The sequence below is a fragment of the Microtus oregoni genome, unplaced genomic scaffold, assembly GCF_018167655.1.
Source record: "Microtus oregoni isolate MIOR12 unplaced genomic scaffold, Mior012 000002F_ref0000024, whole genome shotgun sequence".
Lineage (NCBI taxonomy): Eukaryota > Metazoa > Chordata > Mammalia > Rodentia > Cricetidae > Microtus > Microtus oregoni.
The window spans coordinates 19,908,711-19,980,799 of NW_024543061.1; the positions used below are offsets into that span (position 1 = coordinate 19,908,711).

The 72,089-nt window shown below is 38.1% G+C and overlaps 1 pseudogene; it reads right to left on the bottom strand.

Annotated features, from left to right (window-relative positions):
- Positions 1 to 22,515: 22,515 nt before the first annotated feature.
- On the bottom strand, positions 22,516 to 38,281 carry LOC121433735 (annotated as a pseudogene).
- Between the last annotated feature and the right edge of the window lie 33,808 nt (positions 38,282 to 72,089).

The window sequence follows — 72,089 nt, forward strand, 5'->3', positions numbered from 1 at the left end:
TATCTTTTCTCCCATTGAACATTTATTGTTTATTTTATATTATGTGAAATTACTCATAATTATGTATAATGTTTATCATTGGTAATAGAGAAAGAATCCATGGGGGCTGGAAGAGAAGAATAGAGGTAATAGGGAATGGATATGAACAAAATACAGTATTCACATGTATGAAAATGTTCAAAAATAGGTAGAAAAAAATCTAGACTCCATCAAAGAAAGAACAAAATGAAGGAAGAAAGAAACAGTCCTTTAAATCTGTGAAAGGAACAGGAGGAATATTGTACCAAGCTTTAAATATATGAGTAAAAAGAAGCAAGTACTATTTAACTAGAGAAACTGAACTCTTTCAATATTGCATGATTTTGAATTCTATTTGGAAGATTACACAAACTATATATAACAGGTAAGCCAAAGAGTATTAAATAGCAATAAATTGACTATGCTTTACAAGATATTAGAATCTTACAAATGAAACCTAATGACAAAATTTTATAATACAAAATTATAGTATTAAAATATGCTTCCCCTAGATTCATAATGGCTCCTATATCAAGATATCTCTTTCCTTGTTCTCTAACCACACCATCTTTCCTTCAACTGGAGAAATCTGATGCTGGGGTAATTCCAAGAAATCCACAAAGATGACCCTAGCTAAGGCCCCAAGCAATATTTGAAAGGATGCCTAAATGGCCTTGTCCTTATATCAGGTTGTTGATTACCCTGTTATTATAGAACCTTCATCCAGTAGCTTATGGAAGAAGGTACCGAGATGGTCATCCAAACACCAGGCCAAGCTATGGGAGCCCAGTCAAAGAGAGGGAGGGGGGAGTATATAAGCAAAGGTGTTCAAGATCATGATGGAAAAACACACAGAGACAGCTGATCCAAACTTTCAGAGCTCACAGACTCTAGACTGAAAACTAGGGATCCTGCATGGGATTGAATCAGGCCCTCTGTATGTGGGCATCAATTTTGTAGCCTTTTGTGTTTCTGGGACCTCTGACACTGGGACCAGGATCTAACGCTAGTGTATGAGCTGGCATTTTGAAGCCCATTCCATATGGTGGAATGCCTTTTTTAGCCTTGGTGTGTGTGTGTGTGTGTGTGTGTGTGTGTGTATGTGTTGGCGGGGGTTGGTCCTGAATGTGTCAGACCTTATTGACTCTCATGGAAGGCCTTATCCTTTCTGAGAAGCAGATGGAGGGGGAGTGAGGGATAGAAAAAGAAGGAGGGGAAACTGTGGTTGGTATGTAAAATAAATTTTAAAATGAAATTAAAAAATAAAAAGTAAATAAATAAAATAAGCTTTCAAACAAATCAACAATACTAAACAAACCATCCACCACCACAAGTTTTCCTCAGTCCGAAATATGGGGTTTAAAAAAATATCATTTCATAATGTTTCACAGAAGCAATTACTATACATATGAAAGAAAAGTTTTTACCACTGGCATACAGACACCCATGTTTAAAGACATCATTGAAAGCATAGACATGAACATGAATGTGTTTGTGAGAACTGTGAGAAGAAGGGAGATAAAACCCAGGCTACGGTATGGGGTAGGAGTGAGTAGGGACATAGAATAAACTGTGTGCAACTGTCTAAGAAAAAGTTTAACTTCAAAACAAAAAGAATAACAAGAAAATAGATGGCAGCAAGGAAACTTATGGCCATAAGCAGTTGATTGGGCGGTGATGGAGGCAGGTGAGTTTATAGCAGGACTGCTAAGCGAAATCATGACTGTACATAGATACAAAGCCCTGCAGGTCTATGGACCTTAAAGTGTCTGGGAACTCATATCAAACTCCACAGGCTGCAAACCAACAGCAAACCGTTTCTTTTCTGTGCCTTATATGTTGGGTTTATCAGAGATACTAGATGCTTCAAGTCCTCATTAAAACCAGGGCAGCTCACTGTGGTTTTGTGATGTGCTATTTTGTTCCAGCTTCCATTTTATCAGAGCTGAAGACATCTGAGGTGTTTTAAAGTTGCTTAGAATAATTGGCCAAATCCTTCTGTATTTCCATCAGTTTGTATAATTAGGTTGGCTCCTTTCCCCTCTAAGCCTAGCTGGAAAAATGACAAAGGATGAGCTGTTTGTATATCATTAATCTGCATCCTCGTTAACTAAAGTAAGATCTTCAGTCAACAGGAAGATGGGCTAATGATGGCTCCTGGCTGTTTGATTGTTTACTGCTCCTTTTGTCATTTTTCACCCTCTGCATCTCTTTGATTGAGCCAATTGTGAATATAGGCAATCAATAAAACTCCAGGTGCTATAATTTGGCACAAATCTTGCATATAATTATGTGAGACTGTAGCTTGGTCCATCAACAAAGGGTTTAGGAATATTTTTAAAAATTAAAATAAGAAAAAAAACAAAATGTTTGGAAAATTTTAAGACAATACAATGTAGTTATTCTGTGACTGTGTATATACTGAATTAAGAAGGGAAGAATATTTTGATAGAATAAATAAAATTTATGGATCCAGAGAGGCATATACCAGACATATACTAAGTATCAATAGCAGGATGCACTCTAGTGACATCTGTTTCATCTATAAGTCATATGAGAATAACTTTATTTATGCAGTGAGAAAGATATGAACAGTTTTTGTTCATTTCATAAAAAAGCAATTTATTTTAATAGTATGTTTGTGTGTGCGTGTGCGTGTGCGTGTGTGTGTGTGTGTGTGTGTGTGTGTATGCATGTGATGTATATGTACTCTTGCAGAGACCAGAAGAGGGCACTGGGTTTCCTGTAACTGGACTTACAGAGGGTTGTAAGTTGTCCTTGGTGAGTGCTAGGAACTGAACTCATTCCTCTGGAAGGGCAGCAAGCACCTTTACATCACTGAGCAATCTCTTTAGACTGGAGTTTTGGTAGGTATTCATTCTTTTTCACACATAGCAAGAAGGGACACACATCTCTGGAGACTTTTATTTTCAAATATATTACCTGGAGAGTAAGTACTTACTATGCATGTTTTCCTTAACATTTAATAGAGGAAAGTGGAATCGCCAGATCTTTGCCAACGTTTGGAACAAAATACACAGTGTTATTAGATATTTCTATTACAAATTAGATACTTTGATATTTTCAAACAGTTTTAACTTCAAATAAAGTTGGTAACCAAGGAATAATAAATAAAAAACTCAGCAAGTAGAAAGAAAAATCAGTTTAGGGTAAATATGAATAGCCTTAATGTAGCATGACTAAATTTTGAAGATCAATTACTAAAAAAAAATAATCAAGGGTATTTAGAGTGTGTTCTTTGTTTAATGACTTGTAATTTTAAACTTTTAAAGAATCATATTCTTCTCAATAAGAATACTGTCATTTATAAAGAAACCATTTAGATTTAAAAGAAGTCTAAAGATAAAAAGTTGTGATCTCAAGTCACTTAAAGCCTATGGCCATAACTGAGCTAAGCTAGTCTCTGGAGTGTAAAATCTCAAGTTCAGGATGTTGAGTATGAAGAATGTAGGGGCAGGTGGTAACACATTGCATCTCCAGGGAATGTCTGAGCCACTGGTCCTTCTATAATGCAGAGGATCTCGGTTTGAGAAATGATGTCTTTGGTGCAGATTATTCACACCTGGCCCTTTTAGCCAAAAGTCCACTGGAGCCTTGCTCCTGAGCGTTGATGCTGTCACTGTGGCAATGGAAGTGACAAAGATAATGAAGAGCCACTGAGTAAGCAGCTGTTGCTGTACTGTCCTTGCTGCGTGACTCGGAATCTGGAAAGAAAACAAGAGAGCAGAAGTGTGTCCTAATCAGCAGGTTTGATCTGGGAGAGTGACTGTCCTATGCCTCTGGAACTGTTACAGTACTGAGCTGCCTGCTTCACAGATAAGTCAACACAAAGTACTACAGTGGGCAAGGTAAAGACAAAGCTTCCCATTTTTGTGCAGCTTTCTATCAGCTTATATGTAAAGACTAAAGGACAGCTTTAACTTCTTACCTATTTATTCATTTTATTTAGCACCTACTTGTGTGTGCATGCAAATGTGTGTATGTGTGTGTATGTGTGCATGCGTGTGCAAATGAGTATGGAAGCCAGAAGCCAAATTCTGGTGTCAGTCATATCTGTCTTGTTTTTTTTTTACCAGGGTGTGTCACTGGCCTGAAACTCACAACATGGGTTAGTCTATCTTCAGGGATCCACCTGCCTCTGACTTGTGGGTGCTAGGATTATAAACACTCAAGTTTTATGTGAGTTCTAGAGATCAAACTAAGGTCTTCACACTAGGCTATCAAGCACTTTGTCAACTGAACTAGTTCTTCAGATTCTACTTAATTGCTTATTTGATTTTATTATCATAAGGCCATTTTGCATAATAATGAGTTTCACAACAACATTTTTATACATGCATGGCATGTATTTACATTATATCTTCCACCACTGATACTCTCTCATTTTCATTAATCCCTTTCATCTCTCAATAATCACTCCTGTTTATATGTGTTTATATGTGCATGTGTACATGGTGGCCTTTCAGGGGAGACGTGGTCTATCAAACCATATTTGTCTGGAAGTATTCCACAGGTTCTTATCTTCTGTAGAAACAAAAGAAAAACCTCTTTTCCAATGCAACTTATCCTTAGACTCAAAATTTTGAATCAAGATACCTCTAGAACACATATGCTGGTTTAGCTTAGCAGCCCATACAATAAAATGTCTCCTTGTACTTAGCTCCTTCACAGTCAAAAAATTCAAAGAAAAGAATATATATATATATATATATATATATATATATATAATTTTTTTTCCAGACCCTTTGAATTTGCCAGTTTTACATGGCTTAGTTTTCTTTACTCCATTTAATCTATGACTATCTGTACTCTGTTTCTTTTTTTTTAACTTTTTTTTTAATTGAGAAAAGAGAAAAAAGAAAATTTCCTCCTCCTCCCAGCCTCCCATTTCCCTCCCCCTCCTCCCACCGTTCTCCCCCTCCCCCCACTCCTCTCCCTCTCCCTCTCCAGCCCAAAGAGCAGTCAGATTTCCCTGCCCTGTGGTAAGTACTAGGTCCTCCCCCCTCCGTGCATTTCTAGGAAGGTGAACATCCAAACTGGCTAGGCTCCCACAAAGCCAGCACATTACGTAGGTTAAAAACCTCGTGCCATTGTCCTTGGGTTCTCATCAGCCCTCAGTGTTGGCCATGCTCAGAGAGTCCAGTTTTATCCCATGCTTTTTCAGTCACAGTCCAGCTGGCCTTGGTGAGCTCCCAATAGATCAGCTCCACTGTCTCAGTGGGTGGGTGCTCCCCTCGTGGTCCCGACTTCTTTGCTCATGTTCTCCCTCCTTCTGCTCCTCATCGGGACCTTGGGAGCTCAGTCCAGTGCTCCAGTGTGGGTCTCTGTCTCTGTCTCCATCCATCACCAGATGAAGGTTCTATGATGATATGCAAGATACTCGTCAGTATTGCTCTAGGATAGGGTCATTTCAGGTTCCCCATCCTCAGCTGCCCAAGGAACTAACTGGGGACCTCGGCTTGGGCATCTGGGAGCCACTCTAGGTACAAGTCTCTTGCCAACCCTAAGGTGGCTCCCTTAACTAAGAACCGTGCTTCCGTGCTCCCCCATCCAACCTTCCTTCATCCCAATCCTCCCCCTTTCCGTAGCTCCCCCCCATTCTCCCCCTCTCCCCCCTCTCTCCCCATCTCCCCTTACCCCCATCCCACCCCACCCCCAAGATCTCAATTTTCTCCCCGGCAATTTTTTCTACTTCCCATAGCCAAGAGGACAACTATGTGCTTTTCCTTTCGTTCACCTTCTTACTTAGCTTCTTTGGGATCACCACGTGTAGACTCCGTGACCCTTGTTTATGGCTAGAAACCAATTATGAGTGAGTACATCCCATGTTCATCTTTTTGGCTCTGGGATACCTCACTCAGGATAGTGTTTTCTATTTCCATCCATTTGCATGCAAAATTCGAGAAGTCATTGTTTTTTACCGCAGCATAGTACTCTAATTCTTTAAAAATTATTTTAAAATGATTTACTTCTTTTCCAACTCTCTGTACTCCTTTTCTTCTCTCTACCAAGCCTACATACATTTATCCAACACTGTGACCTATTTAGAGTTCTTTTATGTCTGAATCTGACCTATTGTGAATCTGTAATTGTTTACTGTCCAGGAGTGCTTTATAAAATGCTAAGCACCTCTTAAAAACTAAAGCTGCTTTATTGCTAAGTCAAATATGGTAGTGCTTGCCTGCCCTGTCCAGTCCAGCAATGGTGGAGTATCTTGTACTTCTGAGCTGCTTGTGACTTTGAGCCATGTGTACTGCCCCACTTCCAGGAACACAGCAAGTTCATGTGCCCATCAAGCAAGCCATAGCAAAATGATTACAAACCCAACTCAAATGCTCTGTAGCCAGACTTCCTGCCCAAGTCAGAGGTCGTGCTGGTAGCCTTGCCCAGAAAGCCTGCATTTTGAAATGGCACTGCTTTTTTCTACTGCTGTGCTGAGTCAGGAAAATCTCTCTTAAAGGAGTTGTGGAATGCTGCCAGAAAACAGGAAAAAGATGTGTTAAACCCTGTAATTTTTTTTTTTTAATCTAGAATTCCTTTCCAAACTTTCTCAGGTTTTACATGGATTTAGCTAGCACACATTGGAGCGTGCCATGTTGGGTTGTTGCAAGGAGAGGGCTGTTTGTTGGTCCTGGCTGCCCAGAAACAAAAGAATCACACAGATAATATATTAATTAAAACACTGCTAGGCCCATCAGCTCTAACGTCTTATTGGCTAACTCTTACATCTCAGTTTAACCCATTTCTATTAATCTGTGTATCGCCACATGACAGTGGCTGACTGGCTAAGTTTTAGTAGCATGTCTTACTCTGAAGGTGGATCCATGGTGTCTCTCTGACTCTTCTTTATTCCTCCCAGAATTGAATTCCATCTTTCCCACTTAATTTCTGCCCTATCAACAGGCCAGGGTAGTTTCTTTATTTCATTAACCAGTGAAAGCAGCATGTAGTTTGAAGGACCTCCCACACCAAGTAGCATTGGAATCATGAAGTCTAAAGATGCTACTGATGGTCACTCTTTCTCCTTGCAAAAAGAACACTCTGATGCATAAATGACAGAACCAAGTGTAAGGTAGAAGCAGGAAGGATTTGGGGGACCAGGAGACAGGAAGGAGACCACCTATCCTGACTGATTTGGAATGAACAAGAATGATTATTCTGTTTTTATATTCAGGACACATATACTAGAATAGATCAGAAAACGGGATGTGTCTATGCATGTGCATTTTGATTTTAGGAATGCTAGATTTGCCTTATTTTAATATAAAACTTTCTTTTGATTAATAGAGATATTTTATTAGAAATTATGTAATCATATGTTAAAATTAAATTATATATTTTAAATAATAGTTTCTATCAAAGAGATATATAAAGAATGTTAGCTAAACGCATATTAAAATGTCTAATTATTAGATACAAGAATAAAGAGAAAAAATCATCAGTATTCCTTCCCATTGAAAGAGAAAATAATTTTTACTATTAACTAAGTGAAGTTCTAGATATTTATTTGAAGATATAGGGAAAGTGTGCATGTAGAACTGCATGAGGTATAAAGAATTTGAACAATAGAGATATGTCTTTACCCAGGTCTAGTCCACCTGGCATTTATAAGTTTTCCCCAAATTTGACTTTTGATCTTCAGCCTTATCCAGCAATTGTTTCAGCCACTGAGCTGTAGCCCTAACCCAGGTTCTCTGTTTTATTGTGATGCTCTCTATGAATGTGATTGATGAAATTTGAATACATATTATGTGGTGAATTAGCATGTGGATATATTTTTTGTCAGTTAATATTCATTTTAGTTAGGTCACAAAATAATTGATTTAATTATGAAATTGCTTGTTTTTATTCATGGTCTCTGATCCTACTTAATCCTCTCCTTCCATCAATGGTATTGTGTCTGTCCTCAGTAACTCAGTAACCCTCCTTTTGCTTTTATGTTATCTCTGTGTGTGTGTGTGAATATATATATATATATATGTGTGTGTGTGTGTGTGTGTGTGTGTGTGTGTGTCTGTGTGTGTATGTGTGTGCATATTCTCATATGTATTATATTTTGAAGATGAGAAACTTACTAAAATTTTCCTATAATATTATACAACTATGCATGACTACTTAAATTGTGTAGTTTGCATTTTCTCATTTAGCTTCACCTTGTTTTCTTACAAAACTCCTCAAAACTGTATAATGACAGAAAGAATCTGCTTTTAGTCTGTTTGCTCTTCCCCGTTGGTACTCACTGTTGAATTATCAATCATGTTTATTGAAGTTTCCACCCTTTGTGTATTACTGTGTAAACCTAAACATGACTAATACTTAGTTTTTTTCTTTTTAAATTCATCCAGTCTTTTAACCTAGATTTGGCTCATTTTTCTCTTCTCAAGTTCATTAGCTCAAGTTGTGATTTATCAATTGACTGTTTCTCATTGTTACACTTTAAAAAGGAACGCAGTTCATAAATCTTTTAAATAATAAAACATTGCATATCTGTACTTGTTAACTGTCAACTTGACAGTTAAGAGTCACCTGAGAAAGGAGTCTCAATTAAGACAATGATGGATTTGATTGACCTCTGTGGGCACCTCTGTAAGAAATTATCTAGATTATAATTCATATAAGAGAGACCAGCCCAGGGTGAGTAGCACCACTCCCTGAGCAGATGGTCTTAAGATGTATAAGAAATTTAGCTAAGTTTGAGCCTGTGAGCCAACCAGCAGTGTTCTTCCATGGTTTCTGCCTCAAATGCCTGGAGCTCATGTTCTGGCCCTCCTCAATGAAGGACTCTGCCCTTTCCTCTCTTAAATTACTTTTAGTCACAAAGTTTTATCATAGCAACAGGAAGGAAACTAGAAGACTCCAAGTCTTGTTTCTAAATACAGGAAGTGCAACTATAGGAATTTCACAGACAGGCCATCTGTCACTCATCTTAGGTTACTGTTTTTTTCTACATCAGTTTCCCTTACTTGGTTTAATTAAGGAACATTTTATTGACATGGATGCTTTATTTTCTACTTGTAAATATATGTCTCTTTTAAAAGTTTAAGTAGAAAAAAAAAGAAATTGGCTAGTATAATATTCTTGCTCACATTTTCTTCCCATCAGTACTTTTGCACTTTCTGGTGCATTTTTCTCTGCCTCAGGAATTGCTCTGAAAATGTCAGTGACCCAATTATTTTTCCTGGGTAATGGCTTGCTTTTTGCCTAGCTGTCTCAAACATTTTTTTTTTTAAATTTCATGCATTAACCAGATTATTTACCTGTGAAATTAGATCTGTATCTGCCTCCTGATATTTGAAGGACCTTACTTAAGTTGAATCTAGGTGTTTTGTTGTTGTTAGTTTTTAAATATCATGAACTTTTATATTTGTATCTTTTTTAAACTTAGTATATGTTTTATGTGTTGATATGTGAGAGTGTGGACAAATGACACATTTCATTGTGCACATGTGGAGATCAGAACACAACTTCAGATGCCCATCCTTGTCTATGCCATTGTAAAAGACAAAGTACATTGTTTACCTCTGCCTATGCTAGGCATTTGCTCTTTTAAATTTCAGTGATTCTCTTGTCTCTGACCCCCATCTCTCTGTAGGAAAGCTGGGCTTACAGACAGGTGTTTTTGCATTTAACTTCTATGTGGGCTTTTGAAATAGAACCTTGATTCCTCTTGCTGTGTGTTAAGTACCTGTTCCACTGAGCCATTTCCTTAGTCTTTAACTTCGTGGATCTTTTTTAATTGTTTGTTCTTTTATTACTTGTGAATATTTTGAAATGTCATCTATTTGGCAATTAATCCAGATATACTTGCTTTCCAATGGCTGGATTATATATATTAATGCAATCTTTCATATTATGTATGGCAATGTAATGCTTATTAGTACAATTGATATGGGGCTATGTGATGGCTAATCTCCATTGTTGACTAGATTTACAATCACTGAGGAGAAACACTCCTGAGTATTTCCAGAAAGATTTAACTGAGATGGAAAGACACATCGTAAATATGGACAGCACCATCAGACTGAGTGGTAGGCCGAGTAACAAAGAAAAATGTAAAAAGTCATCTATTTCTGTATTTACCCCTCTCTATTTCCTAGATACCACAACATCCCAACACCATGCCTCCTCTACGTAATGAACTTTAAATCATAAGACAAAATAAAACTTCATTTCTTAAGAAATTGCAGTTATTTTTCACAGAAATGAGAAAATGTAAATAATTCATATGATTATGACAAAAATTTATCTCTATGTAAGAGATGCAAATTTCAACTTTAAGATATGTTAGATAAACTTTTCCTTCATCTTAATGTTTACTGTTTCTAGCATGGTGATAATGTATTCTCTTTAGTTCTGTATCTTTATGACTTCAATTTTCATATCCTTTTAAGCATTTAATTCAAATTTTTATTGAATTCTTTGAAAAAATACAGCATCAATCCCTGAGTCTTTGGAGAAGCAGGTGTGACACAGATGTCTTTTTTAGAGAGGCCAGAAAACCTGTAAGACGCATAGGCAGTGGGTGACTACAAGAAAATAGCATTTTCTTCACATAAAATGACATTTGCAAACGTGAACACACAACACCTGTGACAATGTGTTCAATATCAAGTCAGAGAGGGGAAACAGGCTGGTAGTTCTTCCAACTGAGAAGCAGAGAAAGAGACAGTCATTTTAAGGGTGTGACCCCTAGTAGGTCTACTATGCCCTAGTGGAAGGACATACACCCAATATATAGGTAGCATGCAATTGACCTAAATTTGGAACTAAAAGAGAGGACGTGAATTAGTTTGAGTTGAAGGCAGGAGTTGTATCTAAGAGGAGTAGTGGGAGGGGGCATGAGTATGATCAAAGTACATTGAATGGAATTCTCAAAAAACAATAAATAAAAGTGCTACAGAGAATATAGTATTTTCACAGATATGTCTTTCTCCCTGAATCTTTTTTTTTCCTATGCTGAGGTTTTATTTATTTTTTTTTATTGAGAAAAGAAAAAAAAAACAAATTTCCTCCTCCTCCCAGCCTCCCATTTCCCTCCCCCTCCTCCCACCCTTCTCCCCCTCCTCCCACCCTTCTCCCCCTCCCCCCACTCCTCTCCCCCTCCCTCTCCAGCCCAAAGAGCAGTCAGATTTCCCTGCCCTGTGGTAAGTCCTAGGTCCTCCCCCCTCCGTCCATTTCTAGGAAGGTGAACATCCAAACTGGCTAGGCTCCCACAAAGCCAGCACATTACGTAGGTTCAAAACCCCATGCCATTGTCCTTGGGTTCTCATCAGCCCTCATTGTTGGCCATGCTCAGAGAGTCCAGTTTTATCCCATGCTTTTTCAGTCACAGTTCAGATCAGAAATGAAAAGGGGGACATAACCACAGACACAGAGGAAATTCAGAGAATCATTAGATCTTACTACAAAAGCCTATATGCCACAAAACTGGAAAATGTAAAGGAAATGGACACTTTTTTAGATAAATACCATATACCAAAGTTAAACCAGGACCAGGTGAACAATCTAAATAGACCTGTTAGTCGCAAAGAATTAGAGGAGGTTATCAAAAACCTCCCTACCAAAAAAAGCCCAGGACCAGATGGTTTCAATGCGGAATTCTACCAGAACTTCCAAGAAGACCTAATACCTATACTCCTTAATGTATTTCACAATATAGAAACAGAAGAGTCATTGCCAAATTCCTTTTATGAAGCTACAGTTACTCTGATTCCAAAACCGCACAAAGACTCAACCAAGAAAGAAAATTATAGACCAATCTCACTCATGAACATCGATGCAAAAATCCTCAACAAAATACTGGCAAACCGAATCCAAGAACACATTAGGAAAATTTCTCCCTGAATCTTATAGTATATCCAGTACATTATTCATTATTTGTATTATTTATTATCTTTGTGTGTTGCTGTCATATTGAAGGAGGCATTCACTGTGTTCTTTGACTCCAGCTAATATACAAATGTTATGAGGGAAGGCTTTTTTTTCTTCCACTCAAAGGCAAAAACCACCTGCATTTCAATTATTTTGAAAGGCCTCCTCTGACTGTCCACACACACACACACACACACACGCACGCACGCACGCACACACACACGCACACACACATATAGCTGCTCTCTGCTCCAACTTGTCTTTCTCTCTGGGGTTACACTCAGCTCTGCTCACCTTGTCTTTATCCTAAGCTGTGTTCTTTCCTCAATCCTTTGCTTGGCTACTGAAGACACAGTGTTGTCTAAAGCCTCTAAAATGCAGTACACTACCTATTCTCTTTGTTGTTTCTTCTTCTCTGCTTATTTATAAGTTGAATTCCTTCAAAGAAATGTTTACTGTTGTAACCAGAGGAGACTCATTCATTTCCTGGGCTCCCAGACTGAAATAATAACCAGAAATTGTACTAATTAAAATACTGCTTGCCCAATCTCTTAGGCATCTTGCTAGTCAGTTGCTATATCTTAAATTAACCCATTTATATTAGTCTGTGTATCACCCCGTGTTTGTGGCCTATCAGTAAAGTTCTACTCAGCGTTCAGCTTCTGTCAATTGTGGCAGATACTTGGCTTCTCTTTGACTCCACCTACTCTCCCCTCCTCTATCTGCTTGGAACTCTCCTTATGCCCTCCTCTGCACTGCAATAGGCTCAATGCAGCTTCTTTATTAACCAATGGTATTCACTGCATACAGAGGGGAATCCCACAACATGCTTATATCACATGCATGTCCCAGTGTTGTTTAGTACATCATTATCAAATTAAGATAATCAGGTCTTTTTCTCCAACAATAAGCTTGCTTTGTTTTCTAAATGTTACCAGGAACTTCCATGTTATAAAATTCATGGATACAAAGAGACTTCCTTTGTATAAACCAAATTAAAATATAAAATTTAAAAATTTCAAAAGCAGCATGATAAACAGTTGCCCCCTTTTTAAAGTGTGATGTTATTAATTTTTATAGATTACTACTTTATTTTTCTTTAAATACTATATTTACTTTTAGGTTTTCATCTTTATGTTTATTTTTTATATTTATTTATCTTTTATGTGCATGTGTGTTTGGTCTGAATAGATCTTTGTACATTGTCTGAAGGCCTGCTGCCTGCAGATGAAAGAAGACCATGTTAAATCCTTTGGAGTTGGAGTTACATATGATTGTGAGCCACCATGTGTGTGCTAAGAATTGAACGCAAGTCCGCTGTAACAGCGGCCAGTGCTCGTAATTGCTGAGCCAACTCTCCAGCCCAAGTTTTCATTTCTTTACTTAAATATCTGTGTTCATCACTGCCTTGCATTATGTCTTCATGTTTTTTATATTTATTCATTTTTAATAGGATAATTTGTATTTCATAGTTTTGAATGCATTGTTTGTTTTATATAATCTTAATTAGCATTTTTACCTCTTACTAATTCTTGATCATCTGATGTTCCCAGTTTCACAGCATTATACATTTAAAGTGCTGTGCAACTACACTTAATATAATAATCTTCCTTTCAAATACTGCATAATCTTCCAGACATTATATTTACCAAATAGATATTTTCAGACTCTATTCAGTTTCCTTTTGCAATCAATAGCTCATCTTCCTTGCACATACTCCTCAATTAGTCCAAGTTTTTCTTCTGTATGCCTACATCTCCATAACCACAATACCAATCACCTTGTTACTGTATTGCTACAATATACTTCCAACTTCCTTTTGTTTCACACACTAGCCACCTGATTGCAGATAGGATGTGTTCTTAAAGTATACACTGCATTGTACCTTGTCCAAGTTTTTTCATCTCCTATATGCAAGGATAAAACATTTAGCACATTCACAAAGCTTGCACTCTCACTGGGTCCCACCAGCTTGCTTGTCAGTCACTCAGTTCCTTCTTCCTGTCTTCTCCCTTCCCCCGGGGTCTCCACATAGAGCTTCCTTCTTCTAGCAGCATTTCTGTCCCATCTACACTGACAACACCACGAATCAATCTCCTCTTTGTCACTACACTCAGCCAGCCTAGCTGCCAAATCTTCATTTAAATAAAAATACGCAGAGGACCATTAGTAAATGCTCACCCTGTCAAAATGTACATTTCTCATGCTTTCTGTATCATAATCCAGGAGGCTGGCAAGTTAATCTGGTTATTGTTAGATACTATTGTTTAGGTTCTGCTTTCAATTTTGGGCTTTGAGGTGTATGGGGACACAAAATGTCTTCTTTCTGAATATATGCCCTAAAACAAAGAATAACATCTGAGACTGGAAAGATGACTGAGTGGTCAAAATTACATGATATTCTTGAATAGGTTCAGGGCTTTGCTCCCAAAACACATATAGTGGCTCATAGTTACTGGTAACTCCAGTTCCAAAGATTTGATGCCCTCTTCTGTTGATTAGGCACACACATGGTACACAGACATGCATACAGACAACACCCACTGACATACATACACACACATAAAAAATAAATAAATTTTAAAATTATTATCTGGAAAACAAGTGGCGTAAAATATAGGTCTCTAAAAATAAAACACTACTATCTTGGGAAAGTATCATAATTTTCTTCCCTTTCTCACTGTTATGCTTTCTGAAAACTACTCTGCTCTTCCTATTGCTGAAGGTCTAGGTTGTCCATCACTATTCAGTTATTAAACTTGAAATTAAGATATTACTCTACTGTTGTTTGTTAGGGTCTTCTTGTTTACTTCAATAGATTCATACTGTTACTTTCATTAAATATGTTGTGGTGGTCTGAATTAAAATTACACTTCATATATTTCAATGCTTAATCCCCAGTTGATAGTATTTTGAAGGAAGGATTCGGAAGTATGGCCTTAATGGAGGAGGTGTTTCACTGGGGTGGACTTGGTGGTTTCAAAAAGCCCACACCATTACCAGTTAGTTTCCACTGTCTCCTGCTTGTGGACCAAGTCATAAGTTTGCACCTATGACTCCAGTGACATCCTTGCTGCTGCTGTTCTGCCATGGTTGTAGGCTCATCCTCTGTAGCTGCAATTCTCACTAACTTTTTTTTTCCTATAGTTTTGGTGTACTGTCACAGCAATACAAAAATAAATAAGATGTATAGTAAAAGCTCTAATATTAATTTGTTTTCTATATAGGTGTTAGTCAGTGGATTAGTCAATTTTCTCTGGATTCCATCACCAAAATAAGTAATAAATAAATAATAGTATTGACATGAACAAATATAAAAATGCATGCCATATCAATGCTTAATATTTATATTAGTTTTAATCAGATGAAAACACATTACTCAGTGGCTTAATTACTTAAAACACGTAAGCTAAGTCATTACTTCTCCCAATTTTTTTATAATTGAATTATTTGCAATCCACTTTTATTAAGAAAAAAACTTACATATCAAGAGTTTTTCCTCTTTCCAACACCAACTGTTCTAAGATTTCATCAAGAGAAGATTCAGTGTTAATGGATCATACTATTTGAATATTAAGCCAAAATGACTTCTTCTTCTTTCTAATTTTAAGTTTTAAAGAAACCACTTTTTCTTTTAATTTGTTCAAATTGCTAACATTGGTTTTACCTTCTCTAAGTAGATTAGCTTGGCATATGTAATATGTCTTCTAGGTTATTGTTGCTGCCATTAATGATAGAGACGATTAAAAGCTTCACTTTCAAGGACTGCTACCAGATAATAAATGGGCCCTTCTCTTGGCTCTAAAAATGGCCTAGGGAAGGCTTTGTCTCACAGTCAGTAATGTTCTATTAAGATGGGAACTGAAAAATGATGGCATGTTTTTGAGAATAAAGAACGAAAGTTCATTTAAGCATAGAAGTATTAGAATGATAAGACCCTTCCCCAACAAAATGAGAAAATTAAAAAGATTGTAAAGGATCACAGAAAGGGCTGGAAAGATTTCTTAGTGGTTAAGGACACTGGAAGGACTTGATTTCAGCTGCCAGCACCTACATCAGGTAGCTCGCTACCACGTATAACTTCAGCACTTGTGAATCCAATGTCATCTTCTGACATTCCATGGACATCTGCATGCATATGCGTATATCAACACTTAGACCAGCACACATACAGGCAAAAAGATTAAGTGAATCTTAAAAACACAAATCAATAAAAACCTGGATGTTGTAAACAGAGACTACAATACAAAAATTAGGAAAAAAGATCAATTGGCTTTCCAGAATTCTATTGTGTCTTAACTAGTGCACTGCTCTATTTGAAACCAAAATAAATGTGAACAACTTGCTTTATCATCTAACTTATATTTCACTAGGATTGGAAAAACTCTTTAAAATTTCACTTGGCTACTTGGCAAGTTGAGGCAGGGAGATCATGTTTGACACCAACATGAGCAGCTTGGTGAGATTCTGTCTCAAAGTAAAACTGAAAACAAAAGAAAAATAGGCCACAGAAATGATAAAGTATTAATTGATCTGCATTCAATGGGTATGTTTGTATATCTATGTTGTGTCAGGTGTGTGGTACCCAATTTCATATATTAGATCTTTATTTTCACAATTTTTCTGTTAAAGAAATAGTTTCAACCTGCCATTTCCAAAGAAAAAATAGAATTAAAGAAATACATAAGCAGTTAATTCAACTAAGACTCTGGGGAGTTTAAGCTAATGTCTGGGCTCCAAGCATGAAACTATCTCAAATGTCTCAACAGTTTTACCAAAGTGACATAGCACTAAGTTTTACACATCTTTTATCTTTAGATCATATTCAGTAGGACTTAGTGGCTTACACACTGTACCTCTGCAAATCATGTTAAAAATAGATGTTTCAATTTTCTTCACTTCAAAAGAGCATTTTGGTAAATCTAAACTTTCGAAAAAGCATACATATTAAGTATTATATATAATTAATTTTATGTGTGTATGTGACTGCCTAGTGATAATTGTTAAATATATGCACATAGTCCCTGCAGAGACCTGAAGAGGGCCCTTGATCTCCTAGGTCTGGACTCACACACCCCAGTCCTCTGCAAGAGCAGGCAATGGTCTTTACTATTAAGTTATTTCCTTTGCCTGGAAATATGATGCTAATTTGTGTTCCATGAATTTCAGTTTTCAATATAGCAAATGAAAGTTGTACTTCTCTTAGGAGGTCTTGGTGTTACAAAAACTGAAAATGCTGTCTTTTAGTGTTTTGTTTGCTCCTTAGCTTTTTGGACTCTTTTCAATGACAGTTGAAAAAAGTTACTGACCAACTTTCAAACTACAGTCTCGTGTTCTTCTTAATATATTGATGTTGAGCTTTGTAATTTAAGTGGTTTCTTACTAATAAATTTAGTATAACCCAAATTACTTAAGCTACATCCACACAACCGTATGCTTATGAACTCAATCAAAGAGACTGGGGCATCTGATTGTGGAACCTGATAATGCCAGGTGTTGAGTCATCTGTTGTTGTGATTGGTTCCCCTCTATCCAATCTTGCCTATGTGTTGGGAAATGGCTTCTGGCATAAAAAGGATACAGATAATTACACTTACCCAAGTGGCCACACCTTTATATTCACCTCTCATTCACTTTCTGAGTTTTAGTGAATTCTCTAAGAAGAAAGTCATGTTGTCTTCCTGATGAATCTGGATGGGTTTCAGTGACGATGCTGTATGCCACTGAATCATTGGTCCTAAAAGTAGATTCATCTATCCTGTGTCATATATTCCAGTGGAGCATGGGCCCTTGAAACAGTGAACCATTATCACACATGCCCAGATAGCTTGAATTTGCTACCCTGAGTCATTTGAATGGACAAGATAAAGGAAGGCCTCAGGTATTGTAAGTTTATCCAGCTTCTCCAATTTCTATCCCAGGTCCAAGACTTCTATCTGAGAGACTCTTCAAACAACCATAGTCCCCTTGCTGTCTTACTGAATATGTATAAAACTCAAATTGAAAATTCCCTAGTGGTGCTCAGCCCACTCCTTAAACAGTAGTGACACTAAAATGGACAATGCTGTATTTAACTATTAGATTTGAACTTGGATATTTATGAACCAACAGTTAAGTGAAGCAGATGGCAAGTTCCCTATGGCCATGCAAGACTGTAATTACTTTTTTTAAGGTTTATTTATTATGTATACAGTATCCTGCTTGCAGACCAGAAGAGGGCACCAGATCTCACTACAGGTGTTTGTGAGCCACCATGTGGTGGCTGGGAATTGAACTCAGGACCTCTGGAAGAACAGTCAGTGCTCTTAACTGCTGAGCCATCTCTCCCGCCCCTGTAATTGCCTTTTAAGAAAATTGAATTTTGGGTTGTCATTTCAATTGAAAGTGAGGAAGAATGTATTTATCTAATTTAAAATTCATACTTTATACTATAAATCTATTTGCTTTATTTTGTTAATTAGGCAAAATCAAGCCAAAAAAAGGAACGAAAGGAAAGAAAGAAAGAAAGAAAGAAAGAAAAAAGAAAGAAAGAAAGAAAAGAAGAGAAAGAAAGAAACCAATTATGTATTTTGCTTCTGGACATCTTTAAGTTGTACTTTATAGAATTTACACAATACTCACTAGGTTTCATAACTAAGTTTTTAAAAGAATTAGTCCAATAAAACATTTATGGGATAATTAATCCAAGTCCATTCCCAGATTAAATATAATTCACAGAGATTGAGATAAATACAATTGGAATGTGCTGAAGATGTACAAGGCTGGCACAGAGAGTGAAGATTCCAAAGCACACCAATTCAATATATAATATAAAATGCACCATAGTTTTGAGTACTCGGACTAAAGCATAATACTGTAATATATCAGTTGCTTTTCTTGTTGAATTGACCAAGTGCCTGACAAGGAGGAAGTTATGAAAGGAAAAACTGGTTTTAATTTACAATGTAAGGAGTCCAGTCCATAACAGGATGGAAAGCATGGGGGCAGGACGGAACTACATCTGTGGCTGTTGAGCACAAGGCAGCTTGTTCACATGTGGGTGGGACAGGAATCAGAGAGATAAACGACAGTTGGCCTGGGCTGTAAATCTTAAGCATCCCCAACACCCACTCCTACACACACACACACACACACACACACTCCAGTAGTTATACCTTCCTTCCAAAAGGCTCCATAAGGCCCCAAACAGTGCCGCCATCTTGCAGAAACAAGTGTACAAACCCAAGAGCCTTCTAGGAAACACTTCCATCCAGACGATAACAGGTAGTGATATAGAGATAAAAGCTGACATCTTTCAAGAACACATTTGTAATATTAACACCATTAAAATTTTATATGTAAAGCCAAGGAGCCCAAAGGATAAGTGATGGGGGAGAGTCTTCTGTTTTGTGTTAATTTCATTGGTTAAATAAAGAGACTGCCTTGGACCTTTAATAGGACATAAAATTAGGTAGGCGCAGTAAACAGAACAGAATGCTGGGAGAAAGAAGCCGAGTCAGGAGTCGCCATGATTCTCCCACCGGACACAGACGCAGGTTAAGATTTTCCCTGGTAAGAAACCTCGTGGTGTTACAGGGATATTAGAAATGGGTTAAATCAATATGTAAGAGCTAGCCAATAAGAGGCTGGAACTAATGTGCCAGGCAGTGTTTAAAAGAATACAGTTTCCATGTAATTATTTCAGGGCATAAGCTAGCCATGTGAGCGGTGGGGTATAAGAGGCTGGAACTAATGGGCCAGGCAGTGTTTAAAAGAATACAGTTTCCATGTAATTATTTTGGGGCATAAGCTAGCCATGTGGGTGTCCGGGTGCCGGGTACGCAGCCCCGCCGCTCATATTACAACAGATAAGACAAGTATAATATTTTCATTTTTCTTCTTAGGAAAGAAAAATGTTCTGATTCTGGTTAGTGAATGGGACTTCACAGCATCACAGGGCTCTTAGATTGTCCCTTGGTGCTCTGGTCCCCACTTCCTGTTCTCTATGCGTTCCATTGACACTGAAGAAGCCTTGGAATACATGTCTGCATTCTCTGTGCCCAGGTTGCATTTTCCATATAAATACCACATCATTGTTTTTAAAAAAAAAGTTCAATGAGTACGAAGAAGAAAATTATAATGCTGTGTATGATATAGTAAAGTAAGAATATGTTCTTAAGGCTTTCAGATTTAGGAGTATATATTTATTTGGTATTAAAACTTTTAAGTTGCAAACACCCAGAAGTTTTAGAGAATTCTCAGGTTGTCAGATCTTCTGGTATTCATAAAATAAATAAATGCTTATAATTAGTTCAGAGTTCCAATCATGTTGATTTGAGTATTGCTGTAAGATGTACTTCCTTATCTTTATGATCTTCAATATGCTGTATAGAAATATAAATGTAGAGATTAAATTGTAGTAAATTATGCAGTAAGTGACTTATTTCAGGTAATTTGGAACGTGGTACAATTTTCCCCACACTCACTCCATCTGCTAAGAACAATCGCTTTAACTAGCCTCAGATTTTAAAATTTCAGCTAAAAGAGCATATGCATTAAGCTGTCCGAGAACCATGCATTAATGGACTGAAACAGACCACAGTTCTCATGTCTTAGCACTTTCTAAAGTACACATAATGGATGCTAAGTCTACGAACCCAGCTTCTGACCCAAATAAACTCAAAGCATTCATTCCAGTGGAAATTTCCATTAAAAATAAACAGCAATGCAGACAAAAATGTGCCTTTTTAACTTCAAATGAATTATGGCATAGTATCACTTTCATAGCTGGATAATTACACAGATGAACAAAGTACTTTACCAAGACAAAATATGTGAAAAATGAGATAAAGTATAAATACCTCTACATTGTTGAGGTATTCATATAACTTCCTAAAGACTGAACACTGTATATATAATTTTCATAGGTTTCAGTACAAAAATTATAAGATCCACTACCAGAAATTTTCAACTTAACATCACCGTTTTAACACTTATTTTTTAAAAAAAAATAGCAGTAGTTTTCACCCCATTTAAGTGTCAAATGCAAAATATTTATTACATGGCTATGGATGATATGTATGAAAGCGGTATATGCACTACACATGTATGGGTATATGTTCTTGACGACCAGAGAAGGGCATCAGGTGCCGTACACACTTACTCTATATTATCTTCTTAGCAAGTCTGATCAATCTTCTTGTATGCCCTTTCCCTTCTTCTGTAGCACTGGGAATTAGCAACTGGTCACACATAGGTATTTATATGAGTTCTAGAATCTGAACTCAGGTTCTTTAGTGACAGATTTTTGTCCTGTCAGGTCCCACAGCTATTCAATCCCAACGAAACACATAGAGGCCTACATTAATTATAAACTGGTTAGCCTATTAGCTCAGTCTTTCTTATTAACTAATTCTTGCATCTTACATTAACCCATAATTCTTGTCTGTGTTAACCACATGGCTTGGAATCTATATCAGTAAGGCATTCTCATCTTGTATCTGGGAGACTGCTGCAGACTGAGCCTTCCCTCTTCCAAGAATTCTCCTTTTCTGGTCACTCTGCCTATGCTTCCTGCCTGATTGCCACACCTATACATCCTGCCTGGATACTGGCCAATAAACATTTTATTAAACCAATACAAGTGACAGATCTTTACAGGGTACAAACCATTGTCCCACAATAGTTCTTATGCTTATGACAGTGTACACTGTCTTTGGAATATATCTGACAAAGCAACTTAATGGAGTAGGGGTTTGTTTCAGCTTACAAGCCCAAATTTAAATCCATTATATCACGGAAATCACAGCAGCAGAATGTTGACAGAAATGATCGTATCACATCCATAGTCAAGAGAAAAGAACAGCAAAGTCAAACATTAGGTCAATGTTTAGGTTCCTCTCTCTAGGTCACTCAAACCAGGCACCAACTGATAAAATGATGATCCAGGGTGAATCTTCCCAAGTCAAACCAATTAAGAATATCTCACAAGCTTCTCAGTTTCAGAAGGTCCCGTTCATTCAATGTTGCCCTTAATGTCTGTGCTGCTGGGGTTATATATAGGAAGTGGTCTCCTGTGCCCATATGTTGTAGAACACTTCCCCTTTCTCTTCTATAAGGTTCAATGTGTTCAGATTGATACTGAGGTCATTAATCCATTTGGACTTGAGTTTTGTGCATGGTGATAGATGTGGATCTATTTTCATTCTTCTACTAGTTGACATCCAGCTATGCCAGCACCATTTGTTGAAGATGCTTTCTTTCTTCCATTGTATACTTTTAGCTCCTTTATAAAAAAATCAGGTGTTCATAGGTTTGTCGGTTAAAATATGAGTCTTCTATTCGATTCCATTGGTCGACTTCTCTGTTTTTATGCCAATACCAAGCTGTTTTCAATACTGTAGCTCTGTAATAGAGATTGAAGTCAGGGATGACAATGCCTCCAGAAGTTGCTTTATTATGTAAGATTGTTTTGGCTATCCTGTTTTTTTTTTTTTTTTTTTTTTTTTTTCCTTGTGACCAGCAAAGGCAGAGCCTGTTGTCTCCGCAGACTTGGGGTGATACCAGGTGGATGCCATCACCCGCTTTCCACACTGAGTGGTCAGACAGGGCAGTAGGCTCAAGGCCTCAATCTTCCCACAAGAAGGCCTGCTCTTCCTGGTCAGCTCTCTCATCACCGGCTTCCTGCCCCTCCTCCCACCCGTCTCTCCCTCCCCCACTCCTCTCCCCCTCCCTCTCCAGCCCAAAGAGCAGTCAGATTTCCCTGCCCTGTGGTAAGTCCTAGGTCCTCCCCCCTCCGTCCATTTCTAGGAAGGTGAACATCCAAACTGGCCAGGCTCCCACAAAGCTAGCACATTACGTAGGTTCAAAACCCTGTGCCATTGTCCTTGGGTTCTCATCAGCCCTCATTATACGCCATGCTCAGAGTCCAGTTTTATCCCATGCTTTTTCAGTCACAGTTCAGCTGGCCTTGGTGAGCTCCCAGTAGATCAGCTCCACTGTCTCAGTGGGTGGGTGATCCCCTCGTGGTCCCGACTTCTTTGCTCATGTTCTCCCTCCTTCTGCTCTTCATCGGGACCTTGGGAGCTCAGTCCAGTGTTCCAATGTGGGTCTCTGTCTCTGTCTCCTTCCATCACCAGATGAAGGTTCTATGATGATATGCAAGATATTTGTCAGTATTGCTCTAGGATAGGGTCATTTCAGGTTCCCCATCCTCAGCTGCCCAAGGAACTAACTGGGGACCTCAGCTTGGGCATCTGGGAGCCACTCTAGGTTCAAGTCTCTTGCCAACCCTAAGGTGGCTCCCTTAACTAAGAACCCTGCTTCCGTGCTCCCCCATCCAAACTTCCTTCATCCCAATCCTCCCCCTTCCCCAAGCTCCCAACATTCTCCCCCTCTCCCCCCTCTCTCCCCATCTCCCCTTACCCCCATCCCACCCCACCCCCAAGATCTCAATTTTCTCCCCGGCAATTTTGTCTACTTCCCATAGCCAAGAGGACAACTATATGCTTTTCCTTTGGTTCACCTTCTTACTTAGCTTCTTTGGGATAACCAATTGTAGACTCCGTGACCCTTGTTTATGGCTAGAAACCAATTATGAGTGAGTACATCCCATGTTCATCTTTTTAGGTCTGGGTTACCTCCCTCAGGATAGTGTTTTCTATTTCCATCCATTTGCATGCAAAATTTGAGAAGTCATTGTTTTTTACCGCAGCATAGTACGCTAATGTGTAGATATTCCACACTTTCTTCATCCATTCTTCCATTGAAGGGCATCTAGGTTGTTTCCAGGTTCTGGCTATTACAAATAATACTGCTATGAACATAGTTGAACAAATGCTTTTGTAATATGATAGGGCATCTCTTGGGTATGTTCCCAGGAGTGGTATTGCTGGGTCCAGGTGTAAGTTGATCCCGAATTTCCTGAGAAACTGAAACACCGATTTCCAAAGTGGTTGCACAAGATTGCATTTCCACCAGCAATGGATGAGGGTTCCCCTTCCTCCACAGCCTCTCCAGCAAAGGCTATCATTGGAGTTTTTTATTTTAGCCATTCTGACAGGTGTAAGATGATATCTCAAAGTTGTTTTGATTTGCATTTCCTTGATTGCTAAGGAGGTTGAGCATGACCTTAAGTGTCTTTTGGCCATTTGAACTTCCTCTGCTGAGAATTCTCTGTTCAGTTCAGTGCCCCATTTTTTAATTGGGTTAATTAGCATTTTAAAGTCTAGTTTCTTGAGTTCTCTATATATTTTGGAGATCAGACCTTTGTCTGTTGCGGGGTTGGTGAAGATCTTCTCCCAGTCAGTAGGTTGCCTTTTTGTCTTGGTGACAGTGTACTTTGCTTTACAGAAGCTTCTCAGTTTTAGTAGGTCCCATTTATTCAATGTTGCCCTTAAAGTCTGTGCTGTTGGGGTTACACATAGGAAGCGATCTCCTGTGCCCATCTCCTGTAGGGTACTTCCCACTTTCTCTTCTATCTGGTTCAATGTGTTCTGACTGATAGTGAGGTCTTTAATCCATTTGGACTTGAGTTTTGTGCATGGTGATAGATATGGGTCTATTTTCATTCTTCTACTGGTTGACATCCAGTTATGCCAGCACCATTTGTTAAAGATGCTTTCTTTCTTCCATTGTATACTTTTGGCTCCTTTATCAAAAATGAGGTGTTCATAGGTTTGTGGGTTAAAATTCGGGTCTTCTATCCGATTCCATTGGTTGACTTCTCTGTTTTTATGCCAGTACCACCCTGTTTTCATCACTGTAGATCTGTAATAGAGTTTGAATTGAGGGAAGGTAATGCCTCCTGACAATCCTTTATAGTATAGGATTGTTTTGGCTATCCTGTGTTTTTTGTTTTTCCATATAAAGTTGATTATTGTCCTCCCAAGATCTGTGAAGAATTTTGATGGGACCCTGATGGGGATTGCATTGAATCTATAAATTGCCTCTGGTAGAATTGCCATTTTTACTATGTTGATCCTCCCAATCCAAGAGCAAGGGAGGTCCTTCCATTTTCTGGTATACTCCTCAATTTCTTTCTTCAATGCCTTAAAGTTCTTGTCAAATAGATCTTTCACATCCTTAGTTAGAGTTACCCCAAGATATTTTATGCTGTTTGTGGCTATTGTGAAAGGTGAAGCTTCTCTGATTTCCCTCTCTGCTTCCATATCCTTTGTGTATAAGAGGGCGACTGATTTTTTGGAGTTGATCTTGTATCCTGCCACATTACTAAAGGTGTTTATCAGTTGTAAAATTTCTTTGGTGGAGTTTTGGGGTCGCTTATGTACACTATCATATCATCTGCAAATAACGAAAGTTTAACTTCTTCCTTTCCAATTCGAATCCTCTTGATCCCCTTATGTTGTCTTATTGCTATTGCTAGAACTTCAAGTACTATATTGAAGAGGTATGGCGAGAGTGGACAGCCTTGTCCTGTTCCTGAGTTTAGTGGGATGGCTTTAAGTTTCTCTCCATTTAATTTAATGCTAGATGTTGACTTGCTATATATAGCTTTTATTATATTTAGGTATGACCCTTGTATCCCTAATATCTCCAATACTTTTATCATAAAGGGTGTTGAATTTTGTCAAATGCTTTTTCAGCATCTATTGAAATGATCATATGGTTTTTTTCTTTCAGTTTATTTATATGCTGGATTACATTGATAGATTTTCGTATGTTGAACCAGCCCTGCATCCCTGGGATGAAGCCTACTTGATCATAATGGATAATTTTCCTAATGTGTTCTTGGATACGGTTTGCCAGTATTTTGTTGAGGATTTTTGCATCGATGTTCATGTGTGAGATTGTTCTATAATTTTCTTTCTTGGTTGAGTCTTTGTGCGGTTTTGGTATCAGAGTAACTGTAGCTTCATAAAAGGAATTTGGCAATGACTCTTCTGTTTCTATATTGTGAAATACATTAAGGAGTATAGGTATTAGGTCTTCTTGGAAGTTCTGGTAGAATTCCGCATTGAAACCATCTGGTCCTGGGGTTTTTTGGGAAGGGAGGTTTTTGATAACCTCTTCTAATTCTTCGTGACTAACAGGTATATTTAGATTGTTCACCTGGTCCTGGTTTTAATTTGGTATATGGTATTTATCTAAAAAAGTGTCCATTTCCTTTACATTTTCCAGTTTTGTGGCACATAGGCTTTTGTAGTAAGATCTAATGATTCTCTGAATTTCCTCGGTGTCTGTGGTTATGTCCCCCTTTTCATTTCTGATCTTATTAATTTGCAAATTCTTTCTCTGCCGTTTGATTAGCTTGGATAGGGGTTTGTCAATCTTGTTGATTTTCTCCAGGAACCAGCTTTTTGTTTCATTGACTCTTTGTATTATTTTCTGTGTTTCTATTTTGTTGATTTCAGCCCTCAGTTTGATTATTTCCAGTCTTCTACTCCTCCTAGGTGAGTCTGCTTCTTTTTTTTTCTAGAGCTTTCAGTTGGGCTGTTAAGTCTCCAATGTGAGCTTTCTCTGTTTTCTTTAAGTGGGCACTTAGTGCTATGAACTTTCCTCTTAGGATTGCTTTCATAGTGTCCCATAAGTTTAAGTATGTTGTTTCTTTATTTTCATTGAATTCCAGGAAGACTTTAATTTCTTTCTTAATTTTTCCTTAATCCAGGTATGGTTCAGTAGTTGACTGTTCAGTTTCCATGAATTAGTAGGCTTTCTGAGGGTAGCATTGTTGTTGAATTCTAACTTTAATGAATGGTGATCTGATAAGACACAGGTGGTTACTAATATTTTTTTGTAACTGTGGATGTTTGCTTTGTTACCGACTATGTGGTCGATTTTTGAGAAGGTTCCATGAGCTGCAGAGAAGAAGGTATATTCTTTCCTATTTGGGTGGAATGTTCTATAGATGTCTGTTAAGTCCATTTGATTCATCACCTCCATTAATTCTCTTATTTCTCTGTTAGGTTTCTGTCTGATTGACCTGTCCATTGGTGAGAGAGGAGTGTTGAAGTCTCCTACTATTAGTGTGTGTGGTTTGATGGCTGCCTTGAGTTTTAGCAATGTTTCTTTTATGTACGTGGGTGCTTTTATATTAGGGGCATAGATATTCAGAATTGAGACTTCATCCTGCTGAACTGTTCCTGTTATGAGTATAAAATGCCCCTCTCCATCTCTTCTGATTGATTTAAGTTTGAAGTCAACTTTGTTAGAAATTAGTATGGCCACACCTGCTTGTTTTTTAGGTCCATTTGCTTGATAAGCCTTTTCCCAGCCCTTTACTCTGAGTAGGTGCCTGTCTTTGTGGTTGAGGTGTGTTTCTTGTAAACAGCAGAATGCTGGATCCTGTTTTCTTATCCAATCTCTTAGCCTGTGCCTTTTTATAGGTGAGTTTAGTCCATTGACATTAAGTGATATTAATGAACAGGGGATGTTAACTCCGGTCATTTTTTTAGTCGTAGAGTTTGTGTGTTTCCCTTCTTTGAGTTGTGTTGCTGAAGGGTCTCTAGATGTCTGAGTTATTGTGGTCATTGTTGGACTCCTTGGTTAGTGATTTTCCTTCTATTACTTTCTGTAAAGCTGGATTTGTGGCTGCATATTGTTTAAATTTGTTTTTATCCTGGAAAATTTTATTTTCTCCATTTATAGTGAACGAAAGCTTGGCTGGGTATAGTAATCTGGGCTTGCATCCATGGTCTCTTAGTTTCTGAAATACATCTATCCAGGACCTTCTGGCTTTCATGGTTTCCATGGAGAAGTCAGGTGTAAGTCTGATAGGTTTAACTTTATAAGTAATTTGGCCTTTTTCCTTTGCAGCTCTTAATATTCTTTCCTTATTCTGTATGCTTTGTGTTTTGATAATTATATGGCGAGGGGATGTTCTTTTTTGATCCAGCCTATTCGGTGTTCTGTATGCTTCTTGAACCTTCATAGGTATATCTTTCTTTAGGTTGGGAAAGTTTTCTTCTATGATTTTATTAAATATATTTTCTGGACCATTGAGCTGCACTTCTTCTCCTTCTTCTACTCCTATTATTCTTAGGTTTGGTCTTTTTATTGTGTCCCATATTTCCTGAATATTTTGTGATGAGAGTTTGTTGGACTTGCTGTTTTCTTTGATCAGAGTGTTTATTTTCTCTATGGTATCTTCAGAATCTGAGATTCTTCTGTCTCTTGTATTCTGTTGGTTATGCTTGTTTCTGTAGACTCTGTTTGTTTACTTAAATTTTCCATGTCCAGCCGGCCCTCTGTTTGTGTTTTCTTCTTTGCCTCCATTTCAGTTTTGAAGTCTTGCACCATTTCCATTATCTGTTTGATTGTTTTTCCTTGGTTTTCTAGGGTATCATTCACTGATTTATTCAATTTTTCAAACTTTCTGTTATATTTCTCATCCATTTCTATAAGGGCGTTATTTACATGCTGTTTAAGGGCGTCAATCACTTTCATGAAGTCAATCTTTTCTCTTTTCTACTTCTTCTTGATTAAGGTGTTCATGTCCTCCCGTTGTGAGGTCGCTGGTTTCTGGTGGCTTCATGTTGCTTTTCAGCTTGTTGGGCGAATTCTTGCCTTGGCATCTCCCCATCTCTTCTTCCAAATGCTCCCTTATGGATCTTCTTTACCGGATCAGGTCTTCTTGCCTACCCAATGCTGGCTCTCCCCAATGTTGTCTCTCCCCAATGCTGGGTCTCCCCAAAGCTGGGTCTCCTGGCGCCTAGAGATCAGGCCTCCGTGCTGGTGGTCAGGTCGCAAACAAAGCGCCTACCCTGCTTGGTGCAGGCAGGCCATAGAAACAAAGAGACTCCCGGCAGCTTGGGTGCCCCGAGGATTCGGACCCAGTGCCCAGACAGGCTGGGCTTGGTGATGTTATGTGCAGAAGAGGGCGGTGGGGCACCTCTTTCTTCCTCTGGTGCAATTCTTGTGTCTGTGCTTCAGCCAGATTGGTTTCTGCTTTCTGGGAGAGCTGGCCCACCCGCACCTGCGACTTCACCAACTGGATGTGTTTCCTGGCAGTTATAGAGGCCTGATCGGCTCCAGTTTGATAGGCGGCCTCCGCAGCCATCTCTGACAGGCCAACTGTAGTCATCCATATGGTTTCCAACTTCAAGTATTCTTGCTGTTTTGAAGTCATCTCAACTCTGGCTCCTATAATCACCTGCCACACTTCATCTTCCTCCTGTGAATTCATTTTCCCAAGTAGATTTGTATATTGTTGATACAGAGACACTAAAGTATAAGCAGCCTTCGTATACTCGGTGATGGCTTTGATCAGAGCATACGTGGTTTGAGACAGAAAGGTGGAGGTGCTATCTGTCACCAAAGACACAGCCTCCTCATTAGTGCATCATTACAAAGAGAGTGAGGCTCCAATTTCTGAGCGATAGGGACTGCACACAGGGTCACACCACGGGATGGCTGCTATGAGGAGTTGGGTGTCCCAGAGCGTGGCCTCCCTGTTCAGGTATGGACAGCATGTCCCCGTCGTGGCTAACTCAAAGAAATGCTGTTTCTCAGAATTAATAAGACCATGGCACAAAACTATGTTGGCTGGATTCATAATTGGTTTCTAGCCATAAAAAAGCACATTGAACCTATCATTTGTGATCCTAGAGAAGCTAAATAAGAAGGTGAACCCAAAGAAAAACATATAGTTATCCTCCTGTATATTGGAAGTAGACAAGATTGCCAGGCAAAATTGGGAACTTGGGGGTGGGGTGGGATGGAGGTAAGGGGAAATGGGGAGAGAAAAGTGAGAAGGGGAGGATGGGGAGAGCTTGGGGGAATGGGAAGTTTGGGATAAAGGAAGGGTGGATATGGGAGCAGGGAAGTATATATCTTAATTAAGGGAGCCATCTTAGGGTTGGAAAGAGACTTGACTCTAGAGGGGTTCCCAGGTGTTCAGGGAGATATCTCCAGCTAGTTCTTTGGGCAGCTGAGGAGAGGGAGACTGAAATGGCCCTATCCTATAGCCATACTGATGAATATCTTACATATCACCATAGAACGTTCATCTGGTGATGGATGGTGGTAGAGACAGAGACCCACACTGGAGCAGCAGACTGAGCTCCTAAGGCCTCAATGAGGATCAGAAGGAGGGAGAACATGAGCAAAGAAGTCAGGGCCGTGAGGGGTGCACCCACCCACTGAGACAGTGGGGCTGATCTATTGGGAACTCACCAAGGCCAGCTGGACTGGGCCTGATGGAGCATGTGATCAAACTGGACTCTCTGAACATGGTGGACAATGAGGGCTAATGAGAAGCCAAGGACAATGGCACTGGGTTTTGATCCTACTGCATGTACTGGCTTTGTGGGGGCCTAGCCTGTTTGGATGCTCACCTTCCTAGACCTGAATGTAGGGGGGGGGCGACCTTGGACTTCCCACAGGGCAGGGAACCCTGACTGCTCTTTGTGTAGTGAGGAGCTGTGGGCTATGTCCCTGTCCAGCTCCTGCACAGCTAGCTTTACACCCGAAATAACAACACACAAATTGCATTCTTTTTTTTATTATTATTTATTTATTTTTATTGAGAAAAGGAGAAAAAAAAAACAAGTTTCCACCTCCTCCCAGCCTCCCATTTCACTCCCCCTCCTCCCACCCTTCTCTCCCTCCTCCCACCCTTCTCCCCCTCCCCCCACTCCTTTCCCCCTCCCTCTCCAGTCCAAAGAGCAGTCAGGGTTCCCTGCCCTGTGGTAAGTCCTAGGTCCTCCACCCTCCGTCCATATCTAGGAAGGTGAACATCCAAACTGGCAAGGCTCCCACAAAGCCAGCACATTAAGTAGGATCAAAACCCCGTGCCATTGTCCTTGGTGTCTCACCAGCCCTCATTGTTCGCCATGTTCAGAGAGTCCAGTTTTATTCCATGCTTTTTCAGTCACAGTCCAGATGGCCTTGGTGAGCTCCCAGTAGATCAGCTCCACTGTCTCAGTGGGTGGGTGCACCCCTCGTGGTCCCAACTTCTTTGCTCATGTTCTCCATCCTTCTGCTCCTCATTGGGACCTTGGGAGCTCAGTCCAGTGCTCCAGTGTGGGTCTCTGTCTCTATCTCCATCCATCACCAGATGAAGGTTCTATGATGATATGCAAGATATTCGTCAGTATTGCTCTAGGATAGGGTCATTTCAGGTTCCATATCCTCAGCTGCCCAAGGAACTAACTGGGGACCTCAGCTTGGGCACTTGGGAGCCCCTCTAGGGTCAAGTCTCTTGCCCACCCTAAAGTGGCTCCCTTAACTAAGAATTGTGGTCCGTGCTCCCCTATCCAACCTTCCTTTATCCCAATCCTCCTGTTTCCCCAAGTCCCCCCCTCCTTCCCTTCTACCTTTTCTCTCCCCATCTCCCCTTATTCCCATCCCACCCCACCTTTTAAACACTCTTTGGCTCATTAGCTCTAGCCTCTTACTGGCTAATTCCCACATGTTGATTAACTCATTTCTAATAATCTGCGTAGCACCATGAGGTCGTGGCTTACCAGGAAGGATCTTAACCTGTGTCCATCTTGGAGAGGAGAGCTATAGTGTCTGTTTCACTTCCCTTCTTCCAAGCATTCTGTTCTGTCTATTCTGCCTACCCAATTTTCTGTCCTATCAAAGGCCAAGCAGTTTCTTTATTAATTAACCAATGAAAGTAACACATAGACCCTCCTCCATCATCTTTGGACTGGAGAGGGAGGGGGAGAGGAGTAGGGGGAGGAGGAGGGAAATGGGAGGCGGTGAGGTGGAAATTTTTAATAAAAAAATGAAAAGAGAAAAAAGAATATCTCATAAACAAACATGTGACCGCAAGCCAACCTAATCCATAGATAGTTCCTTAGCTTCTAGACTGTGTTGTGTTTTCAACCACAGGTCCTTAAGCATTAAGCCATCTTTCTGGTTTTAATTATTGTGTTTTTGTTGTTGTTATTTATTTTGTTTTCTTTTGGAATAGCATAGAAATTTTTTGTTTGTGCAAATTGTTTATAGGAAAAGAGTAGCAAACACCAAAATATCAATGTTATCTTCCATAGTCACCATAGTCACCAATTTCTAGACATCTTTTCTTACAGACTCTGACTCTTCAATAATTGACAGCAATTACTGTACCATTGATTTTCATGGCTTCTCATGTTTTTGCATGCATATCTAATGAATCTTCCTACCATCATTTTGATTCCCATTTTGGTCAAAAGAAAAATACTGAAGAACTGGAGTTATTGATTCACCATTGTTTCCTAGGAGGTGAAAGCAGGCAGCACTCAGTTGAATACTGAAAGATCTACACTACATTTACCATCTAAAATAGAGTGCCTCTTCATAAATACTAATTAAACTAATAATTCTCTCAATCGTTTGTTGCTAAAAATTCCTTTGCTTCCATATACCTATGATACTTGTATCCTGAAAACCAAAAAGTCAGATACATATAAAAATTATTGCTAAAATTGGTTAATGCGATTATCTAAATTATTTGGCTTGCTTTGCATCAAATATTGTCACTTGCAATATATTTTATATATAAAAGTGTGATTGTTTTTTGCTTTCTTCTCACTTCCCTCAAATTTTCACTTGAAAATTCTTTTTAACATTGGTCATCATAATACATGACTATAATTCTCTCCCACAGAAAGAGAAACATGAGTTGTGAGACTCAGCCTCAAAAGATTTCAAAATGAAAATTAGTTTTCATGAATTCTTAAGTCAGATATATTGGCACGAACCACTGGGGTATGTTTTAGACATTATTTTAAATGAGTGACGTACGCTTATTAATTTAAAATATTTTCAATATTTCTCAGTTAATGCATATCATATTTAGAATATTCAAGCAATTCACTGCAAATGATTTATAATCTTTTCAAAAAGTAAAGAAATATTGAATTGTTGATGTTTTAATGGGTTTCCTGTCTATGAAAAAAATCAAAAGAAAAAGAAAACAATTAAGTCAAATCATTCTTTAAAGGAAACAAAAATCCATGTTGGAAAGTTTTAATCTCATTTATTATTGATTTTTCTAAGTGGCTTTCAGATGAGGGCAAATTTTAAATTGTTAAGGAATATCTTGCAATGTCCATACAAATTTTTGTTCTTATGAATGTGATTAATGACATTTACAAGACAGGTAAAGCTATTGGTAAATGCAAATATTACATAATGCATAGCACAGTTTCAAAACAAAAATTTATCTTGCTTTAAATTGCAATCGTGCAATCTATGAGTGGATATTAGTGAATAAAACAAGTATTGACACAACAAAAGAAACTATCTCAGACATAAGAAAATGTCACTTAGACTAGATTACAAAATGCCCTTGCTTTCGATTCTCTCATATCTGACCTCCAAAGAAGCTAGTTTCAGTGTGACTGAATGCATTATCTTCTAATTTCATCAACTATACTATTATACTATACTACTATAGGCAGCCTTTTCTTGGTCTCATTCATCAATTACATTCTTTTCCATTATTCAGTTTCTCTAGTACTTAGATTTTGAAAATGCTTATTTTGAGATCCTGTAGGTCTGGAATCTGCAGTTCTACTGGACTTCTTATCTCAAAGCAAGGGGAAAAGTACCCTTTAGGCAGAAATAAAGCAGAGATTAATTTTCCCACCACAGTTTTATACCAGCAAGTCCTCCTACAAACTGAAAAACATCTCCCATACTGAGGGCTGATCCCTGTCATGCAAAATGTCGACTCAGATGTGGTCTGCATTAGAAGCATCATCATAGGTGTACAAGAGGCAGCTCAGTTAATTTAACCAAATGCTAAAGCACCCCAGTTTCCCTTTCAGCAGAGAGTTGGGCTTAGTGCCTCCTGAGTTATTCAAAAGAGTTAATGCAATGATGGAGAGTAAAGAGCACTTTCCCAGCTATCTGTGTATGCCTTCATTCAGCTAAATTGACATCCCAAATCAATTACCATACAGAATGATAGACAAATAGATTAGGGAGACTGAATAATGGAATAAGAATAGGATGCAAACATGTACAGAAATGCTTTATGACAGGGATGGAACTACAAATCATCAGAGAAGGTGCTTGCAAATATCAAAATGTGCAGAAAGTGAGTGAAATACTCAGACACATTCTAAAACCAGAAGCGAGACAGAGATGCCTGCAAAAATTGATTCTTAGTTCACAAGGTTCAGCATGATTTAGAACCTTAAAATAAAAAAAATACAGAAGCACATAAGAGAAAATAAAATTCATGCAATAAATTTTGAATGGGATGTTGCAACCACAGAGAGTACGCAAATAAAATTCTGAATTAAAAGCATGATTTAGTGTATTTGCTACTATTGATCTATAATTAAGTATTCATAGATATAAAATTATAAGATACTTTGCAATACTTAAAATATCCATTACTTAACTGGAGATTTCATTAAGCTTTATTGAAAAGCATTTGAAAAGATAAAACTAATGGGAGATTCATTGTGTTAATATTTATGAAGACTCAAAATCATGAAGATATCCACTGTTTTCAATTTTTATAGAAGTCCAATGAAAATGCATCAGAAGTTTTAATGCATGTTGAAAAGCTAATTCTACACTGTGTGAAAGAAGCTAAACACTGGTTGCCATGACAATTCTGTGAAAAAAACTGAGACAGGACACTGGTCTTTTCTGATTTCATAATTTTTTAAAAGAATAGTTGCACAGTCAATGTTATAGATTTAATAATTTATTATTTAAGACAGGCAAATATTGACATATACAAACACAAGTATATTTTATTTTGATTTCACCTAATAAGGCATGAGGGTAGTGAGGTGATTCAGCATATAAAGACATCAATTGCTAAGCCTAAGATCTAAGTTGAATCCCCAGCACCAAATTGGGAAAGCAGAAAACAGACTCCTGAAACCTTTTACCCAGCCTCCAAACTTGTACTGTGACAGGTGTGTATAATTATCTACATATACACATGTAAGTCCAAAAAATAAAATTTAGAATGTACTAAAAATTTTCATATATAAAATAAGACAATATATAATAATGCATATATATATAACAGATATTTGATTAGATAAGTTAAATTCGTAAGCTATATTGAGATGTCAAATAGGACAATTTTACATAATGTTATATAGACCATTAGATATTTTATTAAAAAGTCATGTTGCCTAAATATAACAGCTTAATTTCATTATTGAAGTAAAAACTGTGTGTATCTGTAATCTTGTATTCAAGGTTTATATATTTATATAGAGAGCAAGTAAAATGACTGAAGATGAACAAATCAGACATGCACCTGTTTTCATGTATGTGTGGTGGGATTTTGGTGTCATGTAGGGTCCTTACTTTCCAAATGTTCTTTGATATTTATTAATTTTTAAAAAAAGTTCATGAAAATCCTATTAGTCTGTAAGAAATTTAGTACATGAGAAAATTACTCAGAAATTTAAAAATCTTGAAAAAAAGATTTTATAAGACAATGTAGTATATGTGCTTTAAATTTTTATAGGCAAAATCTCTCTCTACACATACAGGTGCATATATATGTGCTGCTATAGCATTTCCCCTGTGATAATTTCAATTTAGAGAATTTTTCTTATTTTCCTTATTTCTGTAAGTGATCAAAACAATCTTGATGTGGCATAATTTTGTTGATGCTAGGCATAATGGCACACACCTTTTATCATCTGACTAAGAAGGCAGAGGTAGGTGGATGTTTATGTATTCATTTTCAACCTGGACTATATAGCTAATTGCAGGCCAGCCTGAAATAATACAGTGAGACCTTGCAATGAGAAGGGGGTGGGGGAGAAAAAGAGGGGGAGAGAAAGAAAGCCTCTTGATGGACTAGAAGGGTAATTCAGTTGGAAATTATTAGCTACTCAGTTGTGAAGATCCGAGTTAAGATTCCTAGCATGCACATAAGAAAACATAGTAGCATGTATTTGTAATCTCAGTACTAGGATACAGGAAAGGAGATATGAGTATCCCTGAGTTTCCTGGCCAGAATGTCTAGACTTATACAAAATCTCAAGAATGAATTGCAGACTCTGGTTCAAAAAAATAGGGTGAGAGTAACTGAGGCAAACACTCCTTGTTAGCATGTGGATTTTCTTATCTAAAAAATATACATAGATTGGAGAATATACATATAGTGTGCATGTGTGTATATGTGTGTGTGTGCGTGCGTGCGCGCGCACGTGTGTGCAGATTAACTGCTATTTTCTTGACTCCATTAGTAGAATGCATTCATTTCAAATGAGTTCTTTGGTCAAATGAAGGCTACTTGATTGGATTCTGTGAAGAAGCAAAGCACACAGAGAGGAAGCTAAAGACAAATAAATGACCAGATGAGAAACACAGAGTGAATATTACCAGGTAATTACAAAGTTCTCATTTTATGACTGGAGGAGAAAAAGCAATGACAAACAAGAGCCTGACCTCAAGGGTTCTGTCATCATTGCAGCCATGAAAGGCTGCAAACTGAATCACATTCACAGTGTGCCATCTGAGGCTAGGCTTTTCAACATTTTATTGCAGCTAAATTTTCTTATGTGTAGAATATCAAATTAAATGCAGTATAAAATGCATATGGTCCTTTGGGGTATAATAAAATGGACTCATGAAGCTAAAGTTCATTTTTCTGAGTTGTGAACTTGGGCTCATTTTGTTTAATGATAGCTCTGGCCTGGCCAGAAGGATTGGTCAGGACTTCCACAACACAATTTTTGTCCTCTCTTTGTGGCAGAGTGTCATGTAGACTAGAATTAGATGAGCAATTAAGCTCTACTAATAAGAAATTTTGGTAATATTTCAACCCATTTGTGTCAGATACTATGAGCCTTTTCACACTACATAAAGGAAAATAGTTAAAGCCCAAATTTTTCTGCTTGAAATTAGATTGCATGAGTCAAGACAAAGAGGTTTGTCTGTGTGGAAAATGTACAAGAGAGTTCCAAGAAACATTAAGCCGCGATGAAAGTCCCCAACACCCAAATTCTTGACAGTATTTACCCATGTTGTCCAATCTCAGTATGGAGACTGTTCCCTAGTCTTAGTCTCTAGGACAATTGTTTATTTTTAAATGAACTACACAAACACAATATCTTAATCAAGATCAAAATACATATACATATAAAAATACAAATACATATAACAAAATTGACCTTAAATTTGTATTAATAAACTAAGATCCATACCAATGCTAATTATTCATATTTATATCATATCCCCCTTTAAAATGTAAACAAAGATTAATAACAATATTTGGGAATATGGGTATAGTTTAATCCATGCTGTTTCTTGCTGATTGTTGGTCATTAAAATTTTGGGGGCTGTTCACAGTGACCTCCAGAGGGTTTTGTTTCCTCAAACCATACAAGTTTCGAAGCAATTCACAGGTTCTCATCCTCTGTGGAAAGAAGAAAAGAAGTTCTTTTCCAAAGCAACATATCCTTAGACCCAAATTTGGAAGTCATGATACTTTTATAATATACATGCTGGTTTAGCTTAGCAGTCAATACAATGAAATGTCTCTCTGTACTTAGCTTATTCACAGTCAAAAAATTAAGGATAAAACAATAATATACATAACCCAGACTCTCTGTAAATTTTCCATTTTATGTGGCTTATTTTTCTTTATGCCTTTTAATCTATGACTGTCTGTACTCTGTCTCTTTAAAAGACTTTACCTTTTGTTTAACCATTTACTTCTTTTTATAACTATATTCTTTTTTTCTCTCTCCCAAGCCTACATACATTTTCCAACACTGTGACTCATTTAGAGTTCTTTTCCATTTGGATTTGTCTTTATTGCATATATGTAATTCTTTACTGTCCAGGAGTGCTTTTTAAAATGCTAAGCAGTTCTTAAAACTTAAGCTAAGCCATTAGTAGGGTATATATGGTACAACCTGCTTGCCTTCCCCGGTCCAGCATGAGGGAGCTTCTTGTGTCTCTGAGCGGTATACTGCTCCACTTCCAGGCATACAACCAGTCCACATTGGCACCAAGCAAGCCACATCATGCTGCTCAAAATCTCGTCCAAATGCTTGATTTCCTGAAAGAGTCAGAGTTTGTGCTAGCTTCACAGCCCATGGCCATTTTGAAACTACACAGCTGCTACCACTGAATCAGTAAGACCCCTCTTAAAGTAGCCACAGTGTGCCACCTCAAGCAAAGTCCATTTAGAAAGACAATGTGGCTAAACTTTGTTTCTTAGTGTCTGGATTTCCTTTTCAAGCTGTCTCAGGTTTTATGTGGATTTAGTCCACCACATTGGCACCAAACTGTAGTAGCAGGCCCCTTTTTGGTTCCCAGCCACTAAGCCCCAAAATAATCACACAGAAAATATATTAATTAAATCAGTGCTTGGACAATTAGCTCTATCTTCTTATTGGCTAACTGGTACATCTTAAATTAACCTATCTCCATTAATCTCTGTATGGCCACATGGCTCTGGCTTACCGGCAAGAGTCCTACAGGTGTCTGTATCCCATGGCTCCATGTTTTTCTCTCTAACTCTGCCTTCCTCCTCCCATGCTATAGGCCAAGCCAGTTTCTTTATTCATTAACCAATAAAAGCAACACATAAACAGAAGGACCTCCCATTCCAGGAATCAGAATGTTCAAGGGCATCACAAGAAAACACACAGGATCAATAAACCAAGGCTCACAGGGACTCATAGAGGCTGAATGAAAATATGGGAACCAGTATGGGTCTGACATAGGCCCTCAACATATATGTTATGGTTGTGTAGCTTGGTGTTCTTGGGAGACTCCTAACATTGAGAGTAGGGGCTGTCTCTTTTGCCTGATTTTGGGACCATTTTTCTCTTTGTGGGTTGCCTCACTTAGCTTTAATATGAGGTGATGTCCCTAGCCTTATTGTGACTTGGTTGGTATTCTATGTTTAGTTGATATCCCAGGAGGCATGCCTTTACTGAAAGGAAAGTAGGAGAAGTGGATCTGGAGGAGAAAGGAATGGGAAAAAAGGAACATATTTCTAATTATCTCTTACACCTTAAATTAACAAATTTTTGTTAATCTGTGTATCACCACATGGCTGTGGCTTACTAGATAAAATTCCATCCAGCATCTATTATTTGTCTGTGATGGGGTTTCATGCCTCACTGACGCTGCCTTCTTTCTCCCTCCATTCAGTTTGCTTCCTGATTAGCTCTACTCTGCCCTATCAGAGGCCTAAGCAGCTTCTTTATTAATTAACCAATAAAAGGAACACATTTAAAGAAGGATTTCCCATATCATAATTTCACTTGTGCAATAACAACTGTGATATCTCCTCATTACCATGCATTTTCATGTAATATGTATATATAATTTAATGATTGAAGTTCAATCTTATGGATACATATATCTGTAGATAGTAAGGAAGATGACTTTTCATTTATATAATTTTGATACATAAAATACACACTGGGACAAGTTTCATAAGTATATCTCTTTGTCTCACAGGACTGTAAACACTTAAAAGCATGCTTTGTTCCTTTTGTTTAGACTAACCACACACAGCTTACTTTCACCTCAGAGCACTTTCAACCTAGACTAAAGGTTTTTTCTAAATAGACCATAACTTTAAAACTTTACAGCTGTGCACAGGTCACAGTCACAGAAGTCCAACCAAGGTTACTACACAAAGCACCCTAAGAAAACCATGTCAATTTATGCTTACCAAGTCTTGTTAACAATAGACCAATGTCTCAAAGTTTGACTGGGTACTGTGTTCCCCAGCCATGTCTGCTCTCAGTCTTGTTCCTATAACTTTAGAGTCTTGTGTTGCCATGGTAAATGGCTCAGCTACTTATTGCTTGCCCAAGAAATGTGCTTTTGACCAATCACTCTTGTGATTTTTTATTGCTTCAAGGCTTCTGTAAAGAAAAAAAGTTTGGATGTTAGAGAAAATTAGCTAGGAAATATTGGAATTAGGAGAGGAGAAATAGAACAGAAGCAGAGCAATAAAGAAACTGATTCAGAAATGCACATAGTGAGAGAGTTTGTTTGCATGCTCTCAGTTACCCTAAGAAAGGAGTTTGTTTCACTTGCTGTAGCATCCAATATGAACCCTGAGGAGGGTCCTAGGGATGGACCCCAAAAGCTCTCATTATTCACCTTATGTATTTTTATGATCTTAGACTCCTTTTCAGTACTTTTTCTGGAATAAGCACTCTGACACCAATGAGCACGGTAGAGTATAGATTTACGCATATGTAGATTGAGTCCGGGATAGTTCCTGAAGGACCTTGTTTCACAGTCCAATTTGCATTATTATTTTATTCTGTCATACAACCCCAAGGTGGGGGTGACCAAGCAAACATAGTTTTACAAAATAGTGTATGTCAGCCGGTTTCTTGTTTTCTGATGCATATACAATGTAGTGGACAGATATAAACTTTTGTGGTGAGGTTGTTAAGGATAATGACCCATTGTTTCAGCTGTTTCTCCAAGTCACTCAGTTCCAGGAAGCAAGTGAAGCCAAGATTGAAAATGAGCAGTATAAGCAATGCTTAAAGTAAATCACTAAAAAAAATCAATAAATCTGTTTTAATAGTTGGTCTTTTCTACCTTATTCTACTCCAACTCAATAATCAAATTTCTGGCCTTCAGTTTTCTCATCTACAAAGAACTTAAAATCATAAAATTTACCTTGAGAAACTTCTTTTTTTTCATATTTTTTTTAATTTATTTATTTATTAAGGATTTCTGCCTCGTCCACACAACCGCTTCCCATTTCCCTCCCCCTCCCCCGATCAAGTCCCCCCCCCTCATCTGCTCGAAGAGCAATCAGGGTTCCCTGACCTGTGGGAAGCCCAAGGACTGCCCACCTCTATCCAGGTCTCGTAAGGTGAGCATTCAAACTGCCTAGGCTCCCACAAAGCCAGTACGTGCAGTAGGATCAAAAACCCACTGCAATTGTTCTTGAGTTCTCAGTATTCCTCATTGTCCGCTATGTTCAGCTAGTCCGGATTTATCCCATGCTTTTTCAGACCTAGGCCAGCTGGCCTTGGTGAGATCCCAATAGAACATCCCCCTTGTCTTAGTGTGTGGGTGCACCCCTCGTGGTCCTGAGTTCCTAGCTCGTGCTCCGTCTCCTTCTGCTCCTGATTTGGACCTTGAGATTTCTGTCCGGTGCTCCCGTGTGGGTCTCTGTCTCTGTCTCCTTTCATCGCCTGATGAAGGTTAATATTCTTGAGGATGCCTATGTGTTTGTCTTTGGATTCACCTTATTTAGCTTCTCTAGGAACATGAATTATAGGCTCAATGTCCTTTATTTATGGCTAGAAACCAAATATGAGTGAGTACATCCCATGTTCCTCTTTTTGGGTCTGGCTTACCTCACTCAGGATAGTGTTTTCTATTTCCATCCATTTGTATGCAAAATTCAAGAAGTCCTTGTTTTTTACTGCTGAGTAATACTCTAATATGTATATATTCCATACTTTCTTCATCCATTCTTCCGTTGAAGGGCATCTAGGTTGTTTCCAGGTTCTGGCTATTACAAACAATGCTGCCATGAACATAGTTGAGCATATACTTTTGTTGTATGATAGGGCCTCTCTTGGGTATATTCCCAAGAGTGGTATTGCTGGATCCAGGGGTAGGTTGATCGCGAATTTCCTGAGAAACCGAAACACTGCTTTCCAGAGTGGTTGCACAAGTTTGCATTCCCACCAGCAATGGGTGAGTGTACCCCTTTCTCCACAACCTCTCCAGCAAAGGCTATCATTGGTGTTTTTTATTTTAGCCATTCTGACAGGTGTAAGGTGGTATCTTAAAGTTGTCTTGATTTGCATTTCCCTGATCGCTAAGGAAGTTGAGCATGACCTTAAGTGTCTTTTGGCCATTTGAAGTTCTTCTGTTGAGATTTCTCTGTTCAGATCAGTGCCCCATTTTATAATTGGGTTGATTAGCCTTTTACGGTCTAGTTTCTTGAGTTCTTTATATATTTTGGAGATCAAACCTTTGTCAGTTGCAGGGTTGGTGAAGATCTTCTCCCAGTCAGTGGGTTGTCTTTTTGTCTTAGTGACAGTGTCCTTTGCTTTACAGAAGCTTCTCAGCCTCAGGAAGTCCCATTTATTCAATGATGCCCTTAGTGTCTGTGCTGATGGGGTTATACATAGGAAGTGGTCTCCTGTGCCCATGTGCTGTAGAGTACTTCCCACTTTCTCTTCTATCAGGTTCAGTGTGTTCGGACTGATATTGAGGTCTTTAATCCATTTGGATTTGAGTTTTGTGCATGGTGATAGATATGGATCTATTTTCATTCTTCTACAGATTGACATCCAGTTTTGCCAGCACCATTTGTTGAAGATGCTCTCTTTTTTCCATTGTATACTTTTAGCTCCTTTATCGAAGATCAGGTGTTCATAGGTTTGTGGGTTAATGTCAGGGTCTTCTATTCGATTCCATTGGTCGACTTCTCTGTTTTTATGCCAATACCAAGCTGTTTTCAATACTGTAGCTCTGTAATAGAGTTTGAAGTCAGGGATGGTAATGCCTCCAGACAAACCTTTATTGTATAAGATTGTTTTGGCTATCCTGGGTTTTTTGTTTTTCCATATAAAGTTGATTATTGTCTTCTCCAGATCTGTGAAGAATTTTGATGGGATTTTGATGGGGATTGCATTGAATCTATAGATTGCTTTTGGTAGAATTGCCATTTTTACTATGTTGGTCCTCCCAATCCAAGAGCAAGGGAGGTCTTTCCATTTTCTGGTGTCTTCTTCAATTTCTTTCTTCAAAGACTTATAGTTCTTGTCAAGTAGATCTTTCACTTCCTTGGTCAGGGTTACCCCAAGGTATTTTATGCTATTTGTGGCTATCGTGAAAGGTGATGCTTCTCTGATTTCCCTCTCTGCTTCCTTATCCTTGGTGTATAGGAAGGCAACTGATTTTTTGGAGTTGATCTTGTATCCTGCCACGTTACTAAAGCTGTTTATCAGCTGTAGGAGTTCTTTGGTAGAATTTTTGGGGTCGCTTATGTACACTATCATATCATCTGCAAATAACGAAAGCTTAACTTCTTCCTTTCCAATACGAATCCCCTTGATCTCCTTATGTTGTCTTATTGTTATTGCTAGAATTTCAAGCACTATATTGAAGAGGTATGGCGAGAGTGGACATCCTTGTCGTGTTCCTGATTTTAGTGGGATGGCTTTGAGTTTTTCTCCGTTTAATTTAATGTTAGCTGTTGGCTTGCTGTAAATAGCTTTTATTATATTTAGGTAGGACCCTTGTATCCCTATTCTCTCCAAGACCTTTATCATAAAGGGTGTTGAATTTTGTCGAATGCTTTTTCCGCATCTAGTGAAATGATCATATGGTTTTTTTCTTTCAGTTTATTTATATGCTGGATTACATTGATAGATTTGCGTATGTTGAACCAGCCCTGCATCTCTGGGATGAAGCCTACTTGATCATAATGGATAATTTTTCTTATGTGTTCTTGGATTCGGTTTGCCAGTATTTTATTGAAGATTTTTGCGTCGATGTTCATGAGTGAGATCGGTCTGTAATTCTCTTTCTTGGTTGGGTCTTTTTGTGGTTTTGGTATCAGGGTAACTGTAGCTTCATAAAAGGAATTTGGCAATGACTCTTCTGATTCTATATTGTGAAATACCTTAAGGAGTATAGGTATTAATTCTTCTTGGAAGTTCTGGTAGAATTCTGCATTGAAACCATCTGGTCCTGGGCTTTTTTTCGAAGGGAGATTTTTGATAACCATTTCTAATTCTTCGCGAGAAACCGGTCTATTTAGATCATTCACCTGGTCTTGGTTTAGCTTTGGTATATGATACTTATTTAAAAAAATGTCCATTTCTTTTGTATTTTCCAGTTTTGTGGCATACAGGCTTTTGTAGTAAGATCTAATGATTCTCTGAATTTCCTCTGTGTCTGTGGTTATGTCCCCCTTTTCATTTCTGATCTTATTTATTTGCGTGTTCTCTCTCTGTCGTTTAATTAGTTTGGATAGGGGTTTGTCGATCTTGTTGATTTTCTCCAAGAACCAGCTTTTTGATTCATTGATTCTTTGGACTGTTTTCTGTGTTTCTATTTTGTTGATTTCAGCCCTCAGTTTTATTATTTCCAGTCTTCTACTTCTCCTGGGCGCGTCTGCTTCTTTTTTTTCTAGAGCTTTCAGGTGTGTTTTTAAGTCCCCAATGTATGCATTCTCCGTTTTCTTTAAGTGGGCACTTAGTGCTATGAACTTTCCTCTTAGCACTGCTTTCATTGTGTCCCATAGGTTTGAGTATGTTGTCCCTTTATTTTCTTTAAATTCAAGGAAGACTTTAATTTCTTTCTTTATTTCTTCCTTGACCCAGGTGTGGTTCAGTAGTTGACTGTTCAGTTTCCATGAGTTTGTCGGTTTTTTGGGGGCAGCGTGGTTGTTGCCTTCTAACTTTAATCCGTGATGATCTGATAAGACACAGGTGGACACTGATATTTTTTTTGTATCTGTGGAGGTTTCCTTTGTTTCCGAGTATGTGGTCAATTTTTGAGAAGGTTCCATGAGCTGCAGAGAAGAAGGTATATTCTTTCCTATTTGGGTGGAATGTTCTATAGATGTCTGTTAAGTCCATTTGCTTCATTACCTCCAATAATTCTCTTAATTCTCTATTAGGTTTCTGTCTGATTGACCTGTCCCTTGGAGAGAGAGGTGTGTTGAAGTCTCCTACTACTAGTGTGTGTGGTTTGATGTCTGCCTTGAGTTCTAGTAATATTTCTTTTACATAAGTAGGTGCTTTTATATTGGGGGCGTATATATTCAGGATTGAGACGTCCTCCTGATGAATTGTTCCTGTTATGAGTATAAAGTGACCGTCTCGGTCTCTTCTGATTGATTTTAGTTTGAAGTCAGTTTTGTTAGAAATTAGTATGGCCACACCTGCTTTTTTCTTAGGACCATTTGCTTGAAACACCTTTTCCCAACCCTTTACTCTGAGTAGGTGCCTGTCTTTGTGGTTGAGATGTGTTTCTTGCAAACAGCAGAATGTTGGATCCTGTTTTCGTATCCAATCTTTTAGCCTGTGCCTTTTTATAGGTGAATTGAGCCCATTAATATTAAGTGATATTAATGACCAGTGGTTGTTTACTCCGGTTATTCTTATTGCTTTTGGTAGTAGAGATTGTGTGTCTCCTTTCTTTGAGATGTGCTCGTGAAGGGTCATTAGATGCCTGGGTTATTGTAGGCAGTGTTGGCAGTGTTGGATTCCTTGGGTTGCGATTTTCCTTCTATTACTTTCTGTAGGGCTGGATTTGTGGCTACGTATTGTTTAAATTTGTTCTTATCCTGGAATGTCTTGTTTTCTCCGTTGATAGTGAATGATAGCTTGGCTGGGTATAGTAGTTTGGGTTTGCATCCATGGTCTCTTAGCTTCTGCAGAACCTCTATCCAGGACCTTCTGGCTTTCATAGTTTCCATCGAGAAGTCAGGTGTAAGTCTGATCGGTTTACCTTTATAAGTTACTTGCCCTTTTTCTTTTGCAGCTCTTAATATTCTTTCTTTAACCTGTATATTTTGTGTTTTGATTATTATATGGCGAGGAGATGTTTTTCTTTGATCCAGTCTGTTTGGTGTTCTGTATGCTTCTTGAATATTTAAATGAATATCTTTCTTTAAGTTGGGAAAGTTTTCTTCCATAATTTTGTTGAAAATATTTTCTGATCCTTTGAGCTGTGACTCTTCTCCTTCTTCTATTCCTATTATTCTTAGGTTTGGTTTTTTTATTGTGTCCCATAGTTCCTGAATGTTTTGTGTTGAGAATTTGTTGGCTTTGCTGTTTTCTTTGATCTGTTCGTTTATTTTCTCTATGGTGTCCTCAGCATCTGAGAGTCTATCTTCTAGCTCTTGTATTCTATTGATTATGCTTGTTTCTGTAGACTCAGCTCGTTGGCCTAGATTTTCCATATCCAGCTGGTCCTCAGTTTGTATTTTCTTCTTTGCCTTCATTTCAGTTTTCAATTCTTGAACTGTTTCCATTACCTGTTTGATGGTTTTTTCTTGGTTTCCCAGGGTATCATGTACGTATTTACTCATTTCTTCAAACTTTTTGTTATACTTCTCATCCATTTCTATAAGGGCATTTTTTACATGTTGTTTAAGGGACTCTATTATCTTCATAAAGTCGATTTTTTCCACTTCTTCTGTGTTAGGTTGTTCAAATACTTCTGTTGTAAGATCATTGGGTTCTGATGTTTTCATGTTGTTTTTCAGATTATTGGGTGAGTTCTTGCCTTGGCGCCTGCCCATCTCCTCCTATTGATCCTATCCAATGGATCCTTTAGAAACCGGATCAGGTTTCCCTGCTGGCCAAGGGCTCCGCTTACAAAATGCCCTCACTCTCTTTTGTGGTTCCTGCTGCAGGCCAAGAACCCTCTCACCCCTCCGAAGGATCTTCAGGACAGGACCAGGCTCCCCTTGTGCCAGTGACCTGGCCAACCAAAGGCCTACCTCTTTGATTCTATTGTAGTAGGGCGATCTGCTCTCCTTATTGCACGCCTGTCCCAGCTGCTTGGGTCTGGCCGCTGCTCAGCCGCGTCTGGCGCTGCCTCCGCTGCGCCTCTGTGCGTCTGGCGCCGCCGCCGCTGCGCCTCTGTGCGTCTCAGAAACTTCTTGAATAAATGATGAAACCATAAATATGGATCTAATTTTAAGAAGGAAGAATGAGTGAACCTTCAGAGAACTGGGGGGAATAGTGGGTAGATAAATTTGATCAAGTTATATTGTATAAAATTTTAAATGAATTAATAAAAAAATATTGTGTAAAAAAAGAAAAGGGGGTCTCTCTGCCACTCTTATAGACTGCTTTGGAGCAGGGTGTGGAATCCTGCTTTGGTAATCTTCTGGCACTCAGGATCTAAGTAATGTTTAAAGTCTACCAGGAATTATGCAGATATTTTCTCTCTTGATGATTTTATTCCTCCTGATCTTCGGCAGGATCATTTTCACCATCTTGCCTGCAGGCATGCACTCCATTCCACATATAAGCACATGGAATGATTTTATGTAATGCAGAGTACTTTCTTTGTCTGCTTGGAGGACATTCTAGGGGCTTCTCAAAGGTTTTCCTGTGTATACTAAAAATGCAGTTTCCCAAAGTTCTTGAAACAAAAGAAAACAAACAAATGAAAACCTTAGACAAACAAACAAAAATAATCCCACAAGGATTCAAGCATTTATTCCACTACATTTCTCCATGAGGAAAAACATGTAGGCAAGTTTTTTTTTTGTTTTAGTTTGATTTTTTTTTTTGCTGTTTTTGTTTTTATAAAATGGAATGGTATAGGATAAAACTCATAGGAATCCCAGAAGGCAGAGGAGTGGATATTCTGTGACTTCAAGGTCAGCCTCATCTACAAAGATAGTTCTAGTACAGGCTACAAAACTATACAGAGAAACCCTGTCTCCAAACCTGAAGAAGAAGAAGAAGAAGAAGAAGAAGAAGAAGAAGAAGAAGAAGAAGAAGAAGCAAAACAAACAACAAAAACAAAAATGAAACAAAAAACCCTCAAAACAAAAAGTAAAAATATTCATAGGAATCACCTCAAGCTTCCAGCCTTCTGATTTAAAAAATAAACAAATCATTGACAACTTTAGTCATTAATGTAGATGAGATTATTTACTTCATTAAAAGTAAGGATTTACAATTGTTTTAAAAGTTAATTTAATTTTACTTTTTAGCTGTTTTTTAACAGCTCTTTTTCCTCTAAGTTTTCTTTTTTTTTTTATGTTTCGATTGGCAGCATTTTTATCATTAACGTTTTTTAGTATATACTTTTTTCTTAATCTTTTTGATTAAAGCCAATTTTCTTATCTCCTTCAACATGGCTTATCTTGTTTATTTGCTTTATTTATTTATTCCTTATTACTATACCTATTTTCTGGCTGAGATAAATCTTACCACTTGCCAGGTGACTCTTTGAGAGCTTTTTAAGTTTTTTTTTCAGCTTGTGTTTAGAAACATATTTGCTTATGTCATTGCTTTAATTTTGCATTGTGAGTCACCTCAACCAGCCTTGAACTTAGGATCTTCCTTCTTCAACGTCTTCTGTGTGAATCACCAAATCCATCTTTCTTTGGATAACTTAATTGCATGCCATTTGAAAACCTCTGTATTCTCAATTAATTGGTTACATATAAATTGGTTTCATCTTTCATAATCTTTGTCCGAAGTTAGAACGAGTTTGTTTATTATCATCCTCCCTTGAACACTCTCATTGTTATTTTTTCTCTTGTCATTGTGTGTGCAGATGCTTAGTAGAGCAGATATCCTAGTGGGGCAAACAGTTCTCAGTCTCAATTAATGACTTCTGTATTTATGATCCTTAAATAAGAAGTTTAATAGCTACCTATAACTCATCAATTGCTGAAAGATCTCTCCTAAGAAATTTGAGTAAAATGAAGAAGTACCAAGAGCTAAACAATTCCATATCTTCCTTAGATATCTCCAGGTTGGTTTAATACTTTGACTTTTGGCCCCACAAATTTTATTTATTTTAGTTGAAATATAGCTACTATACCTTCACTCACTGGGTAGGTGTCAACTACTTTGAATTTGGTGCTTTGGGTACAGAAGGGAAACATAAGTTCTGTTGGTTTTTCTTACAAAATAAGCAAACAAATTCTGAAGAAAATAGTCCTATTCTATTGTTTGCAACTACTCAGGATGGTCAAGGCAGATTTAGGGATTATGTTTGCTCATACTTCTTGTCACCATTTTCAGGATAATCAACAATTATTGAGTAATACTTAAAATTTGAATGTTGGCTGGCAAGATGGCTATGGGCAATGCATTTGCCACACAAGCCTGAAAACTTCATTTCAGTTCTCAACTCATGGTGGAAAGGAAGCAAGAACCTATCCCCAAAGTGTCACCTGACCATTCAGATTACATCTCAACACACACACACACACACACACACACACACACACACACACACTCACTTATGAACATACATGTAAACCTATACAAATACACATTAATAAAAATATATGAAACTTATAAAAGACCCAAGATAATTATTTCTTCTTATATATGAGAAAACAGAAGTTAGCATCCTACATAGAGTTAATAGCAATAATGACAGTCCTATTTTAACTTGGTTTTTATTTAGTTGAAACCCAGAGTTTCTACTGCCTATCAAGTGTAAACTGCAAAACACCAGAGAGCTAATGACTGCTGTGCATATTTCTACACTAACACTGGTTCTTCCACAGCACAGGAAGTAGATTTTGTTCCCCTAGAAACAAGCACTCAACCATGGTGGCTCATGGTTGTAGTTCTTTGTAGGTTGTGTCCTCATGACAGCACTTGAGGTAGAAGCTGCTGTTCTATAATTCTACCAAAGAACAGACTATGTTTAAGCCATATTCAAGTTCGCTTACAGGCAAAGAATATTGCCAGGATTGAACATGGTTCTAAACAGTTCTAGTCTTACCACATATGATAATATTGGTATGATACTAAAATTTCTCTTCTAATCAATGCATTTTTAAAAATAACATTGCAATATGTGATGGTGAAATGATATAAACATATTAAAAGACAAGGCAATGATTGCTATCTGCTAAGTCAACTAAATAAAAACCAAGTTAAAATAGGATTTTATTTGTGGCAGTAAGATAATGGTTAATACATTAGAACATTTATTTGCCTTGAGATAGGGTCTGATATACTTCAATCTTGTCTAGAATTCACATTAAAGTACAGAACAATCTTGAAATTCTAAACCTTTTGTGTTCGTTAACCTGAGGATTGTCAGTTAAGTTGGGCTGGCAAGCAAGCAAGTATCAAGAATCAGACTGTCAGACCTCTTTACAGATGGTTGTGAGCCACACGCAGACAGACTATTGTACACATAATAAATAAATATTAAAAAAAAGAATCAGACTGTCTGTTTCCTGATTGATAGAATGTCAAACATATGTTTTTACACTCAGCTTTCTATTGAGAATTCTGAGAAGTAATTTCTGTGTTCATACTTTCCCAGCAGGTACTTTACCAAATGAGCTATCCCCAGCTCCTGCCCCAAGATTTTTTTTTTTTTTTTTTTGGTTTTTCGAGACAGGGTTTCTCTGTGGCTTTGGAGCCTGTCCTGGAACTAGCTCTTGTAGACCAGGCTGGTCTCGAACTCACAGAGATCCGCCTGCCTCTGCCTCCCGAGTGCTGGGATTAAAGGCGTGCGCCACCATTGCCCAGCTCTGCCCCAAGATTTTAAAAGTATATTTTGACTACAGCAGGAAAATACATTTGGGAAGGTGACATTGGCAACTGATAATGATGGTTTTATTGTTGTAAGTCAGACCAGAGATACTGTCTGGGCCAGATGGGTAGTGATTTTATGGGAAAGATTTAGAACATATTTCAGTTCTATGAAGACTTTGGTTGTTTTATTTTGTTTTTAAGAAAAAAAAAATAAATGACTCTCAAACTGCCCCAAGTTAGTAGCTTTTACTTTTTTATCTTAACAACTCAAAGAAGGAAACTGTTGGGCAACAGAATGTGAGGTTAAGGAGAATATTTTTATAGATTCATAGGTGGGTACTTAAAAGAAAGAGAAAGGAATTGCTGAGGTCATGTATAGCAATATTTACATGGAAATAGGAAATAGGAAACAAAATAGAGGTGCTAGTTTGGAGAGTTTTCATAGGACTTTTAAAAGAAAAGCAGCAGGGGAATAAGTAAGAGGAAGAGCCAGGCCTCATGTAGCGCTTCCAGCCAAGAGTAAGATATATACAAAGATCTAAGAAGCAGAAGTCTCTTCTGGCCCTCTGATCTCTTGCAAGGATATTCACAGAACTATCCCCCTGTCTGATACATTTCTACTTTCTGTTTTCATCAATAACAGCTGGATGAAAAGAAGTCATCAAACTAAGAACATACTAATTGGGAAATAGAACTTATAGTCTTTGTCAAAGGTTTGAGAGTAGCATATGAGAGATCTCAACATTGACCTCAAGGATTTGGGCTGAACAACAAAGGGTATACTTTTTGGCTATCTCTTGATGTAGGTATGAACCTGGTACATTGGTTTATTTTTTATTTTAATTTTTCCATACATTGCATTTATAAGTGTATTGATTCGTTGTATATGTCCATTATCATCATGGAAACCAATCCCATTCATCTCCCAATCCCATTATATCATCCCTCTGCCCTTCATATTCACCCCTCAAATAATTAAAACTTAATAGAAAAAAAACAAACAAGCACAGAAACAAACAAAAAACAAACAATCAAAAATCTCCGTGCGGAAGTTGGCTCAATTGGTCTCGTAGTTTACCCTTTAGTGCATACATCTTTACTTGTAAGTGTTCAATGCAATGAGTTATTGGTCTTGTTTGAGGTCTCTGGCTTCTGCTACACTCTTGATAATGGTTCCTCACTGGGGTATCCTGATTTTGCCCTGTGTCATGGAGATCCTAGCTTTGGATCTGCAGGTCTGACCTCCTCATTTGTGTCAGCAGTTCATAGATAAGGTGGATTTTGGGGGTGAGGTAACTCAACCCTGGTTCTGGGTCTGGATAATAGCTGGGTTTGGTCAGCCTGCCAGTGCTGCCTTCATGTTCGCCACCAGGGCAAGCTCTCCAATACTGCCCTTGCTAGCTCACCCAATACAAAGGGCAGCAAAGAGCAAGGCTAATTCTGTTTTCTTGCCCTCGGGTCTGGCTCACATGTACCCAGTCCACCAAGGCCAGATCTCCTGTTTTACCTCAGGTGAGGTGCAGATCCCACTTTCCCAAATGCTGCGGTTGGTGAGGGGCAGGGGCAGCTTTCCCTCTGATGTGCCAGAGGCTAGCTCTTCTGCCTGCTGCAGGTGGCAAGAGGTATTGGGGGGAGGGTATCTTTGCCTCACCCATGCTTCTACATGGCATATGAGGAGGGGGCACAGATGTGGCCTAAGCTTTACTTAGCTGCCCCTGTGTGATTCAGGGCCTGTTCAGAGTGTTGCAGCCAGTTAGGGTCAGGACCAGCGAGTCCCATTCTTATGAGCTCAGAGCCAGCTTTTCTACCTAACAGAGGTGATGAGGGGCTGGGGAGGGAGGTGGGCATGTCTCCCTCACCCACTCCACTGTATCCCAGATGAGGGCTGGGACCAGATTTTCCATGCACATTCACTGGGCCAGGGTCAATGAGGGGCAGGGTCAGCCCACCCACTCTTGGAACCCCAGGACCAGCTTTTCTGTCTATAGTGGGTGGGCAAGGGGCGAGGAAGGTGGGGCCATCTCTACTCACTCATTTCATCATGTGACAGACAGGTAATGGAACTAGCTCTTCCATTCTCATGTTTTCAGGGCCGGTTCATCCATATCCCTGCCAAAAGGGTAAGCTTTGTTTTCCTGCCCAGGAGAGGTAGGTCCTGGTCTCTTGAGTGCAGCAGTCAGTTAGGGGCGGGGCCAACTCTATGTAGCCCTATCCTCACTGCCTTCTTCTTTCTCTCTCCTCAACAAAAGCAAAATAAAGAATGAAAATTAAAACACAGAAAACCAAATAAAACAAAAAATACCTAAAACAAAAGTATTGCTCACAAGAACAAGTAAACATAAGAGTTCATTTTGTGTTGGTACATTGATTTAATGTACTACAATAAGGATTCAGCTCAGTCTCTTTATTCTCCTACCAAGTGGTTTTCAATTTTTACATAACCCCTTAAATAATACTTTATTTTTGTTTAGCTCTGTACATTTTTCTTTCTGACTCCAGGTCTTGATCATTTCTTTTTATAGCCTTCACTATATACTTGTGCTTGAAGATCTTTTCTCTGCACCTTTACATTTGAATTTAAACAACTCAAGAATGTCTCTCACAGCCTGAACCCACTCGTTTTTTTAAATGAGCCATGTAAATTAACACCTCCATTTCCCAGTCTTTCCATGTGTCTATCAGTGGGTATTGCACTGTAAGAGGTAAAACTATTACATAAGAAAGTCACCCTTGTCATTGGTTAAGATCAATTGCTGAACATAGCTAATTTGAGGTTCCTCGTGTTTACTTCTAGAAGATTTTGTTTCTAACTTTTGTTCAGCACACTTGAATTATTTCCCCCTTGCCTATTGCAAGAACCTTATATGAGAACCTCCTTCATTTTATGCTTTGACAACATGAATATCTGAAGATTGAAGCTCAGAACTCACTGAAAAAGACACCTAGCTAGAAAAACATTCCCTCCACATCACTATAATCTCCATCTGTGGGAAATGACATTGGAGTCTGCACTAAAAACTAACTTTAGGGGTGAGGTAATGACTCAGTGGATAAAGCAATTTCTAGGCAAACAAAAGGACAACGTTTAGATCCCTACCAATTTAGAGAAAAGTCTGCCAGTATGGTGACCTGCCTATAATCCTAGTGCTCTAGAGGCAGAGAGAGGAGATCCTTTGCATAAACTGTCTAACTGAATCAGCAAGCCCCGGGTTCACCCACAGACCCAGCCTCAGTCAGGAAAATAGAGAGGTCATGGAGGAAGAAACCCAATGTCAACTTCTGGCCTCAACACCTCTGTGCACACATGTTCATGCATACACATTGGTTCTAAACATATACTCATCCAACAAGTATTTTATAATAAAAAGTGCATATAATCTAATCTACATTTTAGAGTACAGAATCCTCCATATCTACTAATGATTGTTTAGTAAAGAATGCAAATTGATAGCAGTGAATGTAGCTCAACATTGAATTTCAAGTATAGTACTTTATTATTATTATTATTATTACTATTATTATTATTACTGTGATTCATTTTCAAGGACTTATATATTATTATTATGCTTTTTGATTTCAAAATTCCAGTGAGGAATTTTTAGAAACTATTTAAAAGTACTCCCAGAAGTCAACTTTCAAAATCAGAATGAAAAGGAAACAACTTCTTCACTGAAGCCCCGTACGGCTTTAGAAAGGTTGATCTTCAGAATAATTTAGACTGTAGGAATATGAACAGCAACACTGGAAACCATTACTTAAATTCTAAATCTTAAATATCATCAAAGGTCACAGACATTTGAGGATTTGTTCACTACTAAAAATATGTGTGCTGAAACTGTAAGAAAAAATACTCTCTATCAGGCATAGTTCTATAAGGCAAAATAAATAAGTGAACGGCATTCCTTATAGATGGCTGCATTATAAGTTGTCCTTGCTCAACTCCTTTCCTATGCTCCTTGCTCTGAAAAGCAAGAGAGAATGAAGGGTCCCTTTGCAGCTAGCTGCTTCCCAGCCTCAAATTAGAACACATGGATAACTACTTCAGCTGACTCTGGTATAAATGGAGTTGTCTGGTACAAATGGCGTTGTCTGGACCAATAAGACCCTGCCTGATAAAGATTATGGATCCTTCTTGTGTGGGGTATCCTCTTTGGCTCAATTCATGTTAGTTATTTGACAGAATAACGTGGCTGCTGGTTAGTACCTCCTTTAATAAATGTTCTAAGTGGTTGTTACCACCCTTTTGGGCCAGACATAGAGGTATGTCTTCAAATTTCTATTGCTGTTATAAAACACAGGAACTCAAAGAAACTGGGGGAGAAAAGGGTGTTTTTTTGTTTTGACTTGTTTTCAGGTTATAGTACTACAGCACAGTCTATTACTGAGGAAATCAGAACAGGAACTCAGAGCTGAAACCTGGAGGCAGAAGATGAGGCAGGAGCCATGGAGGAGTGTTGTTTTCTGGATTGCTACTTATGAATTGTCCCATCTGCTTTCTTCTGTGATCTGGCACCACCTGCCCAGTGGTGGCATGGCCTCCATTGATCTGGCCCATCCACATCAATCATTAATCAAGAAAATGCCTCACATTTTTCCTGCAGGGCAATCTGATGTGGGCATCTTTTCAGATGAAGTTCCATTCTCCAAATGACTAGTTTATGTCAAGTTGACAAAATACCAGACAGCACGAGGTGCTTCTTCTGATACAACCAGGACATAAACCTGATACAGTAAGCAGAATATTACTTGGCAATCTACAGAAAAGCAGGCTAAATTCAAGAGTGAGGCTAAATATGGTGTCTTAGAGGACAAGATTTTAGAAAACGAGGTGGGAGGTTGTCTGTACAATCAACAAGCATTAAAACCAGAGTTCAGATCCCCAGACCCCACATACATGATAGATGGTCATGGTAGCTTATGTTTAATTCCAATTCTTGGAAGGAATAAAGAGACTTTTAGAAAGTTAGCTAGCTTGACTAATCAAATAAGTGAGATCTGGCTTCATCAAGAGCTCATTGCCATCTGAAAAATTGAAGAGTAATAGAGAAAATCTCCAAACCCAAGTCTGTAACCTCCATATACATGCACATGCACATGAACATGAACAAAAATGTGACCCCACATATGTAAAAACATACACACAACTGTATACCACACTTAAACATAAGTGATCAATTTGAAAAGGTGAAGTAACTACCCCTTTATTCAAACATGTAATTGGGTATCTCTAAAGATTTTCTTCCTTGATGTGATTGCCTGCAGATCCCCCCTAAGCCTACCTACTTTCTAACCTTCTCTTGCCTACCTTTTTCCACCTACCTTCTTTCATTGTTGGCTGAGATGCTAAGCTTCTAAGTACCCACTTTCTTGGGTTCAGCCACTCACTGCTGTGTGTACTACTTCCTTGACTTCTAACACAGAAACTGTATTTTTTCTTTTACTTTTTCCATGTCCTTTCTTGCAGTGTCTTCCAAAAACCTTGTCTTACCTCTCCTGTTGTTGTCTAATTTTAGTAAAATTCTTGGCCTTTCTCCTGAGTCCATATTAAAATTATTGTATGGAAAAAAAAATTTGAAAAAGGGATTAAATTTCTCTTGTTTCAACCTCTCCATAATATTTATTTACTGAAAAAGACTCATTAACAAGTGGAAAGTGAACAAAAGTTTAACAAATGGATAGTCCATCTACTTGGAAGGTAGTACATTGGGCTTAAATACGCTTGAATTAAAGAAAGAAGAGTATGAAGAAAGTCCACTTAGGGGGAAGTTTTCAGAATAAGTGTGGTAAGGCAAGTAAGCTTACAGTGTAGATTTGAATATTGAGTTGATCTTCTTAAAATAAATATCTTAAGTGGGTCACAATCATCCCAGACTCCTAAATCCACTGCTGTAATCCTAATTTACTGATATGTCTCTTGCCTCTTTGTCCAGACCCTTTGACCAACTTTGATCAACAAAACTGCCCCCATTTGCATAACCATGATCTGCATAAAGGTGATTTGCATGGCAAAGTAGTACAAAGGAAATGACTTGCACTGCAATTCAGGGCAACTTTCTAGAACTATACACCGCTTAATCTAAACTGTATTGTTCAAAAGGGCATAGATTACATGCCAGGAAAATGGGCATAAAGAAACTCATCCAAATGGAGATGCCTCTAGCTTCCTGCTCTTGTCTTCCAATTGTTACTTTACAACCTGCTTTTGACGTATTCTGTAGTCAATAAAATATTTGTCTGCTAAAAACTATGAATTCATTTATTATCCACCATAATGGCTGACTAATTCACTACCTTTTTCTCTCAGAGTTTCTTGTGTGTCTGGAGTTTCCCAAAGAACCTTCTCAAAGTTTTCTTCATGCTAAAGGGACAAACCTGACCTATGGTGGCTCAAACCTGTAATAGGCTAAGGAAGGAGGACTACCAGCAGTTCAAGGTCAATCCGGACTACAGAGTGAGACTCAGTCTCTAAGGGTTAAAATAAAATGACAAAGAAATCTATTTTTATGTCCTATAATAATATTTTGAGATGGTTCACCATTCAATTTTGAAATATAGCAACCTTATGTTGCAACTTGGTTTTGAAATGTGAATTTACAAGTTCATGTTGCACCAACAACAACTAAAGTCCATGTGTTTTTATGCAAGTAATCCTCTAATCCTCACTCTGCTGCAATAGCTATTCTCCAAGAAATAAAAATCTATTGGAAAAATATAGAAATAAGCAAGATTTAAAACTCTCACATTGTGGCCAATGAATGCTTTGTGCAAGCAGCCAAGCAATCTAATGTTAAAGAGCATGGGACAAGACAGCTTGTGCTGTTTTAAAGCCAAGGTCACATTTGGAACCACTGTCCCATAGTATGTTTATAAAATGGAGTCCTTAAATCGTTTCCCAACAAAACACAAGAACCTTTTACACAAACAATAAATGGCTTGTTTTCAAAATACAAAGTTTATTTTTGAAGTAAAGGTTTATGTAGCATGAATTCTCGGAGCTTCAGAATGGTTTCAGCTTTGGGAAATTCTTGTTAGAGCTGAAAGTAGCAGCTATAAGCGTTGAAGTACCCTCTTGGGTATGACATTACCAGTTTGTTGACTTGATGGCTTAATTTACTTAGATGGCGTTCTTCAAAGTGATTTTGTAGCTTTGGGTAGGAAACTGAAACCAGAGTTACTGAACCACAAATAAGTGAAATTTACACTCATGAACTCTGAAGATTGCTATAACCATTTTCAGGGTGAAAAAAAAATTTAACCACTGACATCAAATGAGATCCTCAAAAGTAGAACTTTTTCTGTGTGCTTTCACAACAAAGAAAAAAAGGAAAAAAGAATAATAAAACAAAGAAAATAAAAAGAAATAAAAGGAAGAAAGGAAAAAAAAGAAACAAAATGCTAGAGAATAAAGAATTAAGTTCACGCATAGAACTATTGGCCAATGGTTTAATTAAGGTCATGTTGACTGCCTATTAACAATTGTAATAATTTGCTTCCTTTGAAAGCTTCCTGGTATAATACAATCATTGATTTCTGTTCTTAAAAAACAATGGCTGATTTCTGCATTCAAATACTGTCTGCTCAGTGATGTTCAGTGGCATTCATTCAATCAAATTGGCTCATATAGAGTGGGCACAGAACATTAGAAGCAGGAAAAAGCTCAGGAGAAACTACTTCCAGTTGCAGAAATTGCTGCGTATTGTGAAGTTAAGACAGAGACCCATTCCTTCTAGTGCTCTTGAATTATCTGTCTTGATTGCTTGCAAAGGAGATTATGTAGATAGACAGTCTCATGATGTGTCTCTTCTCAGTCTTCACCTCCACCTCCATGTGCATGTTCCAGATAAACAGGGACAATAGGAAAATTGCCTCCTCAAACATAGCCTCACAATTATACTCTTTGTGCAGCCTATAATGTCTGGTGGAGGGAGTACTAATTGTGGCATAGTGTGCTCTGGAATATATATAAAAACATGGGTGACACAGACTAGAGGAAGGCTGATGATAGTCATTTGTAGATTGGTTCAATGCACTATGAGTGTAAGCCAAGGGCACACCACTTTATAAAGTTTGTTGATTTTAAAAACCTCCTGCATTTTGTAATAGCCATTCATTTTGTAACCCTCCACCATTTTGTTTAAACACCAATAATCCCTGAAACCACAGTAATTTGCAATGTGGGAACCATAGCAACTTGTTTCCCCCTGTTTCTTCCAACCCCACCCTTAGTTTTCCATAAAGGATGGTCATAAGGGCTGTTACCTATCACCTGATATTTTTACACTCCACCATTCCCCATTGTCCCTTCCAATACTCTATAATCTCTGGCCAAAAAGGAAAACTTCAATTCATTTTTCTTTCCTCTCTTTTATTTATCACCATAACTATATCTAGTCTATAAGGAGATGATGCACTCTCTGGTTCCTTAAAACTGGAGATCTTCTTTCCAAAGTTATTTTCATTGTTCTTTTGTTTTACCTTTTTGAATCCCTCCTGAATGAACCTGTCCAGTTGTCAAGTTGCTTGTTTCCTTATCTCTATATTCATTCCTTTTGCTGAACTTATAACTTAAACTCTAGGGAATGAGAAGTTACCCCAAATGAAGGGTGTCTGTTTAAAACTTTTCATGACTAGAGTGACTCATGGCCATTTCTAGAATCCTGTTGCCTGAGGAAATAATTTTGACAGTCAGTTGCTTATTATACTGTAAGGTAGCTGGCCAAACATCAGGATAACTGGAAACCACTCAAGATGTATGTAGCTCATTCTAATCAAGCTTTGGACCTTGTGGAAAACAAGAGCCTCATTTTGCTATAACAAATTCAAGAAACCAACAAAAAGGAGAGGGCATATAGAAAAGGCAAAAAAGGTCTGTGTACTGATTGGGTAAAACACAGTAAAGAGCCCTTGACCACAAGGGTTCCATGACCCACCTTTTTTTGTCAAACCTGAACCTCCAGAGTGTACCAGAGAGACAGAGTCTTCATGTTCTAGATTGGTCCCCTTCCCAAAATTCTTATTCAGGCTCAGGATGCAAAGTTTTATCTAATGACTGACTGGGGGTTGAGACTGCCTCTTTCTCTGATGGTGGGCTGAGTGACAGAACTTTTCAAGACTTAGTGCTCTGAGCCCAGCAGTTACCAGTTGCTAACAAGGGAAAAAAGGAGCCTAACACCTTCTGTTTTCCTGTGACTATTTGACAAGGTTTAAGTGTACTTCACAGGGACTATGAATCATAATGATTTATTTCATATAAGTGTCATCCTTTGTGTCAATGTTATGGAACTTAGAGACTTATACCTGATTCTCCTTAACATTTAAGATAATATATTGTGAAAAGAGAGTAAGTCTCAGATAGATAGATAGATAGATAGATAGATAGATAGATAGATAGATAGATGATAGAGATAGGCAGACAAGCAGGCAGACAGACAAACAGATACAGGGTGGGGGGATCCAGACTATGAAGTGAAAGAAGCCAGATAGCAGAAAAAGACTAGAAACCCCACAGACTATGCTGAAACGCTGATCATGACCAAATGAGCCCATAATTTCCAAACTTAGAGAAGGCAGGTGCTATGCAAATGACGTATGAAACCTAGAGTTTTTGAGCATCAGAACTGTCCCGGGTCTCTGATCCCCTTCAATCCTCAGTAGTTATGTTGTCTTTTTCAATAAACTCTCTGTATTAATATCACTCTCTGTACGTCACTGGTCCAGTTCTTTTTCACAAATACAATAACCTGACGATGTCAACGGGTATCCTTGGGCATCTCTTCTACATTTACAGAAGCACAAACGGAAGAGTATAGATTGATCATAGTTTTGTTAAAGGCCACGAGTAGCAAATTTCTTTTTCCATGGTTAACATGGGAAATTGGCATATCTCCGTAAAAATATATTCAATTCTTTTGAATCATTTTGTGTGACTATTACATTACAGGAATGGGATTTTAGTCAAACCTGATCTTGGGTAAAAGCATGATATACTGAAGGCAGAGATATTGGGTGCTTAAAAGTAATCTCACACTGGCTCAGAACTGAGAGATAGATATTTATTTAAAGGGAAAACTTACAAATCAGGATTATCTGCTTGAACGGCGGATAGAGATCTGATCCAAAACAAGCCAACCCAGAAAACGGGAACAAGGGGGGTATGGAGAGAAGAAGAAGAACAGACTTACTTTGGCATCCAGGTAAATAATCTATGAGGCCATACCCCTATAGGCGGGTTAACATTCCTGAAGCAGTATACAAAACTGCCCTAAAGATTATAGGTTCACAAATAATTATTGTAAACATCTGATCTCCAAAATATATAAGGAACTCAAGAAGCTAGACATTAAAATTCTAATTAACCCAATTAAAAAGAATGGGGTACTGAACTGAACAGAGAATTCTCAACAGAAGAAGTTCAAATGGCCAAAAGACACTTAAGGTCATGTTCGACTTCCTTAGTGATCAGGGAAATGCAAATCAAAACAACTTTGAGACACCATCTTACACCTGTCAGAATGGCTAAAATCAAAAACACCAAAGATAGCCTATGCTGGAGAGGATATGGAGTAAGTGGGGGAAACTCATCCATTGCTGGTGGGAATGCAAATTTGTGCAATTACTTTGGAAATCTGTGTGGCAGTTTCTCAGGAAATTGGGAATTAACCTACTTCAGGATCCAGCAATACCACTATTGGGAATATACCCAAGAGATGCCCAATCAGACTACTATGCTATATCCATAGAAGCATTATTTGTAATAGCCAGAACCTGGAAACAACCTAGATGCCCCTCAATGGAAGGATGTATAAAGAAAGTGTGGAATATATACACATTAGAGTACTACTCAGTGGTAAAAAAACAAAAACAAAACAAAACAATGACATCTTGAATTTTGCATACAAATGGATGGAAATAGAAAACACTATCTTGAGTGAGATAACCCAGACCCAAAAAGATGAATATGGTATGTACTCGCACATTAGTGGACTCTAGTCATAAACAAAAAACATTAAGCCTATAGTTCATGAGCCTAGAGAAGCCAAATAACAAGGTGAACCCAAAGAAAAACATATATAGATCGTCCTGGAAATTGGAAGCAAATAAGATCGCGGGGCAAAAGTTGGGAGCATGGGAGTGGGGGTAGGGGTGGGAGTGGGGTGGAGGAAGGGGGAACAGGAAGAAAGAAAGGAGAAAGGAAAGACTGGGGAGAGCTTGGGGGAGTGGGAGGGTGGAGATGGAGGAAGGGCGGATATAGAAGCAGGGAAGAAGATATCTACATTAAGGGTGCCATCTTAAGGTTGGCAAGAGCCTGGGCTCTAGAGGGGATCCCAGGTATCCACGGAGATGTCCCCATCTAGGTCCTTGGGCAGCAGAGGAGAGGGTGCCAGAACTTTCATTGCCCCACTATCACATTGATGATTATCTCGAATATCGCCATAGAATCTTCATTTGGCGACGGATGGAGATAGTGGCAGAGACTCTCATCAGAGCAATGGAGTGAGCTCCCAAGGTCCAGTTGAAGAACAGAAGGATGGAGAAGATGAGCAAGGAAGTCAGGACCGCGAGGGGTTGGTCCACCCACAGAGACAGTGTGCTTGTTTTAATGGGAGATCATCAAATCCAGCTGGACCAGGACTGAACGAGCATGTGATCAAACCGGACTCTCTGAATGTGGCTGACAATGAGGGCTGACTGAGAAGCCATCAATAATGGCACTGGGACCTGTTTCTACTGCATGTACTAGCTTTTTGGGACCCTAGTTCATTTGGATGCACACCTTCCTAGGCCTGGATGGAGGGGGGAGGGCCTTGGACTTCCCACAGGGCAGAGTACGAGAGGGAGGAGTGTGAGTGGGGGAGCAGAAGGAGAATGGGAGGAGGGAAGGAAGTGTAAATTTTTGAATGGAAAAAAAAATGTTAACTAAAATGGACCTTTCAATAACCTTGACATGAAGGCTCCCTGCTCCAGAAACATAAAGAAATATGATATACCTATTAGGAAGTGGAAGGGACAGCATTCTGACAATGAGGTATGCACCCAGAAGTTCCTTCCTTGATACATTTGCTCTGAAGCCTGAACACTTACTGAGCTGTAACTCACTAAACGTATTTGTTTTCCCTTCCCATTTCCATTCCTTCTAATAGAAGACAAACTACCAAACCTGCTTGGCCCAGCAACCTAGGACCCTTACTTCCCCTTTCTGAATGGTCCTCTCATACAGCTTCTCACTGACTTCCCTTGCTGCATTCACCTGTTTTCCTGACCTGTAGGCAGAAAACTCATCTTTCTTCTCTCGTTCCCTTCTCTCTAAACTGGTCAAGATTTGAAACACTTTATTCTAGCCAGGTTCTTATTTTTCTTCTTTTTGTAAAAATAATTCAAAATTGAAAATGTAAGTTAATAACTAAAACATTTCAGCTTATAAGTTGTGTTTGGAACAATACATATTCTAATGAAAATTACCATCATCACAGAATAGGAATGTAATTGTTAGCTGCTGAGCAAGATAACCTTTAGCTACACAAAGAAACTTGTGTCTTTTCCTCCTTCTTTCCTCCCTCCCTCCTTCTTCCCTTTTTTTCTTTCAGACAAAAATTAAGGTAAAAGCCGGACATGCTTAAATTTCTATCATTTTAAACTTTTGAACACATAATGCATGACCTTACACTAAGCATATCACCAAAATGTGTCTGTCAACATACCGTCTTGAACTATGATTTAAACTGAACATTCCCATGGGTATGTCTGGCCCTAAAGTGCTGTTCTATAGATATATATGCACAAGCTCCCTAAATAAAACTCCAGATTGCATTTGTTTCAGAAGGGTGTCCTTTGGTGGTAACTGCAGACATTCTTACACACTGCAGTAATAAATCTTTCTTTTTTTTCTTTCTCAGCTGTACTTATTTTGGCTTGGCATTCACCAAGGTAAGAACTCATTGCATCTGATTACACAATTAATGCAAGAACATAGGAGGAAGCAAGTCCAAAAATGTAAAGAAATCAAAGGAATTATTTAAATAGACGCAAATTACTTGCAAATTAAGATATTGTAATAGAAAAATGCAAATTATTATTTAAAGAGACGAGTAATCATAAAATGAAATGATATTCTTTCCAAATATTCTCAGGGTAAAAAGTTGATGAGGTTAAGTTTTAGACTTTAGAAAAACTAAGACTCTTAACATTCTCTCATGGAGTTGGAACTGGGCCCATGTGGCTCTACTCCCATTTGCCAATCCACTGGTAATTAACAGTTGCAATGAGACTTATTTTCTTCTGTGCTATAACCTTGCATTAGTGCCCATGCTCTTGGAAGTAACCTCTCACCCATTCCATGCTCCTGTTAGTAACTCTAATCAAACTCACTGAGTTATTAAAACAAAACAGAAGAAAAGAAAAACGCTGAAGACAGTAAAGTCAAAGAGGAACTAGTTGTGAGGATGGAGGGCCTAAGTAGGTTCAGAGAAGACAGAGAGTCTAGGGATTTCATGTGATCACAGGGCATCACACTCATAAGTCTAAATGAAGCACACTGTTGTGTATGTACAATATGAGATCAGGAAAGACTTTGAAGTACACATATATAGAAAGAAAGAAATAAGAATTTAAATATTTAACATACATTTCAAATCTGATTTAACTTGATACCACTTTATAGTTCTTCCAAATTTGGAAAAATTGTGTGAAATAGTTTTGAAAAATGAGCAGAGTACTTCCAAACTTTTATATTTCACAGATGTCATAAAATATTTAAGATCTATCATTGGAATGGGAGGCTTTGCTAGGCTATTCTGTCAAAACTTTAAGGAAAATAATAGTCATTGTTTATGCAACAACATGAATAGATAACTAAACTCATTAAAATTTTCAAAGCAAAACTTTCAAAGAATCTGTCCACATAACATAAGGAGGGTGTTGCCATAGCAGCTGTCACTTAGCAGACTGTCAGAAGGAACAGTGGGCTACAGCTTCACCATGGTGAGGTGAAACGGGGGGAGGGGGGGAGGCATAAACAGCTTTACTTCTCTAGGAGTAGGGAGTGATGGTCAGTGTTATTTGATCCTTCATCCATGAAGTCAGACTTTGGCCCAATCAATGATCTTGTATATGAAGAAAAAATGACAATAAGTACACACCAAACAAAAATTTGACCCAAACAGGGTGAGAGCTGTTCTCAGGTTGCCTCTTTCTCTAATCGTAGTGGTAATGTGATTTAAGGGAAGATAAAACAAAAGTCAAGGAATATGCACAGACATATTTATATGGGTCCGAGTGTTCTATGTTGAGGTCATCGTTCCTGGTGGTCCTAAGGCCCAGGAGTAAGGGCTGTAGGGAGTTATTTTTATTTCCAGTATAATATTTCATGAAAGGAACGGGAGTTAAAATAGACCATATTTAAAATCAAATCCTAATTTTCTTGGTTTCTATTACATAAGAACTTGTTGGCTGTAGTTTCAAGTCACTGAGGTGCTGCACACCATTGTTACTCTTGAAAATTTAACCTATCTGAGTTTGAAAGACTCAGAAGAAATTGTATAGCAAGTCTTACAAGGTGGCACAGGCTATATCTAATTCTGGCACCAGTGAAGTAAGACAGGATTGTGGAGAGTTTAGTGCTAGCCTGGGCTATGTAGTGAATTCAATGCCTGCCTACATTATAGAGAAACTCTGTCTAAAAAGATAAATAAATACAAGGTTTCCTTGAAAAGGTAACACATATAAAGAAAAGTTTAGAGCTCTTAAACTGTTTAGAAATTAATCACAACAATGCAGATAATTTAAACTAACAGTAATAGAGAAGCCACTAGAGCTTTGCTGTGGCTTCTGTAGTCTGGTTCACCATGAAAGTTGTCAACATGATTCAAAAGAGACGCAGTAACCTTAAATATGGAAGGAAAAATATATTACATAGCAGAGGTTCAAGAGATGACAGTAGGAAGTAGTTGAAAGAACCACTACACAAGAAAACATTCTAATAAGGTTGTCAGACAAACAGCTTGTGTGTGTGTGTGTGTGTGTGTGTGTGTGTGTGTGTGTGTGTGTTTGGGGGTGTTTTCATATAGGGGAAGATGTACATACAACTGCCTAAAGGCAATTAAATTCCTAAAATCTTAGTTATTGATTAGGGTGGAAGTATCTATGCTCAATGATCTTCAACATCTGACTAGCTATTTTATGTGTGTGTGTGTGTGTGTGTGTGTGTGTGTGTGTATGACACACAAGGCCAGAGGTCAAAATTGGTGCCTTCCTTTATCATTCTCCACCTCAATTCTTAAGTGAAAAAAATTCACTAAGCCTGAAAGTCACTCTTTCAGCTCGACTGGCTGGCCAGTGAGCCACACCAACGTCACACCCAGATAATTAATTTTTAAAAATACAAACCTTTTAAATGTAGGGTATGGAAAGATGAAAATCCTTGTCATGAGTGTCTGGTGGGGAGAAGAAACTTAACTTGGATGGGGAAAGGAAATTTGCTACCAAATTTTAAATTCATCTTAGTTATTCATGAAGATAGAGAAAGGAAACTTTTGCGACTATTGAGGAGGCTCAATAGGTATTATCACATGAAAAATCCTGAGTTTCAACCCCCAGCACTGCACAAAACAAGACTTTGTGGAACATGGCTGCAATACCAGAATTTGGAAATTCTGAACAGAAGAAACAGAAATTCAACATTGTCTTCTGCTGCACACAGAGTTTGAAGTTAACCTGGGTGACATGAGATCTTGTCTCAAAAAGACAAAAACAAATGGAAACAATTAAAAAAAAAAGCTGCACATCTGTGAAAATAAATGAGACAATTTTGGTGGTAGATTTTACACCCTAGATTTTCAAACAGCCTCTTCTTTTTATCTAGCAGTACCTCTGTGTATGCATGTTTGAGAATTCCCTACTTGTTTGTGCTTAGGTTACACAGATTCTAACAGCGACATAAACTCAATATAGCAAAAAAGAATCTGGGGATTAACATTGATGTGATGTAGTTATCTAGTCTACAGAATCTACTTTCACCAATTACACTACTCAATTTCTGTTTTCTGATGTACAGTCTACTCCATTCTAGATCATGCATTGCATTTAATTGTTAACTTTAGTTACTTCCATCTAGTCTGAAACTGTGTTTTGTGCATTTGTGTTTTGAGGCTCTTGCCAGGGATTTTTACATGATGCTTAATTTTAGTTTGTGACTTGTAAGTTCTGTGAGATGCACCCAGTTTTAGTGGGATTTCCACAGAAGTAAGGCCTCCAGTGCTAAAGTATGACATTTGTTTTCATGTTTACTTGGATCCCTTGATTAAGAGAGCTGGAGATAAAGCAGTATTGCTGTGAAATAGTGTCTTCAGGGTATGTCAGGGACATTACAGCCATGAGATCACATTAAACATAGTGTCTGCATAAGATCAAGCTTGTCGAAATTCACATAGGGTCTGGAGGGGTAGTTTAGAGATTAACAGCTTGTACTATTCTTGTAGAGGACCATGTTATCGCTATAAAGTGACTTATAAATACCTGTAACTACAGCTTCAAGAGATCCAAAGCCTTCTTCTGGCCTCTGCAGGCACCTGCCTTTATGTGTACATACTCATACACAGACACACAGAAACACATAATCAAAATAAAAAAAAAACTTAAAGTAATCCAGTATAAATTGGGGAGGGACTCAAATTCCAACCACCTAGTTGTGGAGCTTTGGGAATTGAAGACCGCCGGGGTAGGGAAAGTTAGTTTTCTACACTGAAGTGTTCTCTTTTAGAATGTTCAGGCTCCAGTGGATAACCCTGTACTCATGCCAATACAGGCAACTCTGATTAGTCTCAGTGTGTGATGAAAAGATGAAGATTTAAAGTTTAGAAGGAGATGTGCTAAAATGTTTTGAGAGAAACTGCAGAAAAAATGGAAGGTTGACATAGTTAGACTATATTACATAAATGTATGATACTCTGAAAGAATGAATAAATATTATGAAAATAAAATTTGATTCAATTTTTGAAAAGTCAGAGATTTTTCTGCACATATTTATGATAGAATTGCCAGGTTTTTGAGACAATATTGTTCTGTGTAACAGTCCTAGCTGTTCTGAAATGCACTTTGTAGACCAGGTTAGCTTCAAGCTCACAGAGGTTCATCTGTCTATGCCTCCTTGATTGCTAGGATTAAAGTCAGATGACACCATTGCAGCTGAGAAATATTTTTAAACTACATAAATGTCTCATTTCTTGTACTTTTACACATATTTTTTAATGTTTATTTGTCATACTGATCTAAAGCATTCATTTCTTAGGAGCTTTTTAAGTAAATTTTAAAAAATTGCATCATTAAGTTTATTTTTATCATTAGGAAATTTAGTTCTATGTAAAGTGAAAGTACCATTGATTCTTTTTTTCTTCTAGAAGTTGTTGGACAAGGGGCCACTTGTTTGTCCTGGCTGCCCAGAACCGAAATAACCACACATAAACTGTATTAATTAAATCACTACTTGTCCCATTAGCTCTAACTTCATGTCTAACTCTTAAATATTAATTTAACCCATTTTTATTAATCTGTGTATCACCATGAGGTCATGGCCTATTAGTAATGTTTCAGCCTATCTATCTCCGGCAGCGACTCCACGGCATCTCTCTAACTCTGCCTTCCTCCTCCTATGCTATAGGCCAAGCCAGTTCTTTATTCATTAACTAATAAAAGCAACACAGAGACATAAGGACCTCCCACACCAAGAAATCACTGAATCAATTCTAAAATTTGTTTAGAAGAAGAAGCAAGAAAGGCCAGACAGGAACATGTTCAGAAAAAGTAGTCAGGAGGTAGAGTCTAATACAACTCTGCCTGTGTTATTAATATATTAATAGTATCAAATAATAATAACAATAATCACTAATGGAGCATACACAAACTGATAGAAGAGACATCTGGAATGGTAACTAATTATATATGCAAATTACCTGTGTGATAAAGGTGCCCTGAGATCAGTGATCTAAAGATAAATTTTCAGTAGACAGACATATGTAAAAATGATGAATTGGGTCTTTTCTAAACACAGATTATCATTGCAAATTCTGAATTCATTGGAAATTTAAATGATTCATAAGAATAGCTAGGAAATACCTCTATCATGTGGGGGATGGGAAAACTTTCACAAAGGAAAAGCATGACAATTAGAGAATGGTGGAATAGAGATACATACATACATATATACATACACACACACACACGTGTGTGGAAGTCAAATGCAAAGCTAATAACTATGATTCAAATTCACTAGCTGAGCACACATGAGGCTGATGTACTTGAGTAGTACAGCACTTGTTCAACTTCCACAACACCTTAGGCTATGGGTCCAAAGCCTAGCACCAAAACCACAAAACAAATGACAATTGTGCAATGTAGTGCAGTCAACAACCACATGCTCATATTAAAGTCTTTAAAAACTGTTTTCATGGAAAGGGGAGCTTGGTACTCAGAAGAAGTTATAGATTTTTAGATTCAAGACAGAGAAGTATGGTGAAAATACAAGACAGAATTAGAAAATGTAGTCCTTCAGTCATTTGCAAACTGAGTCATAGCAACATCTTCTCCTTAGAATTTTTATGGAGAAATATAGAGTAAGGCACTCCTGAGATGTAACTTACTTAGCACAGGTCTTTCCCAAGATTATCTTAGAGTTCTCTGAATAAATCAACAGAAAGATCAGTGAAGTTGAATTTCACTCAATGGGCAGGCGCGACAAAGGAAAATATCAACCCTAATCAGAGAATCCTCTTTTTGCAACAAACAGTGATAAAGAGAGACTCATAATGCAGAGAATATTGAAGGATGAGGGTTCAACCCTAAAGAAGTTATTTCAACTACCTCTTCTAAGGCTGAGAGAACAGTATAAAAGTGGGACTAGAGAAAACGTTAAATCTGACAGGTAATTCAAACTGTTGGTCAGTTACAGAGTACCCTTAGATAGATCACAAACTTTATGGATATTGTTAGGATTACCCTCAGTAGTCAATTTGTTTGAATCTTCAATCAATTAAGAACCATGCCTTAAAATGAGTCTGTGAGGGAATTTCCAGGAAGGGTCCTTCTGCACAATAGGCATCATTTTCTGGTGACAGAGATAAAAAGAGGTGGGAGGGAAAAACAAAGTCAAATGTCTGTCCATCCCTTGTTGTTGAGTGTCTATCCCTGTGATTGCTGTTGGTGTTACTGGTTTTCAGTACCATCAGGCTTTAGTTTCTTTGGGTACGATGTGATCTGAAGATCATCAGATATCCCAGAATCTCCAAGCCCCTAGTGCCTGACTGGGACTATTGAGTCATACAACTTTTGGAGCTAATAAGTACTGTGCCCTCAGCCTCTCCAGCATGCAGACAGCCACACTTGATCCACCACCAATAACATAAACCAAATCTTGTAACTCCCTTTCATAATACATAGTTACTGTACCGATCCTGTTTCTCAAGGAAACACTATCAGTATAGACATCTTCAATGTTACATCTAATATTGACTGCACATCAGGAACATAAAAATACTGTCAAGGTTAATGAGGTAGGTGACCCAAAAAAAGTTTCCAAACCATGGCAGGACTTAAAGTACAAAGCGAATTTTTAAAACTATTCTTTGTAATTTTAAATAATCACTTTTCTCAAATAAAATGATTCAATAATTCACTAAATCTATTTTGGGGCATTTGTACCTTTATATGGCTATGGTCCCTTCAGTTCTATTAACATAACTTTAAAAGGGGCATTTTTTTTCCACTCCTAAGAAAATGAGCTTGTAAAGCTAGAATAAAGGCCAAATTTGGGGCTATTACCGTTATCTTTACAATCATAAGAAGGCAATAGAGATATAACTAAATGTGGTAGTGAAATTGCTCTTTTACCCTTCATAAGATAACCACCGACCTAAATGCTGTGTGTGTTTAAAAATAATTCTAATATTTAAATGAACTGTCTTTGAACAATTTGACTGTCTCAAATACATTTGTCTTTGCTACAGCTGACCCCCATTCTTTACAGTATCTGCCACTTTCATGCATTATTATTCATCAGGATCCAATTCTGGCTTGGTTATGTGAGAGGGCTAGCATGCAGAATAGAATCCTGCCTGATAGAAGCACAATGGAAAGTTGAACTGGAAAGAATCCATAGTTTAATTATTTTCTATTAGAAATTCCCCCTCTTCTTTTATTTCCTAACATCTTGGCATACTCTACTCTTTCAGCAGCTGGGGATGCTAATATAGAGAAAAAGAAATGACTGAGCAATTTCATCTCTCAGAAAAAGAAAGCAATTTGGAATGGGCTAGATTGCTCAGTGGGCAAATTATGCTGCCAAACCTGTTGTTTAATCTCTACAATCCACTAGGTGGAAGAAGGGAACCCTCTCATGTGCAAGGGTACACTTGCACAAACAATGAAATAAATAATTGTATTAAAAATTATGGGGGGAAAAGGCAAATTTGCTTCATCAGTCTGAAATCTGGAACTAAGAAATATAAAACACAGAGGCACCTAGTATATAATTAGAAAACTTGGATAAAAATATGTATTTATTTGTAGGAGATATTAAAATAGGTAAGATAACACATACAAATGATTAATGTATACTATCTTAAAGAATATTTCTGACCTTCTCAAAAAGAAAAGCTACTCAAGATAACTTGCTAATCCAAAGGAGAAAACCAACCAAATACAGGAAAACAAATGGTCAAAGAAATACCCTTAAGATATCACTATGCTGTAGGAATTCCTACCACCAGTAGCCTTTAAGTTACCCACCTACTTAGGCATAGCCTCTTATATTATATATACCAATGTAAAGCACTCTTCCGGCCTCATTTTTGGCTGCGTGATTTGGTTGCTGTTCCCCATTCCAGCAGAGGATTATGATCTGTGAGTCTATACTTAAATAAATAACCATTTATTATACTCAATTCTGAGCTAGTGTGGGATTTCTTTTAAGTGTCCCTCTTCATCATTATGCCCAGATAGAGGTAAGGGATAGAAGTTTTAAATGTATGAAGAATTACAATTTTTCAGTTGTCTCAAAATAAAAATAATGAGTCATTCCCAGTGAAAGCTTAAAATGTGTCCATTTCTACTAGCAATAATGGCCAATGTCCTCCAAACACACATGCCCCACCAAAAACTGAAAATGTGGCAATTCCTACTAGCTATAATACTCAGTGCCTCCAAACATACATGACCCATAAAAAAGTGAATGATAACCTTAAGACCATGCAGCCACTTAGAAACGAGGGTGTGTTTTATTTAACAAGTTTAATAACTCAATTTTGGTACTACTGACATGGATAAGTGGGTAAGAGCACCCACTGTGTAAGCATGTGGACCCAAGGTGAAATATCAGGGATCATGTATAACATCAGGTGTGACAGCAAGTACCTTATTAGTCCCAAGAATTTATTTTGTAGAGTGGGAGCAAGGGAAGTCCTGGAACTCAATAACTGCCATCCTTAGCTTCGAGCCTATGGAGAGAATGATAAGGTAGAAAGTAATAGAGAAGGACACTCAACAACCTCTTCTGGCCTCTTCAACACCAGCCCCACCTATGCACGCATATACCATACCACACCACACACACACAAACACACAAGCAAGAACAAGCCAATGGAAATAAACAAGAATCCAACTCCATGAATTTCACTAAATGCTCACAGACCTGTAATGAATATTTATAAGTTTGAAATTGTAATAGCATAATAAAAGCAATTTATTAATTTCCGAAATGGAACTAATATGAGTTGGGATAAAAAGTCAACAGGCAACTTTCTGTAATTCACAGTCTGTGCACATCAAGTTTCCAATATAATCAAGAAAATAACAAGGGAGAGCCAGTTATCACATGGATAGATGTTTGTCACTAGAAACATAAGAAACATAAGACAGATACAGTCAATAGAATTGTGAAAGTTACAAAGGACCCAGGCTTCCAAGAAGAAAATGTTTTTCGATTATTGGAATCTGGACAAGGAAAGCAAAACCCATATGACCTGTACGCAAACAACAATAAACAAAAGGAAACGCTGGGAAAAATTCCTATAATGTTCAGAGTTAAGTGAATTTAAAAAATGGAATTAA